The sequence below is a fragment of the Denticeps clupeoides genome, chromosome 7 (assembly GCF_900700375.1).
Source record: "Denticeps clupeoides chromosome 7, fDenClu1.1, whole genome shotgun sequence".
NCBI lineage: Eukaryota > Metazoa > Chordata > Actinopteri > Clupeiformes > Denticipitidae > Denticeps > Denticeps clupeoides.
Window position 1 is genome coordinate 21,510,519 of NC_041713.1, and position 60,188 is coordinate 21,570,706.

Here is a 60,188-nt window from a genome sequence, read left to right on the forward strand (position 1 = left end):
CTAAATTGGATCACATAATGCCCCCTACACACAAAGACTGAATTTGGGGCAGGTCATCAGAGGAAATGTATATCTGTTAGGGATATACAAGAAATTCATTGTAAAAGTTTTTTTTTTTTGTAAAAAAAATATTTAATGAAATACAACTGAATGGGAATGCCCAAATATTTCTGCCCTAATATGTTTACTAAAAAGTAGACAACCTTTGAGGTCCCTACTAACCCTCAACTACTGATCTGGGTGTGAACAAGACCACATCAGACATAATGTTATCAAACAAGGTTGGTATTCAACAAAGTGAGCTAACCTCAATAGTCATGCTTATTTCTATAATAATTATTCCAAATTTGGTCCCACAAACGAAGCTAACCTGAAACTTCTATGGAAACATGATTTTTGACAAGCCTGCTCCGTGGCAGATTAACTTGATGAAGGACATGAAGGTTGTGGAAGTCCAGCAGGATATTAAGGTCCAGGATGTCCCTTTATGATTGTTTGGGGCATCTGGAAAAACGACTGTCGGGAGAAGAAAAGGTGACGCTACCATCAGTCCTGTCTCAAGCCAACAGTAAAGCATCCTGAGACCATTCACATGTGGGGTTGCTTCTCATCCAAGGGAGTGGGCTCACTCACAATCAATCCTAAGAGCACAGCCATGAATAAGGAACGGTACCAAAACATCCTCAGACAGAAACTTCTCCCAACCATCCAAGAACAGTTTGGTGAAGAAACAACTGGCAAAAAGACTTTGTGAAAGCCAGTATTTTAGTCATTCTCAAAACTTTTGGCCATGAATCATAGTTCATAGTTCTGTCAGCAGCTCAGTAAATTTAAGCATGTAGACATTGTCTAGACAACTTGCTAAAGTTGAACCCATTCAAATGCATTTTAAAGAACTGTTTTATGATTGGATGGATAGACAGTTCTGTGTGTGTATTACTGGCTTATGTATGAAAAGGACAATTGGGTGTGTGTTTGACTAAAGGGTCTGGTTCTGTTTTAATAAATTTGCGTACTGTCACATCCGCATGCTGACGGGGAATGAAGCGCAGAGGCGGGACATTCTGGGAAACGGTGTTTTATTAACACAAACAGGCATGATGTTGCAGTCCTGATCGGCTGCTCAGCAGGTCCTTATAATTGGGCTCCAGCCATGTCCACCAAATTAACCACACGTGTCCATGGCTGGAGCCCCCTCCATCAAGCAGACCGGTGCTGGCTGTGTTTCCAGCTGCACCCAATCGTGACAGTTACTAATAAATACTTTATTTATAATTAATATAATTTTTAAATGTGGAGCACCCAGAGAAAACCCACACAATCCATGGGAAGAACATGCTAAACTCCATGCAGAAGTGACACCATGGAACAATTCAGGTGTCTTCTGTGAGGCAGATGTGCTACTCACTCCACTAATCAATTAAAACATATACAAATAAACATACAGAATTACTACATGTAAATGAAGTCATAATAGTAAAAAAAAAGTCTGAATTCATACAAACTAACCTATATAAACATAGTAAAGATATGTAAAACTGTCACGACTACGGACTTACGGGGGAAGGAAGCGCAGAGGTCTGACATGTTGGGAAGGGGTTTTTATTAACAAATAAACAATAAAGAAACACAAATAAAGACTGGCGCGGTGGCCGAAAACGATTTAACTTAAATAAGGAACTGAAACTAACCCGTAGGCGTGTGGCGATTGCCAGAACTCAAATTACGAACAGTGTTACCAACTAAAGTTCACGAAAATGCCAGCGACCCCGAACGGGCGGAAACTTACGGCATTTATGGGGCGTCAGGATTGCATTCCGGTGTGGAGCCCAGCTGCAGGCAATCCTGACAAAAACGTATCAATAATACAGCACTATATTTCCCTTGAAATATTTAACTACTCAATTAAAGTATCAACAAATCTTAAAAATCTACAAAGTATCTAACCATCAACAATATAAAAAGTGATGGTCCTTGTGGTTGGAGGTGGTCTTCATATTGGCCTTTTCCTCAGGAATTCACAGTTCTGAAATTACAATAAACCAATGTCAGTCAAAGAAGGATTTTATATACTGTACCAAATACAGAATACTAATGATTGACATACATCATTTCTATCATTATTTATAATCAGTGATTTCAGTGTGTAGTCTTTTAACTATTTTTCTAAAAAAAAAAAAAAAAAAGTAAAAAAATGAGCTGGAAAGATGTCATCTGCTGAAAGGAGCCAGAAGATGTCGTGTCCTAAAAGGAGCCGGAAGATGTCGTCTCCTGAAGAGCCAGAAGATGTCGTCTCCTGAAGAGCCGGAAGATGTCGTCTCCTGAAAGGAGCCGGAAGATGTTGTCTCCTGAAGAGCCGGAAGATGTCGTCTCCTGAAAGGAGCCGGAAGATGTTGTCTCCTGAAGAGCCGGAAGATGTTGTCTCCTGAAGAGCCGGAAGATGTCGTCTCCTGAAGAGCCGGAAGATGTCGTCTCCTGAAGAGCCAGAAGATGTCGTCTCCTGAAGAGCCGGAAGATGTCGTCTCCTGAAAGGAGCCGGAAGATGTTGTCTCCTGAAGAGCCGGAAGATGTCGTCTCCTGAAGAGCCAGAAGATGTCGTCTCCTGAAGAGCCGGAAGATGTCGTCTCCTGAAAGGAGCCGGAAGATGTTGTCTCCTGAAGAGCCGGAAGATGTCGTCTCCTGAAAGGAGCCGGAAGATGTCGTCTCCTGAAGAGCTGGAAGATGTCGTCTCCTGAAGAGCCGGAAGATGTCGTCTCCTGAAGAGTCAGAAGATGTCGTCTCCTGAAGAGTCAGAAGATGTCGTCATGTGACCAGGGTCTATTTCACTGTACAGCTTGTATGGACTAGTCTGCTCAACAGCTCAACACAATTAAATTAATAATGTTTTTTGTTAATCTACAGTTTTTGCTGATTTATTGTGTCAAAGGTGTGATCATGAATGCTTCTGTCGCCCTCTAGTGTTAGTACTAAGAAAACGATCTTTCATATGGTTTTATAAAAAATAATTTACCCAGAATTATCAATTAAAAACCATTATAAACATGTTAAACACAAATCGTTAAACATACAGTGTATTGCAGAATACAGAAAGTATTCTGACCCCCCTTTCAATTTTCACTCTTATATTTGCTAAAATCATTTAATTTTTCCTAATTTTTCCTCAGTTAATTTTTCCTCATTAATGTACACACAGCACCCCATATTTACAGAAAAACATATAATTGTTGACATTTTGCAGCTTTATTTACAAAGAAAATTTTAATATCTCATGGAATTAAATTTTTGAATATCTACTATTTCATTTTTCAGACCCTGAAAAATTAAATATCTCATGGTATTCAATTTTTGAATATCTACTATTTCATTTTTCAGACCCTTTGCTCAGTATTTAGTAGAAGCTCCCTTTTGATCTAATACAGCCATGAGTCTTTTTGGAAAAGATGCAACATGTTTTTCACACCCGGATTTGGGGATCCTCTGCCATTCCTCCTAGCAGGCCCTCAGATTGGTGCCAGGTGAGTCCCCATCCGCACCCAATTGTGACAGGTCCTGAGCACTCTGGAGAAGGTTTTGGTTCAGAATATCCCTGTACTTGGTCGCATTCTGAGCTATGTGACTATGTTTCGTAAATATATAGTCTTGGCAACCACACTACTGACGCTGAAAAATTATTCAAATCATGTTACATTACTGCACTTTGGTGCAAATTTGTCACTAAAAACCCCAGTAACCAGAGTAAGACCCCATGGCTGATCCTGCAAGCCTAAGTGATGATGTAATTATAAAGTAAAGGGGCAAATATATCTAAATAATGTGTGAGAATTACCTCAGGATAATACAAAGACGAGAGACGGTTTTGGGACCTGCCACTGTCTAAAATATTAAGACAGGAACATTATATGATACTGAATGACAGTAATTATAACCAAAAGATCTGAGAACTTCAGCATATCAAAGATCTCCATATCATTCCTATTCGTGTGAAATTAAAATGTCCTCCATAATTTGCATATTTTTTCAACTTGACTCATACCAAGTTTCTATCTGTTTCTCTGTTCAGCATTCTTTCTTTTTCATGGATCGCTGTGAAGAGAAAATATGAATGAATATTAATTAGCCACCAGAGGGCTCTAGCTACAAACCATTCACAGTCACCTAACAGTTCTCATTTTCACGGCTGTCCTGTCGATCTGCCGAAATGGACCAGTGTGGGATGAACCAGAGCCACGCACACCAGCAGTGCACCATGATGGATTCTTTTATACTACTTCATGCATACTCACTGGAAGGGGGGCTGTCTCGTATGGGGTGGCAAAACACTTCATACGTGCACCCACAAAGAATTTTGGTAAGTTTAATCCATCTATTAATAAAATTGAATCTATGTTTAACAAATATATATCTGGCCTTTCTGATGAAGCTCCATAAATATGAAACTGGAATGAAGAAATCAATACCACAAAAATTATAGGGCTTATTATTTGTTAGTGACGGCAGCGAGTTGAGAGCTCTGACTGATGAGCCCCACTACTGTTGTGTCATCTGAGAACTTGATGGTGTGGTTCGACCTGTACTCAGCAGAGTGACCAGCAGTGAGCTGAGCACACATCCCTGTGGGGAATCTGTGCTCAGTCTGAGGACCTTGGAGGTGTTATTTCTTTAGACACAGACTGGGCCCTGTCTCTTAGGAAGTCCAAGATCTAGCTGCAGAGCAGAGAGCTTATTCCCAGCAGGTCCAGCTTCCTCGTCAGCTTCTGAGGGATGACAGAATGCTGAGCTGAAGTCCATAAACAGAATTCTGGTGTAAGTGTATTTTTTGTATAGATTAGCCTAATAACAAACCACACAGACAAATTAATCTACAGTCATCCAGGTAAAATTGTCTGAAAGTTCAGACCTGACTCTGAAAGTTCTGTGGATGCAGAATGAAGTGTTTCGACCCTAAAGAAAGAATTCCAGTTGCCATGACTCAACTTCTAGATCATTTCATAAAGGCTCAATCATTTCATAAAGGCTCAAGGCTCAAGGCCTTGACGATTTCAGTTGGATGAGCTTCATAGAAAAATATATTCTGGCTCAACTACTTCTAGCACAGAGGAGGTTAAAATGGTATGGTCCATGTTTACCTTGTACATAAGGTAAACATGCAGGAAACTTTGATCTAACCAAACTGCTAATTTGAATTATGGTTTGAAGGATCCCCTCTATTGCCCACTCCAAGGGTACTTTAGTAAAAGTAAAATTAAGGGTCTCCAGGTAAAAAAAAAATAATTTATATAGCCAGTGGGATTCCGTGTGGACCATGAGATAAATTAGTGGTGTGTACAGGGGTTGCAAGTTCTACCCGTATTCCCACTGGGTTTCCTCCCACCGTCCAAAGGTTCAAAACTGAACGTAGGTGTGTGTGAGTCAATAAAGCCCCTGTTGGTGCAACAGCCGGATATGCTTGTAGTGTTTGTATAGTACGTATGTAAGATTATATCAGGAAAAAATCAGGAAACTCACTTTCCATAAGTGCTTAAACCACATATGGCCGATGGGTGCCTGAGCCCATCTTTGGTCACCGGGTGCAGGATGTGGACCCAGACCAAACAGGGGTGCCAGCTGATTACAGCGCATGTACATCATTCACTCACAAACTCATACATATGGCCAGTTAGGAGTCACCAGTCCACCTAGTGAGCATACCTTTGGGCATTGGGAGGAAACTGGAAAATGCAGAGGAAACCGCCGCCAACACGGGGGGAGCATGCAAAAATACTACAACTTCCTGTAAAATCTTTTGCCAGGGATTTTTTACTGGTTGCAGGTTTCATAGGCGACCCCATTACTTGACAATACGTTAACATCAAAAAAAGACTTAATATTTAATGGTGTAGAATTGTAATGCATTTCTTACACAGTAACCCATTGATTTTGACGTGATGTGTTAATGCTAAGTTCACCAGATGGAGACGGGTACTTTGAAGATAAGTCCTGGCTGAGACATTGTATGTGTTTATTACAAACATGAAACAGCATAGAGACAGATGCACAGCAAATATGATCATGTTTGATATGTTTATTCTTATAACATATGTAGACTTTCACGAGAGCATTTCTTAATTGAGACATAAGCTGCATATTTTAGGAGTGCAGGCCATTCAAAACATACTTAGTACAAAATATATTTGCTGCAGCAGTGTTTCTCCTAACAAATTATTTTAAACTAAAAATGATTGTGTGTAACGCAAGCTGCCCCAAATAATTTTTGGTTTAAAAAGAAAAGCTACATGTGTTGCATTACAGACACAAAATAGTGACAGTAAAAAAATCTCTGGAGTGGCTATAAGGGTGCAATCATGGTTACGGTTGTTAACCATGGCTATGTGCATTACACACAGACAGCCCGGTTCCATCTTCCCCCCCATCAGCCTCCCCCCCCTCCCCGCTGAAAACACGCAGATCTTCAGTAAGAGGCTTGACCTTTACTGATATAGCAAGGCAAGGCCAGCGGGCTGACCTGGAGGGACTGCTGGAGCCTGGCATGGACCCAGCCTTGACCTCAGCGTCCCACATGGACAAACCTGTGTCTACAGATCAAGTGTGGGTACAAATGATGCCAACATCAGTCTACTGGAAGAATTCAAGCAGGAGAGTAAATGGAAAAAACGGACTCATAAAACATAGAGAAAACAAAGAAACATGCATAATGATCAAATATGATGAAATTGCATATAGGCTTAATAACAGTCTGTTTCTAATATAACAAAATCAAAAGCTATCCTCAGCTGCAATGAGTATTCTTTGGGATTTTTTATTTTTTTTTTTTGTAATCCGCTCGCATGAAAAGGCCACTGGAAATCGCAGTACAATGATTTCATTCCGCTGTTGTCAGCCCTGTTTAGGATTAAAAAAAGAATTAGAGCCGTGCTGGGGATTACGGAGCTGCGGGACATCCAGCGTGAGGTTCACTTGCGGCGTCCCACCCTGCTCGGCGCGCAGAGCTGAATGACATGGCTTCTGTTTGATCTTTTTGCTGTTGGTTTTGCACATTAAAGGATTTGGTCTGTTGCGGGCATGAGATTCACAGTAAGAAAGTCAATATATAAAATATGCTAAACATATGGAATGCATTTAAAAGGTCTACTCTGGTTATGCTCTTGTACTACTTCATTTTGACATTCAGCCAGTTTTTAAAATGCTTTATTGCTTTCCAGCCTTGCATATCTCACTTAGATACTGTTCTTATTTAAATTATATAATATTTCATACATTTAAGAATTATCCGTTACAGGTCATCCGTTACAGGACGTCAGACAAAAACAAGCCTATAAATGTCTTTCCTGTTACTCAGCTCCAGGAGACGGGGCTGGAGAGAGTCACTGGATAAGTTGAGGAATGTCTAGGTCATGTGACCACACTGGCCACGGCATCGCGGCCATTCTGCTGAAGAGGAAGCCGAGGCCGAGTTGGTGAAGTGCCAGTTACTCTTCATTCCTGCTCTCACCTACCAACAGGGGACCATGAGGACCTTGAAGAAATTCTGGAATGACCTCACCATTTTGATCAGCCAGCGGAGACCCCCAAAGTAGCGATTATATTCACTAAGCTGGACTTTCCCTAGGTAGAACATGAAAGTCAAGAGAATAAAAGTATTCCACTCCACGATTAATTTGGCACTTATTCACCATAAAGAGTAACCGCGGGAGGCAGTGCATGGTCCCCAGGCCTCAGGCTTTCCTTATGGTTACTAACCTTGACAAGTGCTGGAAACAGAGCATTTAAAAGCTAATGTGCAACTAAACAGGAGAAATGATCTCTCTGCTGCAGAAACACATACATGCATGGTTTTGAATCCCGATTCACATAAAAAATAATAATAACCCTCAGTGGGTTATTATTATTATACTAGGATGGTCCCAAATGTTTCACTTTCAAAACAAATAATCCTCCCACCTCCCTATGTTTTTCAAGGCATTTGTTATGAAGTACTAATACTTTATGCTTACATACAAAATCCCCTATAAAACACCCATTTAAAAACATATATAAACACCAATCACCCTCTTTTGATAATTGTAAATAACCCGATATTATTTTATCTGGACTTGTGGACTGAAAATACTGAAATAGATGGATGATTTCTGTAATTCATGCTTATTCATGCCCTCAACGCACAAATCAAAGGAGTATGAAATGTGATAGTGTGAGGGGAGAACGGGCCACCCTGAAGGATACGGTGGTGTGGATACGCATATCCACGTGATACACCATAGTAGGGAACCAGGAGAAACACAGACACTAAACTGGATCAGAATGACCAGGAGACAGGAGCATATAATGTGCAAAACCAAGTTTTAAATCCTTGACCAATTAGAAGTCCTGTTATCGATGGCTCACCATGTCTACGTCATGAAAAGGATAAAGTCACTTCTGATGCACCACAGGCCACAGTATGGCAACTCACTCATTCAGTCCTCACCGATCACTTACCAACATAACATTTTAAAACCACACAAAACAGCAGATAACATATAAATACAGAGAAGGGAATAAAATGAAACGCAGGACAGGAAGCATAAGTGTAATACTAGAAATGTGCACTTGTTCAGAGCCAGCTGTGCTTTGTCCACTAAAGCATGTCAAAGTCTGGAATTGAAACAGCGCTGTGCAGAGCTATTAGCTATTGCTAACGAGCGATACAAAGGCACGTTCGAAAATCCTGATCCCCAAATTGGAATAAAATGTTAAAAACCAACAACGTTCAGCTGGGCTCTCAACGCGTTGCCCCATGTGACCATCCATCACTCTCTTCTGAAAACACACACACAAACACCGCAGAAAATGATCTGAATATTATTCCAATACTGTAATAAAGTGGAAGGCTGTGACGCTTTAAGCATCAACGTGAGGTGTGATGAGGAAGAGCCCCGCCTCCTGCGTCCCCTCTTCACGTCAGCAGGCCCATCCGCGCCAGTTTGGCAGACAGGAAGGAATGCAGCACAAACACCACCGGCTTCGGCCCGGACATCAGGTCAAACACCTGCCGGAGAACGGGAGAGGTGGAGCAGCTCAATTTACCGCCATTCTGGCACCGGCAAACAATGTGGTAACCACTCTGGTTAAAATATATTAATATAATATAATATTTAATATCATTAATCTGTTTATTCTTGTTCAAAATTCTATTACTTGTATACACATCTTCATTTGTAAAGATTTCACTTCAATTCACTTTGGTAGTATGCTTGCAAATTGTTTTCCATAATAATATTATATAATAATATATTTTCCTTAATTAATATTAGTGATTTGAGTCACTATCATCGGACCTTTCCTGGCCGTACTTCCGGGTCACGGTGCGGTCAGTGCAAGGGGTCACACCGTCCCCCTCCAGGACCAGAGCAGCTCAACACCCTCCACGTAAACACCCCAGACTTATCTTAGTTTATCCCGCTGGGTGCAGCGTTCAGAACTGGATTAAACTTTATTAACTTTATCTGCTGGCCACAACAAATACTAGATGGCAGATAAAGAAATGACTGGTAGATACGTCCTTCTCACTATTTTCTCATTTCTTTGGCATGATTTGTGTTTATGACATTAACACTACCGAACTGTTACGTAAAATGCTTCCCCCGTTGGCTCTCTACTGCCATCACTCGGAAAACGGACGTACCAGCTCCCCTTCGGGACCCCCGAAGTCCAGGTAGAGGTTCCGAACGCCGTCGTCAGCTGACATTTTGAGCTTCTCGTAGGGGTAGCGGTAGAGAACAGGACCTCCGGCCGGATCAGCAGACTTCCGACTCACCGTGAAGCCCCTGTCGTAGTGCAGCAAGAGGACCACCTCCTGCCTGTTCAACACACAACCTGGACAACAGGAAGCACAAGATTGTCTCTTTTATAATGGGTTCAGCTCTAAATGAGATATAAAGCCTTTTTTTAATAAAATATAGAAAACACATTTATAAAATATCTATCTTTTTTTAAATGCTGACACTGCCCTAGGCAAAATGCTTATTACCAAAAGATGAATATCTTACATATGTTCATAAGAACATATGTTCTTAGGGTTTCTGAGGTAAAGTTTAGGGGCAGGGGCGGGTTTAAGATTAATCCTGTTAAAATCCTCTGAAACAGAGGTAAGAAGGAATAGAAGAGTATTAGATCAACACCAGAGAGAGGGAGAGCGAAAAGAGGCACAGAGAGAGAGGGAGAGAGAGAGAGAGAGAGAGAGAGAGAGAGAGAGAGAGAGAGAGCACATAAAACTGTCTTGTATCCCAGAGAGGCCAGAACGGGGCAGGAAAAGACGGAACATTTCCAGTATTTTATGTCAGCCAGCCATTGTTCTCTGCAGGCTCCACTGTTCCAGTTTTCCATCATCTGTACTTCTCTTTCAGAGCTGACTTACACACACACACACACACACACACCAGTCAGCACTTTGAGAGTGAAGAGTAAAGCTGCCTTTACTCTTAAAGCTGGTGGGGTTTAACACTAGCTCAGTCTCTGGCTACCTGCCTTACACACGTTACAATTGCTCTGTATTAAGATCTATACTTCATATGACCATACAAACTATTTACATGACATCCCTTAACACGACAGAAAATAATAAATATTATTATTTATTCTAGTCCTAAAATCTGGTGCAATTATATTTTCCGGCATCCCATTCTGCTCATATGGTCATTTCACTTCTATTTAAATGTCAGATGATGCATTTTTATCAGGGCAGCAGGATTCAAATTCATTTTGGTGGTAGACCAGGACCACCAGGACCACCATCCCATACCATGACCAGGCTGCTGTTCAGGTCAGAAGTTTACACATCAACACATTCAAGGACAAGATCTTTACTTGATGCCAGCTTTTTACGGTTGATCGCTGGGTCTCACACACACACACACACACACACACCTATGGAGACCTCCTTGATGAGTTCAGCCGCGGCATGGCTACCCTGCACCAGTGCACGAGTCCATGACGACAGGTCCCAGTGAGTTTCCACGCGGAACACGTGCGACTCGATCCCGCGTCCTGTGCCCGTCCGTGTGGCAAAGACCAGGTCGGCCCCGGACGCAGGGGACGTTCGGGTGCTGCCCGAGTGGACCAGCCTGGAGCGGAACAGACACACACACACACACACATCAACACAATGCGCCCCACCACGCCAACCTGTCCTATCCTATAACATTATCCTATCACACAAGTCAACACCCCAGCGACGCAAAGTATTTCCAATACGCAGACATTACGTATCTAGACAGAAAGTAGATGCCGAATCTGCCTGTTTGTGAGTTTTAATGGACGGCGAAACTGAGGGAAATACACAGGAAGGGGAAGTGAGGAAAAAGAGGGCGGGACGTTGGACGGTCACCTGGTAGCGAGGACGGGCTGGGACAGAACGTTACTCGACCACGCCTCCCGGGTCCAGGGCACGGATTCGAACAGCAGGATGTCCTTTTCTGTCAGCGCCATGACAACTGGCCTGTACTGGACCCGCCCAGCTTCCAGCTGAATCTAGAAAACATGCCGCGCCGGGAGTAAAAAGGCGGGTACGTGTGTTTGAAGGCTGCATTTCATCCGCGTGTACGTTACGAAGCAGGTTGTTCACACGAAGGCACTTTCCTGTGGCTTCCTGCTTCAAATGAACTTCCTGTACACCCCCCCCCCCCACACACACACACACACACACACACACACATAACCGCAACACATGACTGCCGGGAAAAACACTGCGCCGTAGCATCAGTGACCACATAACACGCAGTGTAGCGTTCCGACTTACTTTAATATTCCGTTTGGTGTTTTTTTACCGGGTGCCATCATTTAAAACGTGTTTCTTTCCACTCGGTCACTTTTCATCTTACTGTCCATTTCAATGCTAGAGAGATCAGCACTCACCGGTTCTAATTTTTGTCTCTGCTCAGAATAAATGGCATGTAAACAGGCGCCCCGTCGGTGGCAGTGAGCATGGACCCTTCACACGTACTCAGGCTGGTCAGGAGGGCCAATAGCCGACCAGCCAGGACCGTTTCTCTGCATACGGAGACTCCTGCGCTGCAGGACAAGAGCACCCTGTTGTGTCTTTGCTTTTCAAAAAAATGTCACTGAGACACTGGACACTGGAGAACCCCCCTCCACCAGAGGACAATGATCCAGCCCCGGCTCTGTGTGTGTGTGTGTGTGTGTGTGCACCGCAAGCTTGTACCTGCTCCGCCAGCCAGCCGATGTGCTTGAGCTGCGAGTGAGGACTGGAGCCGGGGGCGCTCAGGTATGAGTTGATGTGCGCCAGCATCTGGGGCAGCAGGGCGGCGATGTTGGTGTGGATGGCGGTGAACCAGGCATGGGCCGTGGGCCCGTCTTTACAGCGCAGGACCACCGTGTGCTGACCGTCGGGGGAATGTAACTCCAGCAGCCTGTAGGAGAGGAAACACAACAGCAAAATCCGGCATGACGAAACATGGCTACACACTCGCACTGGTGAACACTGGAACTCAAGGATACTTGTTGCTGACAACGGGCCTTTCAACATTTATGGAGATATTAATTTACAGCATTTATCAGACGCCCTTATCCAGAGCAACTTACAACCAGTAGTTACAGGGACAGTCCCCCCCTGGAGACACTCAGGGGTAAGTGTTTTGCTCAGAGACACAATGGTTGTAAGTGGGATTTGAACCTGGGTCTTCTGGTTCACAGGCCACTGTGTTACCCACTAGTCCACTACCACCCTCATATTCCATTCACAGTCATTTACCACCTACCATAGTCATTTACAACATATCTGGTCTGGATTTTTGGTTAATTTCATGTCATTTTAATAAACAAAAACAAAAACATTCTAATCTAAATTCTAATCTATTTTAAGTGTTTGTTTTTGTCATTGTGATACACAGCATCTGCGTCATGGGTACCTTGCTCAAGGGAACCTCAGTGGCACCATGACGGTTCAGGATTTGAGCATTGTTCCCATAATAACACACACACACACAAACACACACACACACACACACATACACACCTGTTCTCCAGGTCAGGCATGGTGAGGTTGCGGCTGATGTAGCTCATCTTTAAGGGTATCACCTTTCGATCCTTGATCCCTTGTCCATGTTTGGGTGAGTCCTCGCTACCACTGAAGCTGGGGGACTGTGGTCGGACACCATCCCAGGGCAGGTCTGCTACCATGGAGGGCTTCTTAAACAAGGGGGACACCTCTCGGATATACTTAACTGTGGAGGCAATAGGGGTGTGGGATGATACAGGTAACTCAATTCACTTCTGTGGCGATATGTGACGATAATGATAATTCAATAATTCAACTACGATATTCAATATATTGGAAGAAATTTCATCAACGATATCAAGATATATGTGACTGAAAAAGAAAAATAAGGAATAAGAAAATAATAAGGAAATCTTACGCATTTATTAATGCCAATATTTCCAACATTGTGCAAGGAAGTACGCATTTGCATAATAACTCACTGCCTCCTGGTGTTAAATGTAAACACTGTACAGCTAAACAGATAAAAGTGCATGAACATTAAAAACAACATGAACATTAACATTTACATGTGTAAACCATGATACTGGGACGTCAGTAGTAAGTTACTGTAACTTACTCGGTTTGCCCTCATTATCACCTGAGAGTAGTTCACCGTGATGGCGAACTTGCAGATTCGTAGTGTTGCTGTTATATTTTATCTTTGCAAAACAGATCTTGCAGATTTCATAGTCTTTATCCAGCGCCTGTCCGTCGACTGTCTCGTAAAACCCGAAGCGTCTCCACACTTTAGAGGGGGGAAACTAGTGGGTGGGTGTTTGATTTGGTTTTTATTATTTTCCGCCATTCTCTGCGCTTCTTCTCTGTTAGTTAACTTGTGTTCTTCACCGGCCGCTGTTTGCGCCTCTTTACCCCTATTTACCTGAACAGTGGGTAGTGACAGTGACACTGACAACGGGTAAATTTATCATTTTGTGCAACGTCAAAACAGAGGTGGCCTAGCGGTTAAGGAAGCAGCCCCGTAATCAGAAGGTTGCCGGTTCGAATCTCGATCCACCAAGGTGCCACTGACTGTCATGGCTGCCCACTGCTCACTCAGGGTGATGGGATAAATGCAGAGGACAAATTTCACTGTGTGCACACTGTGCTGTGCTGCTGTGACAATCACTTCACTTTAAAAGTATCACTTGAAATATTCATAACTGTCAAAGACTAACATCATGAAGCACGACTGAAGCAAGCAACCTCAGGAAGAACCTATTAGGGCAGCTGAACATCATGAGCCAACACACACACACACCAATTTGTTTCAATTCATGTTAAAAGTTTTGCGTCACAAAAATCTTTTTGCAGGGGTGCGTACAGTTTGTATACCCACAGAAACGGGATGGTTGTGTATCTTGAATGAAGCTCATCCACCCCAGCCAGGCATAGCAGCTGCTGGGGGTCAGTTAACTCCACACGCCGACCCATGGTGCATTTGGGGTTAGCGCTCTGTTACAGAGCTGGCCAACGCTGCTGATCATCCCCGGAGATTCAACTCGGTTCACTTTCTAGTTCCAAAAAAGGACTGAGATCGAGATCAAAACAAATAACGTGGCGTATGTACCCAGGCACAATGGTCTCTGGTGGTGGCCTGCCTGAAATGGGCGTGGCCTGCTGCATTATGGGAACGCGTTCGGCTAGGCAACTGAAGCACTGCATTATGGGAACGTGTTCCGCAAGGCAACTGAAGCACTGCATTATGGGATCTGTAGTTTGTGTGTTATTAGTGCTTCATGTTGCTGGCCATAATAATAGATCCATATAAAATGATCTCGAATATAATTGTACGCCAGGCTGGATGTCACCGAGTAAAACTTCTTTTGTCCTTGCCATTTCACCAGGCAGTGAGTCCCATGCCCTCCCACTGAGCACCTCCTCTCTGCGGCATGACCCTCTGTTTATCAGCGTCAACTCCTCAGTTTAATAATCCAGTAGTGGAACAAGTAGGGTCAAGTGTGGGGGGTGTCAACTGTAGGGCCTGTCAAAGCCCATTGAGACATACTATATGTGATTTTGGGCTATATAAGAAATAAATGTTGTTGTTGTTGGAGCTATTAGGTCTCTGTGGCCACACATTGATCACCACAACCATTACCACCATTACCACAGTTGACCACCATTACCACCATTAACACCCTTGTTGAGTGGCTTTCAGTGCCACTCAACAAGGGTGTTCCCCTTTCTGGCATCTTGCCTTTACATTCGCACAACTCTACAGGCTGAATGTGGCTTCTGTGTGCTGCGTTGCTTTCAGGCGGCCATCTTTCACTAGTCCTTTCAGTACCACCTAGAGGTCTGGAATGGAGATAGGAGGTAGGTTATGGTTATGGTAACGCTGGTTATGAAAGGCAACCAGGGCCTTTGGTCACCTGACATGCATCAGAATGACATGCACACTGGGCTTATGTACCAGTTGGATACGGCGGCATTAAAAACAGAGGCAAGAAAAGCAAATGCCTAAACCTGAAAAAGTTCTTGAAGGTTGAAAACAGAGAAATTGCTGTATTTTTGCCGAAAAAGTGAGTGACATTTTTGTTATTTTACAGCCTTATTCCAAAATGGATTAAATTATTTTTTTCTCTACACATAATGACAATGCGAAAAAAGGTTTACTTGAGGTTTTGGCAAACTTATTAAAAATAAAAAAAACCTGAGATGTATTCACAAGTATTCTCAGCCTTTGCTCAGCACTTTGTCGATGCACCTTTGGCAGCAATCAGTCCTTTTGAATATGATGCCACAAGCTTGGCAGACCTATCCTTGGCCCATTCCTCTTTGCAGAACCTCTCAAGCTCCATCAGCGTTGGTGCACAGACATTATAAGATCTCTCCAGAGATGTTCAATGAGATTCAAGTCTGGCTGTGTGCTGAGGGTTGTTGTCCTGCTGCCCAAGGACCCGTAATCAGAAGGTTGCTGGTTTGAATCCCGATCCGCCAAGGTGCCACTGAGGGTGCCTGTCATAGCTGCCCACTGCTCACCAAGGGTGATGGTTAAAAGCAGAGGACACATTTCGTTGTGTCACTGTGTGCTGTGCTGCAGTGTTTCACAATGACAATCACTTCACTTTCACTGAAGGATGAACTTTCTCCAGAGTCTCCAGAGCGCTCGGGAGCAGGATGTGTCTGTTCATTCCTGCAGTCATCATTCCCTCTATCCTGTCTAGTCTCCCAGTTCCTGCTGCTGAAAACCATCCCCACAGCATGATGCTGTCCTCTGCTAGTGGGTGGTAGTAGCCTAGTGGGTTACTACCCCACTTACTACCATTGTGTCCCTGAGCAAGACACTTTACCCTAAGGTGGACTGTCCCTGTAACTACTGATTGTAAGTCGCTCTGGATAAGGGCGTCTGGTAAATGCTGTAAAATGTAAATGTAAATGCTGCCACCACCATGCTTCACTGCAGGGATGTATTGGCCTGGTGATGAGCGGTGCCTGGATTCCTCCAAACGTGACGCCTGGCATTCACACCAAAGAGACCTTGGTCTCATCAGACCAGAGAATATTTATGAACGTGTGATTTTTTCTGGAATAAGGCTGTAGCAAAATTTGGTCATGGGCTGGTGACACTTTCTGAATGCACTGTATGTAGTTATGGATATTTCCGGCATTTATTTAATTAAAAGTAAAACAATGTATTGACTTGGTAACTCAAGTCTCAATACAAATGTATTTCCACCAGGTCTTTCAGCACCACCCTGCCAATCTCAGTCATAGAACCATGGAAACATACACAACCTGCAATTTCCCACACTGCTGTGGTGAGAGACCGCCCATGTCCCAGTCCAGAAGTAGTGGCGAATGTAGAGTACATAAAATATGCCAAATATGTCTCACAATAAATTTTTGATCTCATACATTTGCATCATTAAATCCATAAAACTGATGCCTGTTCATTAGAGAAATGGACTAATTGATATTATTAACCATCATCAAGCAGCTTCCAGTACCAGTGCAGACAGCTCCAACTGGGCAATATAAACCAGCACGTGTTCGCATTAGGGCTGCAACAACGAATTGATTGAATCGATAAAAATCGATTACTAAAAGAGTTGGCAACGAATTTCCTAATCGATTTGTTATGTCGCGCGATGCGGAGACGTTTGATTATTAAAAAAAACTTTATTTGAGCGCGGAGCGAACACACTCGATCTCTCACGCACAGATGCTAGCAGAGTTTGGCGCCTCATAGACAGCGCGGAGCAAAAAAAAAAAAAAAGATCAGAGGTAGAGGACAGATACATGGCGGAGGCAGAGAAATCTGCGCGAAAATATGCAAAAGCGACATGGCACGGCACGGGAGCACCACGGCAATGATCCAGCACCTGAAACGCAAACATGTTGGAGTGTTTGAGGAGGAAGAAGGGAGTTCAGCAGCAGGGGAAGTCGCTACAGAATCCTACTTTAGTTCCGTTTTGAAGTGAGGAACGTCATGTCCCTGGTGCTGGTGTTTAACTCGCCGCGGAGGAGAACTAGACGGGGACTTACAGCGCCACCTACAGGTGTGGAGGGGGGAATGAAACAGCGTTCGGACTGTTCTCTGCGTCTCCGTGTGGACGACTCTCCTATTGTGTCCCTGAGCAAGACACTTAACCCTAAGTTGCTCCATGGGGGGGGGGGCTGTCCCTGTAACTACTGATTGTAAGACGCTCTGGATAAGGGCATCTGATAAATGCTGTAAATGTAAATGTTTACCCGTCATCCAGCTTGACAAGCATGACAAGTTAGCGTTAGCTCGTTATTAACAGTAGTAAAGCAGGGGTGCTAAAGTTACTTTGCATTAAAAGACATGTTTTTATTCACTAGCCTTTTTTGGACCATTCATTTTTCAATCTGTTGTCATGTATAGCTACACTGCAAAAAAAGCTTTTCTTACATAGTAATTTTGTCTCGTTTCCAGTCCAAATATCTAAAAAATCTTAAATCAAGATTACTAGACAAGAAAAATGGCATGAGAAAATTAAGTGATGCTTAAAACTTCTGTTTGAGATTATATCTCATTAAGATTAGTTTTCTTACGCCATTGGCAGATAATTTTGCTTGTTTTAAACAATCACTTAATTTGAGATGTTTTATCAGAAAACAAGACATCATTTCTTATGCTATTTCATGTGTCTAGTAAATATATCTTGATTTAAGATTTTTTAGAGATTTGGATCAGTACAAAACTACTAAGTTAGAAAAGCATTTTTTGCAGTGTGTGTGTGTGTGTGTGTCAGTGTGAGAGTTTGTGAGTGTGTGCATCTGTGAGTGTGTGCGTCTGCAGTGTAGTGTAGAGAACAAGTTCTGACATTCAAACAAATCCTGTTCAATTTTCTGATTTGTATTGTTCTTTATTTTTTTATAAATTATTTAACGTTCTGGCAGCTCAGGTGGAACTTTATTTTAAAAAAAGTCTATATTTGGCAGATGTAAAGCATACAGGGTGGTAGTAGCCTAGTGGGCCTATGAACCAGAAGACCCGGGTTCGAATCCCACTTACTGCCATTGTGTCCCTGAGCAAGACACTTAACCCTAAGTTGCTCCAGGGGGACTGTCCCTGTAACTACTGGTTGTAAGTTGCTCTGGATAAGGGCGTCTGATAAATGCTGTAAATGTAAATGTACATGTGTATGTTTTTTGTGTTAGTCCATTTTTATTTTATTATTATTATAACAGCTCAAGGAGCAACATGTTTGTGCACTTTCTAAAGATTTTGGTTGTGTTGGAAATCAATGCTTTTCTTTTTTTTTTTTTATCCGATTCTAAGATTAATCAAAAATATAATCGACAGATTATATAAATAATCGTTAGTTGCAGCCCTAGTTCGCATGTTTATCTGGAATGATCTGAGGCCAGTGAAAAATCCCCAACATGCCGACACCATCCCCAGTGACCACACATTCAAAATTCTCTCTCAATGTTCTCTCTGCAATTGGGTCTACATGTTTAAAAAATTGGAACTAAAAAGCCGCATGTGATGGAAAAGGTTCTGCTGCTTCAGCATTGGCCCCAGGAAAATAAATGCTTTAGTTCCCCACTCTGCCCAGTGCCAGAATGAGACCACAGTAACGTAAATTCCCTCACACACACACACACACACACACATTCTCCCTCTCTCAGAGCTACATACAGACATGAAAACACACCAGCCTCAGGGTGGGTCGGACCAAAAAAAGAGGAAACTCGATATGAGCAGCTCTGAGTGATGAGGTCACTCCTGGAAAGGGGAGCATAATCATAAATACAAATGACCGAGTCAGTTAAGTGTGTGTGTGTGTGTGTGTGTGTGTGTGCGTGTGTGGTCAAACTGTGAAAATAGGTGGAGACAGTGAATTTTTCTAAACCTTGTGTTAGCCTGTTTCTCGTCAGCCTCCTAGAATTCATATCTGGACGGAGTTTTGCGCCACGTACGGCTGTAATAACCAGTTGGTGGTTCGAATCCCAAACTGCCGAGATGCCTGAGGTGCCACTGAGCAAAGCACCGTCCCCACACACTTCTCCCCGGGCGCCTGTCATGGCTGCCCACTGGGTTAAATGCAGAGGACACTTGTCACCGTGTGCTGTGCTGCAGTGTTTCACAATGACAATCACTTCACTTTCAGTTATTTTTTTCAAAATAAGCAGGTAAATGGATGTTTGTCTTTCTAATTAAATATAAAAAAAACAAGTATTTTCATAGTGACATAGTCATCTCTTAAGCCAGGAAATGTTGACAGGCCGTATAATTTTGGACATAATAGTGCAGCCCTAGTATCAGGTAGCACTGCTGGGAAGAGAACAGTCGTGTGGCCTGTTAATTTTAGACACCGTTGGTGCATTAATAGACATAGCGCATGGGGACTATTCACTAATGTCACATCATGCCATCAGGATTTACTGAAATAAACATAGAGAAACTAGAAGTGGCCGCTTGCTGTATATTTACATTTTACATTTACGGCCTTTATCAGACACCCTTATCCAGAGTGTCCCCCTGGAGACACTCAGGGTTAAGTGTCTTGCTCAGGAACACAATGGTAGTAAGTGGGATTTGAACCTGGGTCTTCTGGTTGATAGGCAAGTGTGTTAGCCACTAGGCCACTACCACCCTGTATATGTCTGTATATTGGAGTGGAGGAACTAACTACCCACCAGCCCTTTTTGTTTCTCACACCTAGAAGAGGAGCCTGTGGTTATGATTGACAGCTCTCACACACCCTACTTCCTTAATCTGAATAATATAAAGGTAGCATGGCGTCCATCTCCTCACGTGTTCTCCTTTTCCTTCCATTTTCTTTTGCTTGTGATACACCTTGTTCATCGTGGTGCCTTCATGCAGTGCTTTTAATGCATGACGTGAAGAACAGGAATTGGCAGCAGATTCAGACACGATTCCAACATGCACCAACCAACCTGATCTCAGCAGCGCTATAGACCAACTGCAGGCCTACAGACTGATGAGCATGAATGAGCTTCCACACACAGCGGAGACGACTATGGGCAGGGAGACGAGAAAGATGAAGCACACAGTGGAAAAAAAAGAGAAAGAGTTGGGGCTTCCAGAACTTTCCTCTCATCTAAAAGACCCTCTGCTGGTCTATTTAAAGATCTCATTACCATCATCAACATTATCTCCCAGCCACAGTTTAATTAGGGCAGAGCACAAAAACGAAACACAAAAGAGATGAGGTGTGTGTGTGTGTGTGTGTGTGTGTGTGTGTGTGTTCTGGAGTGGGAGGAATGGGACTGTCCCATGAGACAGTCAACTCCATTAAAACTCTTTCTCATCAAATACAGTACACACACACACAAACACACAGTTTGGGCTTTGTTAACATCCCAGGCTGGATGTTTAAGATCAGTGTGTGTTATCCCTGTGAGCTTCTCGAGCTCACGTCTGCAGGACCTGGACTCTCGCGGCGACCCAATCAGATTCCCAGATGGTCGGCCCCGCCCCCTCCCCCATCACATCCCTCCACCGCGACAGGCAGCCAGAGTTTTAATGAGAACAGTGTGTCAGCTTCTTCCCCCCGAAAAGTCTGTAACAAAGTCTGTGCTTGTCTCTCTCACACACACACTACTAACACACACGGTTGTTAGTAAAACGTAAAATGATGCTTCAAATCAAATAAAAGTACAGTGCATAACACATTCTTTACATTTACAGCATTTATCAGACGCCCTTATCCAGAGCGACTTACAATCAGTAGTTACAGGGACAGTCCCCCCCTGGAGACACTCAGGGTTCAGTGTCTTGCTCAGGGACACAATGGTAGTAAGTGGGATTTGAACCCGGGTCTTCTGGTTCATAGGCGAGTGTGTTACCCACTAGGCTACTACCACCCGGCTGCTCACACAGGTCTGCAAACAGCAGTAGTAACTTTACACACACTAAACCGTAACGCTCATTACACAGAAAAAGTGCGTAATAAGGTCTCTCACAATAGATGCTATTCATAATGTTATTGTTATTATATTAGAGTGGGGTTCAAATCCCGGTGACACAGAGTAAAGCACCATCCCCTCACACTGCTCCCAGGGCGCCTGTCATGGCTGCTCAATGTCAAAGTCAAAGTTAAGTGATTGTCACTTTTGATACACAGCAGCACAGCACACAGAGCACACAGTGAAATGTGTCCTCTGCTTTTAACCATCACCCTGAGTGAGCAGTGGGCAGCCATGACAGGCGCCCGGGGAGCAGTGTGTGGGGACGGTGCTTTGCTCAGTGACACCTTGGCGGATCGGGATTCGAACCGCCAAGCTTCTGATTACGGGGCCACTTCCTTAACCGCTAGGTCACTACTGCCCCACTGCTCACCAAGGGTGATGGTTAAATGCAGAGGACACATTTCGTTGTGACACCGTGTGCTGTGTTGCAGTGTGTCACAATGACAATCACTTCACTTTATACTTTATAGATTATTGGACCACAGAACCTTTAAATGACAATGATGGTGATAATGCTTTTTATGGTATATTATGTTATATTTTACAGTAATAAAATAAATATATATTTACATTAAGGCCAAGGTTTTATTTCCACATTTTTTGCAGGATACTAAAAAAATCCCTATCTGATAATATTCCACTGAGAAGTCACTTTTTGTTGGTTGAGTTTGTGTTGCGTCCCTGAACGATCCAGTAGCCAAACAGTCAGACAGAGAAACGTTATCGTCAGGACGGTGTGGCGGGAAAGAAGGGAGGACACAAACGCAGGAATTCAATAGAATGACGAATGACAGAACCAGGACGGGACGTGGCGAGGATACATCGCCAACCAATTAATCTCCAACCAAGGCAATCAGCGAACCACCAGACAAGGCTGACATGAAATCCCGGTCCGGAGTGCCGGGAATTTTCCGGATTGGGACATCTCAGAGTTTATGGTAATCAAACACTGACAATCGAATGCTATATCCCTCCAGTCAAAATTCCCATTACAAAAGCCTGTCCCAGCCTGTCCCAACGGAGAGCGTCCAGGCCTCGCGTCTTACTGGCTTGAATGAAAGATTGAGATGAGGAGATTTATGGCTGTTTCCTGTAACGCAGACACGGAGATGAGGCTGCCTCTGGAATTCATACTCGGCACTCGGCCGCTCCGCAGGTCTCCGATGGTCACCGGCTCTGGCGTCTCCCATTGGAGCGCTCGTGAGACACCCGCATGAATGAAGGTCTTTGTTTCACCCTCCTTTGGCCTTTAAAGAGAAACACAACGTCCAGAGCTCCCTGGCAGCAGCAGGACGGTCACAGGTCGCGGGGGAAACGTCCCTTCGTGCTCATTGGCGTGATCTCCATTAGACGAGGAGATCGTCACAACGCCAACGTTTTATTAACGCTTCGTTAATACAGCGCTCGCTTCAGCCACATTAATGCTCGGCCAGCTCCAGTCTTGCATGCTGAGTAGACAACAGAAATCTATTTTCAACACCATTCCACCTTATTACACTGTGTACCAGTAAATATCCGCGAATTCCGTATCCAAGTTGCACACGAAGATGAATCATTCCATAACAGAGTGTTAAACCCAACTTCTTGTACAAGTGAGATATCAGAGCTGTGCTGGGCCCTGGCGAATAAGAAATACCAAAGCGGCTTCGTGCACCGAAAATCTGAAGAGCCACCGGGACGGAGACTAGAGGCCCATTACCAAATCGCACCGCCGCTCCAATGTCACAGACAGGCGGCAAATTCTACCGCTGAGTGACAACAGGCGACGGGGACAGCGACCTGCTGCGTCGCAATGCCGGTATCCTCGGCTGACCCACGAAATTAGCCGTGCCCGTCCCCCGGTGCAGTGGCTCCTCACCCAGATTGACTCCGCCCCGCGGACCAGCCCAGCTGGCGTGGCAGCTGCTCCACGGTAAAACCGGCGCCTGGCAGCCACCCCGCATCTACGGACGCCGCCGTGGCGTGTGGCGGCCTCCCGGAGGAACTCGTCAACAGAACATCTCCTTCAGGACCCCTGACCCCTCACTCATACCAGGAATTGGACGTCTGCATTTATTACCGCTGTATTATGACGTTATTAAGGAGTGGGTAAACTGACGACTGACCGGAAGTGGATCCACGGTGTAAAAACGGGGGCGATGCGATGTGAGTGATGAATATTACCGACCTCGGGGCGACGGGGGTGTGACGTAACGGCGTTGCCCCGCCCCTCCCGAGCCCCCCACCCCGCACTGGCAGCGCGTCCGGACCGCGCGTCACGTGTTCGTCACGGCCTCCGTCGGTCCCCGCGCCCGCCTGCGACAACTCACCCTCCAGCGTCACCTCCTTTCCGGCCTTCTTCAGCGCCTGCACCGCCATGTCGTGGGTGGCTTCGCGCAGGTCGTTGCCGTTGACGGACAGGATGGCGTCGCCCACGCGGAGAGCCCGGCACTGGTCCGCGGCGAGTCCGGGGAAGATCTTGGAGATCAGGATGGGCATTCGGTTCTCCCGTCCCCCCTTGATGCTGATGCCGAGCCCCCCCGACTCCTGCTTGACAACTCGAACTTTCCGCACCGCCTCCGCGCCGCCACTTTCGGAACTGCTGGGCGCGTCGCCGTGCCGCGAACTAAAACTGGAGCCGGGACTCCCGTAGCTGGACCCGGGACTGCCGAAGTCCGATCCGGCCCCGTTGTCGCGACCGAACTTGCTCGAACCCGGGCTGCCGAAGCCGTAGCCGAACCCGGGCCGCGCGTGGTCCGGGTTCTGGCCGCGGCCCGAGTTCCCCGCGCCTAATCCGGACTCGCCTCCGTTCGTCAAGCCGTTCCGCAGGCCGGCCGGGGAGCTGCCGTAATCCGGCTCCGCCTCGGCGGTCAAAGTTAACGTATCCCGGGTCAGTTCGGCCACGACCCGAACCCAGCGGTCCCGCAGCAGCAGGTCCAGCTGACCGTTCTTGTCCGCTCGAGTCCACACGGCCATCCTGGTCCTCCAGGGCGACTTTCAAACTAAACTCATCGCGAACTTTTTCCTCTTTTTTTCCGGAGGGCGCGCAAAGTGCTGCGCCTCGACACACCCACCCGACTCGGGCGCGGAGTTCGCGAATTTCCACCCCTCCAAAAAAAAGGAGAAGGGAAACGGCGGCATCGATTGGGCCGCGGTGCCGTGAGCGACAGCCCTGGGGGAAAAAAAACGCCCAGGGAGGGCGGGGCCATGGGCAGCCAATGGGTGAGCGCTGATTTGCGTATTAGCTGAGGTGGGCGGGTCGATCGACGCTTATTTGCATACGCTCTGCATCAGATCACGGAAACGTTGGTTATGAAGGGCAAGTTGCTTCTTCTTTTTTTTTCCCTTTTTTTTAAATCCTTCCCTCAGCATTCTTCTGCAGCAGGACAAGTTTTTGCCATTAGCAAAGCCCCCATTTTCTACGTGATTTATTGCAGTTTACAAAATAATAGAGCAGATCACACAAGACCATGTACAGTGTGTGTAGGGCAGGTCTGACTTGAATCAGTACAGAAACAAAAAAAAAAACTTTTTTTAAGGTGCCGAGGCCACAGACATTATGTTCCCTGCAAGAACCAGCATCGCACGTTTGTCCCGTTTCTCCCAACTGGTCTGGTCCTGATTACATTCAGAAAGTCACAGTGGTGCCAGAGCACACCAGCATGCACAACCACAGCCTATTAAAGCATTTAAAGTCTTTTTTAAAGTGTTTTAAGACACTTAGCAGCCGAACGAGTCCATAAGAAGGTAATAGCGTTTGTGTCTCCTGCATTCGTCACTGTTTCTTTATAGATGACTACAAGCCGAGCGGTACTTCCTCTAGAGAAAATAGTTTTCGTCAATCAGATTTATACATTCCCAAAAAAAAAAAAACAAGGCAACTGGGACATTTCTTTTGTTATTCCTACCCCACTTTTTCTATCTCACGTCCCATTAGTGTGAAGTTTAAGGTGAACATCGTTTTTGTGGAGTGAAGCAGGGTGATGAGGCCCACATTCTCCACCTACATCACACAAGCACTGGAGGTGGTGTATGTGGGGCGAGGGCGGGCTAGGGCATAGTTCTACTTCTATGTCTATGGCAAACTGTGCGTGTGTGTGTGGATAGGTAAAAATCGGAAGGACGGTATTGGTTGTTCATGAGCTAATTGTTAAATAGTCTTTAGATTGTCAGTCAAATGCAGGTGAGTCAGGCACAGGTCACTCAGAGGATCCATCGCCGTGAGCCACGTTGCTGGCAAGCTGGCAGCTTTGATTATTTGCTCCTCCTCTTGGGGCTGATGGGTAATGGCGCAGGCTGTGCGGGTTGGGGGGCGGCCAGCCTCTCTTTCTTGGGGGTGTTGTTGAGGATGTCCAGGCTACGGCGACTGGAGGAGATGACGTCGGCCACGAACTTGGTGCAGTCGGCGCAGACGTCCCTCAGGCTGCAGCCGTGGGCGTAGAGGTGCGGAAACTCCTCCTCCACTGAGCGGCGGGACAGAGAACGCAGAGATCTGGGGTGGGGACGGAGACAGTGGCGTGAATGGGATCACAAGAAAGCATTTTAATGTAGCGGATTTGATTGTCCGCATTAACATATTATTTAGCCACAAAGTCTCAGTCTAATGGTTGTAGAACAAGGCAAGTTGTCTGTAGTACACTTTGCAGGGGGGGTTGGACTCAAGTTATTTCCCTAAATGACAGGAATGGACGCTGTGAATCTGCTGTGATAAATGCACGTGATTTTGATTAAGCCATTCACAACCATTCAGTTCACACTTCCAGTCGAGGTTTGCAGTATTAATAAAGTTTTCTTGTAAAATAATGTTAAAAGAGCCGCATATTGTTAATTATTGAGAGTGGGCCCAAACCTCTGGCCTTCATTAGTTGGTTTGGGAAATATAGAAATAGATTATCGGAATATGGACTGTTTTTTTAGGATCTTATGACAGAGAGACAGAATGAGGATCGTTCTCATTTTTGTGGGAATAACTTGTCACGTGACCAGGAAGTTGATGCAGTTAATGGAGGAATTCGGCGCAGCCCACGAGATGGTTATATAATAGCTACTTAAGAGTTTTGCAGGTTATGCAACCGTGCTTAAGGGTTTAGGTGACAGGCATGCTTGGGATGAGCGGAATTTCAGATCGGGAAGTGGCCGGACTTACTTGTAGACTTCACTCTTGTGCCCATGGCTTCTCGGGCTGCTGTGGAAGCCGGCGGTGTACACTGGAATATGAGCCATCTTTTTGGAGGGGATCTTCATCTGGAGGAGAGCGAAGGAAGTGACCCGGCGGCAGAGATACAGGTACAGGTGTTGGAGAAGTAAAAAAAAAAAAAAAAAAAACACACACACAGCACGACACACCGCAACACCAAATACAACACAACGGCAAAACACAACACACCGGGCGGCACCTACCAATAGGCATGACAGCGATACTGAAAACCTGTGCAAATCTGTGTCACTGCACAGCAATCTGCTGCGGCTTTTATGAGAAATACAATACAGTCTATCAATGACCAACAGACAGAGGGGGGACCGCGGCAAAACCCGGCTGCGGCGGCCGGACAGTACCTTGGCGCTGCAGGAGGCGCAGACGGACCTGCGGGAGAGCGAGAGGCGGCCCGTTATCAGGATTGTGGGGTTCGCGCTCGCGCTGCCGTGTATTCGGAACGTTACCTCTTGCACAGCAGGCAGGTGGACGGCCAGGAGAAGAGGGGGAACCTCAGCCGGCAGCAGCAGCATACCTGCACAGAGACCAACGTACGCTGGCGTGAAGAGTGAAGCGCGGAACGGGGGCCGGAGCCGCTGATGCTCTATATGGACCTTGCCCCTCTTCAGGTTGTTGTACAGGTCCCTGTTCGGCAAGAACTTCTCCATCTCCGCCTTCACCAGCACGCGCCGCACGTTGATGACCTCATCCACGGTCAGGGCAAGACTCTCCACCGGGTGACAGAACTCCTCCTTTTAGCAGAGACGGGCGGAGAGCAGAGGAATAAAGAAACCGGCGCTCCTGGATGAGGAATGAGGGGTGTTAGGAGGATAAACCTGCCACTCACCATGCCCTGGTGCCCTCTGGCCCCCCGAGAGGCCGAGCGGCTCCCCGCTGCCTCGGCCGCCTCCTCCACCGGGGACGGGGGAGGTCTCCAGCCAGTCACTGGGAAAGAGGCTAGAGAGCGAATAAAAATGCAGATATCGCCAGAAGCAGACGAGGTCCACTTGGGACGTGAAGATTTACACACACAATAATATAACAATCAAATATGCGCTTTTTATTTCACTGAATGTCTGATTTATATTTCACTTGACAGACACATTTATGTGAGATTAAACAGGCACACTGAGTTTCAGTTTTGTATGAATTACATTATTAACTTGGATGAGTTGAGCAGCATTTTCTCTTCTTCAGCACCAAGTCGTCTCCCATGTGTTCATATCGACCACAGCATGTGAGATCAAGCAGGGTGGTCTGCAGTACAGCGGTCCCACACCGTTCCTCTTCACCATCTACACTGCAGATTTCACTCACAACTCCACCAACTGCTTCCCACAGAAGTTCTCTAACGACTCTGCAATAGTTGGCCTCATCACAGTACAGAGAACTGATCCAAGATCAGTACACCCTCCAGAAAAACCAATGATCACAAACATTCTCCACTGCAACTACTGAACATCCAGGGTATGGACATCAAGGCTGTGGAGAGCTGCAGGTACCTTGGTGTTCATCAGAACAACAAACTGGACTGGACTCACAATATCCTGGACATAGGAAGACTGAACAGGCTGATCCGGAAGGCCAGCTCTGTTCCAGGATGCCCTCTGGACCTAATGGAGGTGGTGAGTTAGAGGAGAATGGTGGCTAAGCTGTCATCTCTGCTGGACAACATCTCCTACCCCATGCAGGAGACCCTGACAGGACTGAGCAGCTCCTTCAGTGGCAGGATGCGACACCCACGATGTGGGACGGAGAGATTCACAAGGCTCTACTACAGCTGACCACAAATATACATTTAAGGTGCAGTGGTGGCCGAGCAGGTAAGGAAGCGGACCCGTAATCAGAAGGTTGCCGGTTCAAATCCCAAGTTGCCAAGGTGCCACTGAGGTGCCACTGAGCAAAGCACCGTCCCCACACACTGCTCCCCGGGCGCCTGTCATGGTTCCCTACTGCTCACCAAGGGTGATGGGTTAAATGCAGAGGACACATTTCACTGCATGCACTGGGTGCAGTGCTGTGGTGTCTCACATGTGCCAGTTAATAACTTTACATACATCCAATACACTACAATTTTTCTTATGTGCAATCCACTCTGTACATATATACACATATTTTTAATACACTCATCCAAGATAATTTATGTGTATAATTAATTTTTTATACTGTCGGTATAGTCTATGCTCTTATCTTGTGCTGTCCACTTTCTGCTGTGACCATGTAAATTTCCCACTTGTAGGACTAATAAAGGATCCTCTTATCTTATCTTACAATGTTCACAGGGATTTATTAGATATACAGTCATTATAAAGTCATCACTTTTAGCCATAATATCTGATGATTAATGCCTGATTACGCCAGAAAAATTTAGTTTAGACATACATGACAGAGGCTATTTTGAAAAACACATTATGTGTTTTATGTATTTGTAATATTTCTTGGAAACTGGCACTAAACACTTATTATCAATTCAACATGTTTTTGTAAAATCATATTTTATATACTAATTCTGAGTTAGTGACATGTCAACTGGCTGTCAACTCAATCATCAAGAAGTCACCTCTGTAAGATGTGTTATGGCATATATGGCAGTGGTGGCCTAGCAGGTAAGGGAACGGACCCGTAATTGGAAGGTTGTGGGTTCGAAGACTCCACTGAGCGTCCACACACACTGCTCCCCGGACGCCTGTCATGGCTGCCCACTGCTCACATAGGGTGATTTCACAGTGTGCGCTGGGTGCTGTGTCATATGTGACAACTAATCACTTTCATATAGTACTGGGCAAAAGTCTTAGGCACAAGTTCAAACCTGCAATTTCTTTAATGTAACAAAAAAAAAAAACACTGATCAGATATTGATTTTCTCGTGAAACCAGGATATGATGTGTGTAGAGAAAGAGACTCTGTCCTGTTGTTCTGAGCAGCAATACAATATTATTCTATTGTTTTTTTTTGTACTCATTAGTTTACAGAGTTGTAAGAGACCAACACCCAGTTCGTCTATGCATAGCATCAACGCTATAGAAACGTTCATGTTTTATCATTATTATTTGTGTGTTTTCCTGAGCAATTTCAGAGTTGCTGTTGGGAAGTTACTGCCTAAAATATTTGCACTGTAGCAACTAATTAGACTTACAGCTAACCAAATTATTACTGTAAAAAAACAAAGTATGTTTAATGAATTAAAATCTTTTGTTGCCTCTTTTCAGTAACTAACTAAAAACCATTTTCTCAGCCAAAAATGTGAAATGCAAAAGTTTGTTGAATCCTCAAATTTGAAACATTTTGCTTTTATTGTTAAACTAACACTGTAAAAACATGGTTGCATACAAAATCTTGCAGATTATTAAATCCCTAGCAGTTCAGCACATTACTGATTATTCTGTTCCACTGAATAACACTTTTATTCATACAGTGCAGTCCCACAAAAAATTAGCATGTTTGCTGTCTGTATTAGAACCACATAAAGTAAAATGAATCACGGTGCACAGGTCAGAGCCTTCCCCACTTCACCACGGAATGGCTGAAATTAAGATCAAGCTATGATCTCATGAGGACAAACCTTACAGGGACACACCCACATTCACATGTGTTGCAGCAGGCAAATTTTTAGATCATTTTAAAACAGACAAAAAAAATCACTACTTTAACGAAGAGAAATGTGCTGACCATGCTGGGTTCAGCACCAGACTTGAGCCACTAGATGGCCTCAGTGAGCTGTTCTGCTCCACCCATCATCACACACTAACACCAAAGCACACATGACAAGCGCCGAAAAGGAGCAGTAACAAATTAAACACACACCCTACAATATAAAAGTCTCCAGGAAGTGAAATGAACCTTGAGCACGAATCCCTGTGTGCATAAACGATAAAGGCTGTTCTGATGACACACTCACTTTGCTACGACACCACGCCCGAGTGGGGTGATGCTGCGAAAATCCTTGGCAAAAGGATCAATGGTCATTAATCATTAACCAAAAAAGAATTCCCAGACTTAGACGGGGTGTGGCAGACTGACCTCTGTATGTTGGGAAAGGCCCCGCCCCTGACAGCGTGTTCGAGCGGGGCCGCTCGGCTCTCAGCACCAAGGGCCCGTCGAGGTGGGCCGACTCCGCCAGCGAGGGCAGAAGCTCGCCCCTCAGCTCGGCCAGGTCATGCTCCGAGAAGGACCTGTCCCGTTTGATGGGGGTGGGCGAGCTCTCCACCCGCCGCATCTCCCCACCGTCAGGGGATTCATCCTCCTGCAGGAAGCCGAGACACAACAGTCAGTCCACAGTCAGTCCACAACATGTGTCCACAGTCTCATCTCATCTTAATAAAAAAGCTTTTTACTCGGTCACCTCAAAAAGGTTCATCTCCTCCATTTCTTCCAGAGTGGGGGCTTTGAGGAGGATGCGGTGGCGTGAGAGTGGCCGAGGTCCTGTGTCTGTCGTGGACAGGTCGATGCAGGAAGTGGACTTCATATCACATGAGCAGCTGTGCACCAGGCAGGGCAGGGAACCGAACGCTAAGGGGGACGTTTGGAAAGAGACATCACATTACTTTAGGAAAAAAAAAAAACTTGAAAACTTTCTATTTCTATGGCAGCATTCTATATGCATATACAAGTGCATTTTAAATCAAATTGAAAATAGAATTTGGGTCCAAACCAAATATCGAGGGTGCGGTGGATATAAAAGGATTACACACCCCCGTTGTTAAAAATGTGACCACAGTAAATCATGTCGAGACTTCCCCCACCTTTAATGTGACTTATAACCCCTACAATTCAATTGAAAAGCAAACACCTTCGTGGTTTAATTAGCATCACAATTGGCATCCATTCAAATAAGAATCTGGCAGTGGCCAAAGGGGGGCGCCACCCGTACAGAACTGAGAGCTGAGGACATTCGGTGTTGGAATGAATCACTCTACTGTGTCTCACCCTGCCCTCACCCTTTGTTCCTTGTGTCTCATCGTCCACGTGTAGCGTTTTCATCTACGTCCAGTGCCGAGTACGTTGTTTGAGGCTTTGTTCCGTGTTTTGTTTCTGTTAAACTTCTGTCACGATTGATTTTGTGACAGATCAAATTGTCCATGCAGTGTGACAAAATGAACATACTGTTCAGAAGTTAGACATTTTATATATATTTTTGACTGATCATAATTTGAGATCATTATACAGCTCTGGATGAAAACACAACACATGCTTCCACGACCATAATTTCTACACCAATGCACCTTTTTCGATATGACAGAGTAGCTGATGAAATATTCAGGTGAACAAAGCCTTCAAAAATGAAAGCCTTATACTTACTACTATTCTACTTTTTTTTTTTTTGTTCTAGGTTTTACACAAAGAAATGATAGAGTTTACACAGACACAAATGAAAATGTCTCTTTATTTTAATTGTTTTACCTTGTTCAATCAAATTATGCAAAATGAACGACATTCACAGTCGCACTGTGAATATGCCCTAGTCTTGGTTATTACATTATTTTGTTCAGCTTTATGATAACACAATTTCTGAATAATCTGATACAGCAGATCTCTGAGGTCTGTGCATCATGGACAGCGGGCGCCGACTCACGTCTCCTGGAGCCGGGAGGATCCACAGGCCTCAGTTTACGCTCCTGCCGGATCTCGGCCAGTACTTGGTCATGGAGCGACTGCTGGCGCTGTGGCGGCGGCCGCAGGCTGCGCTCCGAAGCCTGAAGAGGGGCGAAACAGGGACGCAAAAGCGGCGTCACTTCCCTCCGGCCGTAGAGCACCACCGTCCGCTGGCTGACTTACGGGTTTGAGCGGGGGCCGGGACCGTATGAAGTCGAGTATGAGCTCGTGAGCGTTTCTTTTCACCCGGGTGGGAATATCACCGTCCACCTGAGAAATGCGAAGAGAGACAGACAGGGACAGGGGGAAATCCAATGCTTCCGTATGCACAGGGAGCGAAACGTTCCGCCGCTGAAGTGGGCTCACCATGACTTTACGGAGCTTGTACTTGCGCGAGCGGATGTCCTGCATCAGCATCTCGAACGGCGTCAGGCTGAACTCGGTCGGCAGGGGGTTGAAGGGCTGCTCCTCCACCTTCTTCAGCTTCACCCCCCGACGGAGCTCCTTCATCAGCTGCACCCACAGACGGGCCTGCGAAGCATGCGCTGGCGTGGATATTTCACTTCAAATGTTGCTACTTTAGTCTTAACTCTGCAATGCTGTCATACTAAAATGTAATTTCATTATAAATTTGTAATTGTAATCCAAAATAGTTGGAATAGTAATTATGCAATGGTTTTAATTGATTACAATTTTAGTGGCATCTTAATATTGTATACGATCCCTTGCCGATATGTTTAATATTAGTGGTGTAGTATGAATCATGGGAGTGGTATTTGTATCAGCCAATCAGCACTCGGTCTCTATAAAAAATCCATGAGATGTGGGTGGTAGTAGCCTAGCGGGTAACACACTCGCCTATGAACCAGAAGACCCAGGTTCAAACCCCACTTACTACCATTGTGTCCCTGAGCAAGACACTTAACCCTAAGTTGCTCTAGGGGGGCAACTACTGTCCCCTGTAACTACTGATTGTAAGTCGCTTGTAAATGGACCATAAACGGCTGGCAGGCCGGGACAGAGGTGATGTTTATAATGACGTTAATTCATATATTTAAAGGAGTTTAGGACTGCAAGGTTATAAAATTCTTAAATTGATCACAGATAAGAATATTCATTCATGAACCACATGTAATTAGTTATATTACTTTGATATAGTATTACATTTTAAACGATTTTCCAAAGTAACCTTCCTACTCATTTTTAAAGAGCTGATGCATAAAAACACTAACTTATTAACAAATTCAAAGTGGCACATTAGAATATCCATTTTTTGGATGAAGGATGGAAGCTGAAGAAAGATGCGCCCACTGATTCTCCTTCACTCACCCAGTCAGTGTGTTTGAGGGCGTCCAGCTCGACGATGCTCCTGTCTTCCTGAGACTCCTCGGTCTTGATCTTTTTCAGCATCTGCGGGAAGCCCATGTCACCAACACTCGTCACTGGACCCTGACACTTGGGTGATTCCGAGCAGAGCGACACTGGGTCACCGCAGGCGGCCATGGCAGAATATGGAATACGAGGCAGCAGCTCTTCACTAAATAAATCATGTAAGCTCTGCCACATGGATAAAACCATGATGCTTCCTTGGCATGACAATGAGCTCTGCACCAGATGTTTCCTACCGTCCCTCCCTCTTACCTCCTTGGCATCTCTGATCTTGCTGAGGAACGTTTGAAGCTCTAGCGTTTCCACGAAGAGCGCGCGGCACACGGCCTGATAGTGCTCTGGGGCCAGCACAGGGTTTGCCAGCCTGGAGGCACACAGAGCCATCACTTGGCGGATAGTGCGCACCGCACGCATTGTGCCTTCCTCTTCCTCGATCTCGTCCTCTTCCTCCTGGCCGCTGTATCCTTCGTCGCTTGTCCCGTTGCCTCCACCTTCGCTGCCCTGGTCACCCCCCACCATCCGCTCAATGAGCCGCTCCAGCTGTGGGCTCAGCTCCCGCTCCTCTGTGTCGTCCAGTCCCCAGTCCAGGGCCCTGTAGATGGCCACGCCCAGGGACTGAACCAACTGGGGAGAGAGGGTGGGGGCAGATATCAGCGCTGCTAACTGACCACTAATGTAACTTTGAGAACTTCATAAAGAAAACTAGCTTCCACATGAAATAAACTTGTCATGTTCCAGTTCAATAAAATGCGAAACGCTTTACTATTGCAGGACCCGTTGGTTGTAAATGTCAGTTCCAGTGCACACTGGTCACAATCTGCCACACTCAAAATGATGTCTTACAAGGGAAGGGGTGGGCTAGTCATAAAACCTTCAGAAGCAGGACTTGCATTACAGAATATCCGATCTAGAAGAGTGAGATCAGAACGAAGATTTGGCATCAGGTTGAGCCTAAAGTTCAGAGCTTACGAAAGATCTGAACCCAGGATCTGTATCTGAAATGACTTTATCTCATAAATCCTGTACCAAGTTACTATGGTTACCAAAAATATTTGCTATGATCTGGAAGTTTTTGAAATATGGCCCCAGTACTCTTCCTCGTGCTGGATTGATTTTTGTCCAGGAGTGTCTACACTCAAGTAATGGCATCATGTACTTTGGCCACTTCTGGTAACTACCGCGTTGGCTGATAAGATTATCGATTCTGAGAGACAGACACTCACCTGACACTCAGCCACGGGCTGCACACCATTGTCGTCTGAGGACCAGAAAAAGGACAGGGGATTATCGGTTTGTTGCCCATTTCATTCTAATGAGAATTTATTTCGAATGAAGACACCGTATTAGAGGAGAACAGCAGGTTTTTACACTCGACGTGGACACATGACGGCACAGTTCCCTAACGCTTCGGGTTCCATTGTGTACAGTAGAGCGTCCGGCTCAGATTTCAGATAAGAAACCCGGTGGGGGGGCTCCAAACCTCCCATTCAGCAGAACAGAGCAGAACCTGAGACGTGAGCAGCTGCAGGTCAGCACTGCCCCACCCTCCCCACCAACGTCCACTGCACAACTGAGCAGGCAGGGCGCGGCCAAACGAGGTTCGCATCTCTCGGTGCCACACATTCGAGCCAGAACCAGTTTGGCGGGGTAGAGCGACAACCATCACAAACACTCTCTCGCTATTTCCCCGAGATGGACCTTGCCATCTGTTGCCATGGAAATAGTAAGCAGGACTGTGTGAAAAGAGGGATTTCCCAGGCAGAAAGGAGCACTGGGAAGAGAATCTGAGTTCACACATCCAATAATATACAGTTCTGACCTTCACACTATCTCTTGCTCTCTCTCTCACACACACACACACACACACACACACAGTTGTATAATTAAGTGCCAAAGAAGCACTACTGTCATATTTACATTGCAGATTTATAATACATCTGAAATCTGCATCCACCTGCTCGCCTCCAAATCTGTCAACATTTTTATGGGGTTTTACAGGGTCAAGACCCTCATGTGTGGGGGATCAAGACCAAGACTGCGAGGGAATCAAATAAAAACTCAGATTTTGGCAGTCAGGTCAGAATCAAGAAGTTTGTTCAAATACAATCCACAATTTAATACAACCATCCCTCATGCTGACATTTTATTAATGCTGCAAGATGTATAAAGTACTGAGTTTCAGGAGTAGTGAAACTTTCCAGCAGCAGTATCTCGGAATTTCTACAAGCCTAAAGCACGCGGATAATAATGCAATAAAACGTGAACGTGTTGCTGATATGTAGAGGCACGGGTAGAAGAACTCTGTAAACTAATGACCGATCTCCTACGAGCAAACAAGACTGTACTGCTGCCCAGAACAACAGAACAAGAGTCTCTTTCTCTACACTCATTGTGTCATTAAAGTAATGTTTACTGTTTTTTTTTATTTTTATTAATGTTATCTCGTGTTAACAACATTGCTTGCAGCCCAGATCGTCTTTTTTTCACCATCCTTTACTGTTGGATCCCGTGTTTCCACATGTTACGCTACTCTGTGACAGCTGAAGGGGAACCCGCGTTATGTCGCTCAGGACGGGTTCACCGCAGCAGGTGACATGGTGGGCCGCCATCAATAATTGATCCCTTACCGCCAGGCCCCGGGGCTTCTGCGCGCAGCACCACGGTCCCGTCCCGCTGGAGGAGGATGGAGGACGGATGCTTGGCCGGCCGGCCGGGGCCCGGCTTGGCGCTGCAGCTCTGGTAGCACACCGCCCATGCCTGCTCCTCGTTGATGGGCTGCTCGTAGGACTTCAGCACCTCTTCCAGAGACAGTTCCCGCGCCTCCGCGTCCGCGGCGCATGTGTGGCTGCTTCCGGCCATGGCGGCGGCGCGGCGGGGCCCATCCCTCAGGCCGCCGTGAGCCGCTGGCCCCCGCGAGGTGCCATGACAGCTCCGCGGGCGAAGGGCGCGCTTCTATCTGCGAGGCGGCGAGCGGGGGCCGCTCCTCTCCCCCCCCCTCCTGCGGCGCAGGCGCAGTCGCAGTCAGCGCGCAACCTTCACGCGGATGCGGCTTGTGACGTCATGAGGGCTGCGCCTCGCTCGTGTATCAGCGATATCAACAAATAAATACTCATCAATGTCTTTACTTCACCCAACCGGGAGCAGTGTTGCAGATAACACCATTTAATCCGTGTTCACAATTTATATGTACGTGCCAGTGACGTCATCATTGGTCACGTTATTGTTTAGCGTGGCACAAAACTCCGGACCCCGCGCCTAAGAGTTCTGCATTCATTCCGGACCCCGCCCACCCAGGAGGAGCCTGGGTAATCGTCCACATCTAACACCACTGACAGCTCCACTAGATGACAACACTTTTTATTGGTTAAGACTAAAACAGTGTTAGTAAAACAGTGTTAATATTTGTATATTTTAAAAATGTATATAAAATAACCACCTGATCCAGTTAATCCGCCTCAGGGAGGCACAAGAGACAGAAAACATCCAAATAATGAGACAAAGACATGAAAAGGGACCGGCCATACAAAGGAAATGTATTCAAGGGAAAAAAGGAGGCCAAGAACAGAGGAACAGGAACCCAATGTACACAATGGAGATTCATGGGAAAGGAGGCAGAGGTAGGATCGAACATGAAAATATCCACCAGAACATAGTCAACGATAACTCTTAGCACGATTTACACCGTAGTAACCGGACCAGACAGAGCAGACAAGTGACCAAGGAATGAGGGCTCTGGTTACACAGGAATGGAAATCACAATGGTGTAAATCGGGGGAGTTAATGGGTGCCACCTGGTGGACCAAAGGCACATGGCCGTGACATAGGGTGGCTCAAAGCAATGAAACACCTGCACCTTGCGCACGGTGACAGCCCCTACAGGCTGAAGAACATGACAAAATGACCACACTCTGCCCAAAACTGAAAACTGAAAACAGGAGAATAACTGTACATGTTTATTTGCACTTGCTGCCTGAAGGCTTACATTGGGTCAGCTTTGCGTGACTGTGCCTGCTTCTCTGAAGGTCAAAGGTCATCCACATAAAAACATTTGCTGAGTAATCTACAAGCGCACCAGTCAACTTTTCATGCACATATGACCTTTATTTGACCTTTCTCGGAGAATCATCATTATGAACTGCTACTAAACTGGTCCAGCCTAATTGTCTATACCCATGCGTCCCCTGTCTTCTGTTGTCTATAGTTTAGGGCAACAGTTCCAGGAAGCAAAGCATTATTGTACACACATACACAGTAAATCTGCCCAAGATAATCTAATTCAGTCTCAGGATAGAGACGTGTCTAAAATGTAGTCTTTGGAATGTAGACTGAAGGGCCAGTTGTATTTGGTAAATGCCCTCAAGTGTTGGATGAACTTTCATAAATACATTCAGTGTATAACAGACAGGTACCCTGTGGCATCCTTCTTTGATTTGAGCAAAATGTGTCACCTTTTGGTCAACAGCACCTTATACCTTTATATCAAACTCACGGTCCACAGCCCATCACACAATGCTTTGGTGACTCTGAACATGACATTTCGACATGAAAAATCTGTAGATTGTGTGTTATCAGCACATCATATTGCTGAGCAATAATAATAGCTCTCTATAAAGTGATCTGACAGGATGTGGCCCACGGGCCGCGAGTTTGACACCCCGGGTTTATATGGTCTCAACCTTTCCCAGTGTCTGTGTTGATTTTGTTCTTTGTGTGCCTTACCTGCTTCAAATAGGTCACTGGAATTTAGCCCATGGGTTTAGCTTTTCTACCTTTTTTAGGCATCAATCCCATCTTTTTTTCATTTACTAAAAATGTCCTTTTCAACTGCATTTGATTCCGCTGTGGCATTACAGTCATAACATATTCCCATATCAGTTTAAAATTATGCTCAATGTGCCATTATGTTATCAAGGCAGGAACATTCCCTTGTGTCGACATTCAGGAAGGTCTCAGTTCATCTCATAACTCCAGCCTGGAGTAAGCAAGCGCGCAGAACCTTGGAATACCAGGACAGCAGGGACATGAGCGGTTGCCTGTATGTGGTCCTTGTCAGGCAGAAGATCCTCAGCTGGAACAAGGTGACCCAAGAACAGCAGACTGGACTGGCGAAGGTGACACTCCAGCAAATTGCAAGTGCTGCAAGTCAGCTCTGAAAGTTCTATCATGAACAGTCATGTCAGTCCCATGCACAATTACACCATCCAGGTAATATTCCACTGTGGGCAAGTCAGAGAGGACAATGGACCTAATTTTTTGGAAAGCAGCAGGTGCTGGTGCCAACCAGCAGGGAACATGCAAAAGCTAAAAGGTCCATCGTGAGTAATGAAAGCAGTCACGTCCTGGCATTCTTCATGTAGAGGAACCTGGTTGAAAGCGATGGTCAGGTCAGTGGTAGAGAACACAGTGGAGACATCGAGTGCAGACAGCAATTCATCCATGTGAGGCAGCGGAAAAGAACCCACAACAACTGCTTTGTTTGGTTCCCGCGGATCAACGCATAATCGAATTTATCCAGATTTCTTTTGTATGATGACAATTGGAGACACCAAAGTAGAGGCAACAATCAATTCAATTACACCAAAAAAACACAGCTGCACAGCTTTTGTGTCCTGGAACAGTCTGATCGATTTTTTAATATGGCCGCATTAACACAGCCGAAAGCAGCACATTCCAGTACTGGAGCAGGAGACGGGAAGGCTGTGAGAGGCTCAGGAATGAGCACTTTGTTGTCTGCTATGCACACTTACGCATTAAATCTCGTCCCAGCAGCGGCATACCATGCTGCACGATAAAGAAGGTCGCTGGGACAGCACCGTCAAGCAGGGAAACGTTGGCGGACAAACACCCTTCTGAATAAGTCACCAACCGGACTGTAGGTGTAGTCAGCGGAATGTGACTCTGTAGATACTGTGAGGCAGAATGGACACTGCTGATCCTGTGTCGGTGATCCACCACCCAGGAATGGGAAATTGATACAGTACTTTTCACTGAGCAAGTGATTTTTCTAGAGATTTCCTCCCTGAATTCCGTGTAAAGCACAGTAAATTCAGGCCTCTGGATTTCAAGCAGCACTTTGGCAAAGTGACCCACCTTTTTGCATAGCCGGCATGTTGCTGCTGCAGCAGCGCAACCCACAGCATTTGCCAAATGTCTTTTGGAACGACAGCAAAAGCTACATTTCTTTGTACCAGCATCTCCTCCATGCCATGGTTTATTCCATGTTAATATTTGGAGTAAAATACGTGGTCAGCACAGCCACGACTTCGCTGTAAACACTACCTGGGTTGGGTAGCATCTACAAAATCCTTTGTCCCTCAAGAAGCAAGGAAGCAAGGAAGCACTCTTCTCCAACTCCAGAACCTAAATTATGCCATAACATAACATACGTACTTCTGGTAAAGAATAGTGTGCACTGAACCCAACACAATCCTTGGCCAGTTTGGCTCATTCCTCTTTGCAGCACCTCTCAAGCACCATCAGGTTGGATGGAAACGTCGGCCATTTTAAGATCTCCAGAGATGTTCAATTGGATTCAAGTCTGGACTCTGGCTGGGGCACGCCTTTGATATCTTGGCTGTGTCCTGCTGAAGGATGAACCGTCGCCCCAGTCTGAGTTCAAGAGCGCTCTGGAGCAGGTTTTCATGCAGGATGTGTCTGTACGTTGCTGCAGTCATCTTTCCCTCTATCCTGACTATTCTCCAAGTTCCTGCAGCTGAGAACCATCCCCACAGCATGATGCTGCCACCACCATGCTTCACTATAGTGATATTGGCCTGGTGATGAGCGGTGCCTGGTTTCCTCCTAAAGTGACACTTAACATTCACACTAAAGACAATAGAGTTTCTTTCTCGTGGTCTGAGAGTCCTTCAGGTTGCTTTTGGTCATGTGCCTTTTACTAAGGTGTGGTTTCCATCTGGCCACTCTACCATACAGGCCTGATTGGTGGATTGCTGCAGAGATGGTTGTCCTCCTAGAATGTCTCCTCTGACCATTGGGTTCTTGGTCACCTCCCTCATTAAGGCCCTTCTCCCCCGACCGCCCAGCTCTAGGAAGAGCCCTGGTGGTTTTGAAGTTCTTCCAGTTACAGATGATGGAGGCCACTGTGCTCATTGGGACCTTCAAAGCAGCAGAATTTTTTTCTGTAACCTTCCCCAGATTTGTGCCTTGAGACAGGTCTACAGACAATTCCTTTGACTTCATGCTTGGTTTGCGCTCTGACATGAACCTTCTGCTGTGGGACCTTATATATACAGGTGTGTCCATTCCAAATCAGGTCCAATATACTGTTTATTTCCACAGTTGGACTCCAATTAGGCTCCAGAAACATTTCAACAGGAGGCATCTGAACTCAATTTTGAGCTTCATGGCAAAGGCTGTGAATACATGTTATTTACATGGGCTTTTAATTTTTAATACATTTGCCAAAATCTCAAATAAACTTTTTAATGTTGTCATTATGGGGTGTTGTGTGTAAAATATATTTAATCTATTGCGCACAGCTGATGCTGATTCCACCTGCGTGATTTTGCCGGCGCCGGGGATCGTGAAAGTGAATCTCCAACACATGTCCCGTGTCTCCATCTGTCTGGAGGAGTGTGGTGTTTGTGTGTGTCATAACGGATCTTGTGAAGCCACAAGGAGTGTCCTGGGCAGCTGATTTGCCCGTGATCGAGGACGAGAGTGGATCCGCCCTTCAAGGCAGTGGACTTTGGGGGGAGGGGGTTATCACCAGAGGGCAGCAGGGAGCTGCAGAGACACACACCTCAGCAAATGGTGGTTCATTTTTATCCCAATTAACTCTAGTCCTTTCCCTACCCTTGCTGTCCATCGGTTCCATTCCCTCCTCGGCCATGACAGATATATTTAAGTTTGCTATAGAAAGAACAAAAAGTACTGTTTGTTAATAAAGAATTGCATACTTTGATTTTGGTACTTTTTTGGCCAACTGTTTATGGGGCGGTCTGAACATAGTTTATATTTTATACTGCCTCAAAGTTGAATAAAAGCAACTAGTGCTGGATTTGATTTACATCAAGAAATTAAACTAAGTAACAGGGCAGTGGTGGCCTAGCGGTTAAGGAAGCAGCCCCATAATGAGAAGGTTGCCGGTTCGAATCTCGATCCGCCAAGGTGCCACTGAGATGCCACTGAGCAAAGCACCGTCCCCACACACTGCTCCCCAGGCGCCTGTCATGACTGCCCACTGCTCACCAAGGGTGATGGTTAAAAGCAGAGGACACATTACCTTGTGTCACCGTGTGCTGTGCTCAAAGTAAATTTAACATTTTTAGATGGGTAAGTAGATTTTTAGATGGGTGCTTTAATTTTACTTGAGTAGAATTTAAGCAAAGTAAAGATACTTAATTACATTTTTTCAATACTTTTTCCATTTATGTTTCTAAATTAATATGTTGTAATTGGTTGGGAAATCAACTACTAATTGCCATGGTACATGATGCCATCTGCAGACAATCCAAATGTGATCTTTGTTCCATACCTCTCAGGACCACACCCACTATCAAACCAAATGACAAATAAACTAGTGAATCAGACTGGTCCCCCTCCCTGAGTGTTATGACCACTTCCCACCAGTAGAGAGATGTCATGCACCATGAAAAGACTAGTAACACAAGCAGAAATCGCCCAGGGCTGCTTTTAATTCATGTGCTCACATTTCACCATAAACAGCACCGCAAAGTGGAACCATCTTTGCAAACATGTGTAGTGCTAAACCAGAAAACCAGGATAACCCAGGTGATCCACAAGTTCACCTTCTAAAACCATCGGGGGGGAGCAGGGAGTTGAGATGTATAATTAGAAAAGTGAGATACCGTGCCGATCTGCAGCTGACGCCCCTCTCATAGGATGAATGTCGCAATGCAAGACACAATATAGGTCATGGGGTGGTAGGCATTTGCCATCTGTCATGTCTTGACAGATGGCAGAAATCGAGAACAGGTCTATTAATCTATCAGCGTTTTGCCGCCAATAACTGGTAATTATTACAGTTCAGTCCCAGGAAATTCTATCTGGGGCAATGTTCAGGAATCCATGACACCCAAATCTTGAAGTTATTGAAACAAAAGACAACTAACATTAACAGTAAATGACATTTGATAGCTGTACAAGATTTCACGCACCAGGAAAGCAATATATCATAAGCTTATGCAATAAATACAAACTACAAAATACAAATGCATTGAGGTGGGGCTCTAATGAGAAAGTTTTAAAACTGCCATCTTTAGACGGAAGGAAAAAAGGAATTGAAAGGGACTGAGTGTTTTGGATGAAAAAGTTTGAGTGAAGAACTGCCCACTCTGACATTTGAACAGCCTGTTTATTCAGGGCTGGGTCCTTCTCAGGGGTTTCACAGAAACTGAGCCTCTGTCAGCTGTGTGAGCCAATAACTGTGAAAACGCCGTTTCATGTCATCCAATTTCCTTTAGAGGGTTACTATGACAACACGAGTACTTTATGGCAAACCGTTTTGGTGACATCACTGGTTATATTGTGAAATATAACAGGATTATTGCAGCAAAACTGAAACTGACATCAGCACACAGCATGATTTATTTAGTGTGTAATACAACTTTACAGTAAACAGACAAGTGCCATAAATAGTGCTATGTGTGATCTATAACACAACACTGCAGCATTTAATTTTTTTTGTGCTAAAAACATCCATGATATTAATAATAGGGGTCTCAAAGAAACCTGTATGCAAAATGAGCATATTAATGGTTACACTGTCATTTTCAATTCATTTATTAATAAAGACAACTCACAAATCATCCAAAAAAAAAGTAAGTGAATAAGATTGGAGCGTATATGAGCATATGAGAAAAAAGAATACCCTTCACTGTCCCACTGGCACGACTCCCATTTACAAACCAATCGCACATCATGTGCCATACAGTACAATCACCTGCATGTGAGCAAACACTCAAATACAAAATGATAACATTTAAATTAATAAAGGTCATGAACAATAAACGTGCTTCATGTAGAGCTTCCAAAATGTGCTTTTTTAACCCCATACTTGTACCTTGGTGAAAATGTTCTGGTAATACCTGCAAATGATCTGCACATATGTTATGGGTAGAATGTGTTCAGTGCAGTGTGTGTATGAATAGATGATTGCCTGAATGGGCATTTCTCATTTGCTTAGGTTTTTGCTGAGAGATCACCCATGGGCCACCTTCAGCTCACACACACACACTCACACATGCAAAGTCAGAACTTTACATAGACTCATTGTGGTAATGAATTTAAAAGCATTTTTAAAAGCAAAGTCTGTGCTAGGAAACCAACTAATTTAAATGAACTAATTCTTCCAAGAACAGAGGTCAGATATCCAGCCAAAAGCATCCGGTGGAGATGCAACTTGCAAATTTTAGTTTGTGTGTGTGTGTGTGTGCGTGTGTGTGTATAATGTTGTAAAAGACTCCATCAATTCCATGTGGAAGAGCACAGAGGAACATTTACAGGGAGGTGCGTGTCTTTGGTTTGTTCAGTTCTTTCAGTAGGTCATCGTGGAAATAAATGACATTTGATAATATAATATTATATGTGTGTGTGTGTGTGTGTGTGTACAGTATATATAAAGAAATCCAAACATCACATGCATTCAGAACCCTTCCGCACTCTACGTTCACAAAAATAAAGCATTCTGTTGATATAAGAATATTATTAACATGCTCCAGGTTATAGTTCTGCTGACCTGGTAAACGGTACCTACATATGAACTTTGCTTCTTTTCGGACTAATTCGCTTGGATAGGTCTCGGTTCCGCAGTGCACAACAGAACGTGACCCCAGCACATGGCCTCGGGGCTCCAGCTGCAGCACACCGGCCCTCTGCCAGCAGTAGGGCACGAGCGCCGAGGATCTGGCCCGTCGGCACCCTGCTTTCAGTTATTCCCGGGCATGGCGGGCGTGGCGAGGAGCGGGCATCGTCTACGCTCGGGTGGAGCGCTGGGTGGTTTTGGAGGGCAGCCAGGTGAACTTGAGCGCCTTACGCGGCCCCAGCACATCCACGTCCAGCTGGTGCTGCTCCGCCTCGCTCTCCACCAACCGGTAGCCCAGCAGCGACATGGCACTTTTGCACACGTTCTGGATGCGCTGCACCTTGTCGAAGGACAGCGAGGTGCGCCAGGCCCTGGACACGTCCTCGGCATTCCGGGACGTGATCTGGAAAGCCTCCTTCTTGGTGCCCTTGCCCTTGCCGTGGGTGATGCGGTAAATCCACTCCTGCAGCTCGTCCGTCATCTCCAGGCCGACGAACCGGTACATGGCCTCGATCTCCGCCAGCGGGTCGCGCACCACGTCCTCGTAGCGCACCATCTTGTAGCGTCCCTCCAGAAAGTCGGGGGACTTGAGCACGGCGGTCTCGTGGATGCGGACGTGGCTGCGGCACACCTCCTGCATGACCTGGTACTGTGTCTCCGGCACCCGGGCGTCCCCCTGCTCCAGGACCAGGGCGTTGTCCCTCAGCAGCGCCTTGGCGGACTGTTCGCGGGAGCGGGCCACCGCCCGCGGGTCCCGCACCAGGTGGACCACGCGCAGGTCCAGCGCCGGGTCCCGCAGCAGCGGGTAGAGCGACTCCAGCTCGAAGACGCGCACCTCCTTCAGCACCACGTGGCTGTGGGCGCGGCAGGCCTCCTCCACGCGGGCCAGGCCGCGCGCGTCGCAGCGGCGCGAGCACGCCGTCTGGTTGCTGAAGCCGCCGCGCGGCGTGAGGCCGCAGGCCGGCGGCGAGCAGAGCGCGCGGCTGTGGCTCCACATGAACAGCTGAGACACGTTGGGGCTGGGCGGGAGGTACGAGTCCATGACGGACAAGTCGCAGCGCAGCACGCTGCGCAGCAGGTCCCGCACGGCCATGCGCAGGCCGCGCGCCCCCGGCATGCGCAGCGTGCTCCACACGTGCCAGCCGGGCTCCATCAGGTAGAAGACGGACGGGTGCTGGCTGAACACCTGGCCCAGGAAGGAGGAGCCCGAGCGCCACGACGACAGCAGGAGCACGTGGACTTTGCTGTGGGACCGGGCCGAGCCGGGGACCGGGATGAGGTGGCTGTACCAGCCGAAGAACAGCACCATGGTGACGCCCTGCAGGAGCACCAGCGTGAGCAGCGCCGGCATGGTCAGCCTGCAGCGCAGCATTCTGGGAAAAGAGAAGGACCTCCCCTGCAGCGAGAAGAAAGATGGTGTGTTATTTCATGGATTGCACAAGCAGGAGCCTCCAGACGTGCAACATGTGACCGTGTGACCTGATGCTAAGAGAAGCTCAGCAGGATTTGTCACCCAGCTGGGCTGCATTACATGACATGTGTGCAATGACAAAAATGAGTTTCTGAACATGCATTGTATATACAGTGGGGGAAATTCAAAAAAGTAATAAAGTTGCATTTTCATGACAGAAATAAGTATTTAATATCGTATCAATCAGCAAGATTTCTGTCTCCCAGTTGTAATTTATGCAGGTAAGGATCTGACATTGGGAGCTTCTCAACTCGTTACTGTATAAAAGACACTCGTCCACAGAAGCAACCAATCTATCCAGACAAAGGGACGAGATTGTGGACCTACACAAGGCTGGAATGGCCAACAAGACCATCGCCAAGCAGCTGGGTGAGAAGGTGACAACTGTTTGTGCGATTATTCACAAATGGATGAACCATAAAATAACTGCCAGTGTCCCTTGGTCTGGAGCTCCACGTAAGACGATGAGAACGGTGTAGAACCAGAAGTACTCGGGAGGATCTCAAGGCAGATGGGACCGTAGACTAAGAAGACATTTGGTAACACACGACGTCGTGAAGGACTGAAATCCTGCAGCCCGCAAGGTCCCCCTGCTCAAGAGAGCACATGGACAGGTTCACCACTGAACATCTAAATGATTCGGAGGAGGACTGGGTGAAACTCATGCGGTCAGATGGGGCCAAAATTGAGCTTTTTGCCATCATCTCAACTTGCCGTGTTTGGAGGATGTGACTCCAAGACCACAGTCCCCACCATCAAGCATGGAGGCGGAAACATTATGCTTTGGGGGTGTTTTTCTGCCAGGGGGGACAGGACGAGTGCACCATGTCCAAAGGAGGATGCATGGAGCCATGTACCCTCGAATGTATAAGCATGGACTGTTCATGTATTGTTCTAACGCTCAGCTTCGGTCGTGGAACATTCAGACGCCTCCTCCACTCTGCCAGGGATTTCAAACGGCTTGGAGAGGACAGGGGACAAAATCCCCACCGAGAAACGCAGAGCCCCTGCCATGCCAATAAAGGTCTCGCCACAAAGAGGTCAAATTCATTTATAAATGTTTTTTTGTTGTTGTCGTAGTCCTGTCTTGCTGGGTCTTAAATAATTGAATATAGACACACACACACACACACACACACTTGCCTTACAGGACACAAGTATCTCTGTCCTGTGAACAGGACGCCGCGGCCCGAGTAGCTTCACACTGATCTCAGTCCCGCTTTTAGCCAGACAGACAGACAGACACGGCCTGCCACCCTTCCCAGCCCGCACGCCCCGTCCGTCCCCGAACTCTTCCCCCTTTGCACACAAACATCATCAAACACTGGAGTCTCCAGGTCAAACATTCCCGCCCTAAATCAGCCGCAGCACAGTTCGTGCAAACAGCGGCGTGTGTCCTGGTGACATTCCTACTCTGGATGAACCCCCACATTTCCACATCTCAGAAGCGCCCCCATAAATAAAAGGCCAGACCAACAGCGAGGTCGGCCGGGTGATCTGGGGGTCCAGTCTGCCTGGATGGTGATGGTGATGGTGATGGTGAGGGAGGAAGATTGGAGATAAGTGTCCTGTTTACAGAATTACAGTCTTTTTTAGAAGGTTTGTGAACATATGAACTGATAAATAAACGTGTTTTATTCATCTCGCTGCTACGCTGTAGAAGTTCCATCACGCTGCTGCTGGAAAAACTCCTCGTTTTATCTCCACCTCGGAAAGTCGGAGCGGCGCAGCACACGTGGGGAAACGCGAGTGGATCTTACACGGAGAATTCTCCTGGTTCCTCCTGGACCAGCGGGACACACGCGACCAGACGAGGACTGACGACCGTGACGAAGCGACACGAGGCGTAAAAAAGGAAGGAAAAAAGAGGAAGAAGAAGAAAGAGAGAGAAACGCGGCTCCTACTCACACAGCCTCTCTGTCACCTCCTGTCCGCCGCCGCCGTGAGACGTGGCCGCTGTCCGCCGGTGTCCGGGAGGAGGAGGAGGAGGAGGAGGAAGAGGAGGAGGGGAGGGAGGAGGGGGAGGAGGAAGAGGAGGAGGAGAAGGAGGGTGAGGGTGAGGAAGGAAGAGGAGGAGGAAGAGGAGTGGGAGGGGGAGGGGGGGAAGAGGAGGAGGAGGGGGTGAGGAAGAGGAGGAGGAAGAGGAGGGGGAGGAGGAAGAGGAGGAGGAGAAGGAGGGTGAGGGTGAGGAGGAGAAAGAGGAGGGAGAGTATAAGAAAGGAAGAGGAGGAGGAAGAGGAGTGGGAGGGGGAGGAGGGGGAAGAGGAGGGGGAGGAAGAGGAGGAGGGTGAGGAGGGGGTGAGGGTGAGGAGGAGAAAGAGGAGGGAGAGTATAAGGAAGGAAGAGGAGGAGGAAGAGGAGTGGGAGGGGGAGGAGGGGGAAGAGGAGGGGGAGGAAGAGGAGGAGGGTGAGGAGGGGGTGAGGGTGAGGAGGAGGAAGAGGAGGGTGAGGAGGGGGTGAGGGTGAGGAGAAGGAAGAGGAGGGGGGGAAGAGGAGGGGGAGTAAGAGGAGGAGGGTGAGGAGGAGGGGGTGAGGAAGAGGAGGGGGTGAGGGTGAGGAGGAGGAAGAGGAGGGTGAGGAGGGGGTGAGGGTGAGGAGAAGGAAGAGGAGGGGGGGAAGAGGAGGGTGAGGAGGAGGGGGTGAGGAAGAGGAGGGTGAGGAGGGGGTGAGGGTGAGGAGGAGGAAGAGGAGGGTGAGGAGAAGGAAGAGGAGGGGGGGAAGAGGAGGGGGTGAGGAAGAGGAGGAGGAAGAGGGTGAGAAGGAGGAAGAGGAGGGTGAGGAAGAGGAGGAGGAAGAGGAGGGTGATTGAGGGGGAGGTGGAGGAGGGCACGGATTTGATTAAAGTCTCATGATCCCTTGTCCAGATATTCCTACCTGATCACGAGACGGGACGGCAGGCTGAGAGGGGCAGAAAAAGATGAAAAATGTCACGACGACGTGAGCAGGCCACCAGACTGTCCGGCCATGACATCATCGCCCTGAGAGATGTACGTCGTGTCCTCTACCTGCAGGGCGTCTCTTGTCCGTTACTGTTTAATTCCGTTACTGTGTTTCAGCCACAGCCGTCGTGACAGGAACCAGCGTCACGTGCATCCTGTGTACTGCGGACCGCTTCCTTTCCGTACGCGGATTTCTGCTCTCCCGGCCGGCCCAGACGAGCCTGGTGAGCTCATGCTTGGAGGAGAACTGGCGTCGTGGGACACGGTCGTGGGACACGGCCCCGCCTCGTTCGCCACAGTTAAAATATAACTAGCGTTAAAGCACTTCCATTACCAGCAAAATGAAAGCAGGGTCGAGAAGAACAGATGAAGGGGAGGAGATGACCTTGAACTACTGAAAAATATCTAAACAGAGAGTAGCAAATTCATTTTTTCCTTTTCCGTTAATGGTTTAATAAAAGCCCACGGGATACACACACCTGCAACCGGCTTACATCAGCATGGGCCAAGCTCTGGAAAAAGGGGGGTGGTCGGAGGTTCAAACCCCACTTACTAGCATTGTCTCCCAGGGCAAGACACTTAACCCTGAGTGTCTCCAGGGGGACTGTCCCCGTCACTACTGACTGTAAGTCATCTGATAAAAGCCGTGAAATGTGGAACATTTACATTTACAGCTGCTGTCAGACGCCCTTACAGTCAGTATTTACAGGGACGGTCACCCTGGAGACACTCAGGGTTCGGTTTACATTTTACATTTACAGCATTTACCAGACGCCCTTATCCAGAGCGACTTACAGTCAGTAGTTACAGGGACAGTCCCCCCCTGGAGACACTCAGGGTTAAGTGTCTTGCTCAGGGACACAATGGTAGTAAGTGGGATTTGAACCTGTGATTCACAATCACATTTATATTTACAGAATATGGCAGAAGCTCTTATCCAGAAGAACTTACAAACGTGCTATAATACATCTGTGATTTAGTTTAGTGGTGGTAGTAGTCTAGTGGGTAACACACTCGCCTGTGAACCAGAAGACCCAGGTTCAAACCCCACTTACTACCATTGTGTCCCTGAGCAAGACACTTAACCCTGAGTTGCTCCAGGGGGGACTGTCCCTTTAACTACTGATTGTAAATCGCTCTGGATGTTTTAAATGTAGTTTAATGATTAAAATGCTGACCCTGCGTCAGCACTTTGAATATGATGCGGGCAGCTCCAGGAAGCCAGTGGCGGTGGGAGAATTTGAGACGGGTGATAACAAGCCGTGCCGCAGCGTTCTGGGTCGGCTGGAGAGGCGGAGCAGCCAGGACGGAGTTGGAGACGACCAGAGCTGTGTGGATAGAAACGGACAACGCTTTCTAATGTTGTAGAGAAGGAACTGACACAAGCAAGAAGTAATCACAAAGTTATCAAAAGATGGTGATGAACGTAGATTCGGTGTTACTACTACGTCTCTGAATGGAACAGTCAGAGCTGTGTGAGGTTGATCTGTTCTGGAGGTCCCGTACATCCTAATATCTTGCGAAGGCAAATGCAGCAACTACTCTGTGAGCTATTTTTTTATTTAGTCTCACAGTGAGGACAGTTTGGTATCTTATGCCGTGTGACAGCAGTGTTTTGGTGATTTTTAAATGAAAATTTTATGACGTCAAGCTAGCAGTTCACAATGAAAGGATCAGAATCAGAAAACTTTCATGGTAAGAAAGATCCGAATAAAAGTATCCACAGTTGCATAAGACCTTGTGCACTGTTTAGACAGTGGACTGAACCAATGGATGGCTGACAGAGGGGTCTGCTATGGAACACTCCACCACGTATCAAAGCAGGCAAGAGCTTCGACCTTGGTTCGGTTGTGGAGTTACTCCTGCTTTCAGCAGATGTGTTGAATGAAGTTGTGGTTTTGATCTGGATACACACTCGGAATAAAAAATTTAAAAAAAGAGTAGAAACAGAGGACTGCTTAGACTCAAAAGAAAGCCAAAAGAGTATTAACAAATGTATGAAACTAAAACACAACCAGCCGAGTGGTTGCATCGCTCATCTTTGGCGAAGGTTTGATTCTCACCGGACACACATTCATTCTTACAGGGCAGTGGCCTAGCGGATAAAGTCCCATGGGGCAAGGGGACTCACGAGTGTATCACTTCACTTTCAGGAGTTACAATTCGGCCTGATGAGTTTTAGTTAAATGATCCTCTGGTCTTAGGTTTTACAAACCATTTAATTCCATGATGACAAAGAATACCAAGGAAACCTGATATTGCAAAATTGCCAACAGAGCATGGCAGATCACAATAAAGGTGTTTTAAATGCCTGAATGTGCTAATGCCTTTTTCAAGGAAAAAGACAATGGTGCATTTAAATAAAAAAAAAAATGAAATGTGTTCTCGACCTGGTCTGAAAGGAGTCAGACTCATACTGGCTCACAGAAATAAATGTAGATCATTGATGCCACATTGGCATGGATGATTCCGTCATTTAATGCATCAATTTTCTTTCTGATTAGTTTGGTTGGCAGCAGTTTCAACCCATTCGCTTTTATTTGGATGGACATATATTCTTGTTGAGAGTAAAATGTGAGAAAGAGCAGCATTTCCCTCTCTGACCAATAAAAACCTTTCACAACATCCTTCTCTAGTCTTCCTATGCCTCTCTGAGACAATCACTTATTTTCTAATGTTAACATACACATGTGGGTGTTCTTGACTGTCCCACAGGAGGTCAGACGGATTCAATTGTTCAAGTGTTTGAATCAAATGAATAATTTACAACTGGAACTATAATATTTTTTCTAGCATTTGTCTGTTCTCTACTGAGCAGAAAGAAAATGTACACAAATTCTGTTATACATATTTATTGTACCAAAATGTGAACAGCTACAATATCTCCATACATGTATTAACAGTCCTTTTGGAAGTTGTCACCTAAATATCAGCTCTGCAGTGCGACCTCAGGACCTGTGCTGTTTCCACAAAGGTATTGGCACGGTGACCAGAACCTGGTTCTGGAAGACGAAGGTCTGTATACGCTCAAAGATCCACAGAAAGATGACCAGCACACTGACGTACTGTATCCAGGCAAACTTGATCATCTCCCAGAACCCAGGCCGATAGGTGGCGGCTTGGAATCAAGGAAACAACTCTGCGCTCATTCAGATAAATTTATGTATGGACACGGGTCGTCATTTGTTCCACAAAACCTGAACGTGTGTGTAGTATCCCAGTGTACTCGTCTGATTCAGTGAATGCTGAACCTCCTGTGCACTAGAACACACACACACACACACACACTTATTTAAAACCATAGGGACATATATATTAAAAGGATATCTGATCGTTTCCACAGGGTAGCGCACCTCAGCCCTGATCTGAAAGGGAGCGTTTGCAGCTCGTCCCACGGTCCAAACAGGACTGGGACAAGAGAAGACTGTAGTCACTGCAGAGAGACAGGAGAGGGGAAAAGAAACATGAGCACTAATGAAAGTGAAACTCAAGCTGGCGGCTGAGTGGTGAAACGTAAGTCCCTAAACGTGAACCTCAACCCAGCTCCGAGATCCTAACCCCAACGCATCGCATGACAGAATTAGATGTCACAATGATTCATTTTTACACGTCAGAAAAACAGTTCTACAATCGCACGTCTTCAGATACTTTGTGTATTAATTATGTAAGAACATGAGTACATGTGCGCACGGTGTTCATATAGCCATACACACAGACTGAAACGCACAAAAAAAAGGGTCTGTTCTTACAATTCCTCTGCTGGTAGGCTCCAATGATACTGGCCAAATCATAGGCACTTGCAAAAGGACTGCCTCCATCGATCACTGAGATCTATTGAAAAAAAGCACAACAGATCAGTGGAAAAGGATGACATGGAGTCGGGTTGCACTGAGTGGGCGAGAGGCAGCAGACTCACATTATACACAGTGTGCAGGCCACGGTGAGGGAGCGGTTCTCTTTGCTGAAGGCGCAGATCACCACTGACAAAAAGTCGAGAGCCAGGGACCGAGGATGAGTGTTGCACAAACGCAAGAGTCTGCATGACAACGGTGGACATCCTCTAGAGGGAAAAATGACGATACAGTACATGGATTATTGATGCCCCTGTCTGAGACGCGACCAAAAAAACGCCACCCCGTACTGCATGTCACTGTATGTGATCTTTCCAGTCAAACGTTTGCACGCCTACTCACTGTTGCTATGGAGACTATGAGGAGGCTACCTAAAAAGTTAAGTAATACCTAATACTGGAACCAAAAAAGCAGCAACAAGGAACTCTCTCAAGACGGAAAAACCTAGAATTGTGAAAAGCTGTCAGAATTATGGAGTATTTTTGTTTTGAGTAATAGTTTCATGGTTTCGAGTTTTGTTCTACATTGTGTATATAGTCAGAAATGAGTAGTGGTGTGCAACATTTGACTGGTACCGTACTCTAATAGTTCTATAGGACAAAATGTGTACATTCATGTTTTAAATTTTTTTTTAAAGCAAGGTAGATGAAGTGACTGTGAGGACGCTGGTCTTCATCTCATGGTTTTGGTGGAACTGGTTTAGCAGGTGGCACCAGCAGCATGATCATGGCACATCGGCCCCAGTCTACGTACAAACAACTGGTAGGAGAAAGCAAGCAGAAGCTGGGCGCTGTACGCCTCCTCTTCCGGCTTCAGTGGAAGGTCCAGCTGGAGGTCCAAGCGGTCCATCTTCCCGTCCTGGTTCCGATCCTCCTCACGGACCTGCACAGTAACCACACACGGTCACGTGTTAGCAGAGGGGTTAAAAAAAAAAAAAAAAAAAGAAAGCAGGCGCGTACCGAGACCACCGGGATGCGCAGGCTGCTGCCCAGCAGCCGGTTGAAGTTGGGGAAGGTGCTCCAGGCCACGTAGTCGCCACGGCCGCTGGTCGCCGCCAGCAGCAGGATCTGGTACTGGAAGCGGACAGTCGGCTGCTCCTCGTACGCGCTGCGCTTCAGCCAGAAACCTTGGCTTCTGTACGCCACCAGGAGGGGGGAGATGTAGGTCAGGCAAAGCACCACGACGGCGAACAGCGTGGCTTTGGTGCAGACGCCGGTTCTGTATCTGATCAGAGCCGGGTGCGAGTAAACGTCGTAAAAAGCCATCGCGGGGCCTGTTTTAGAACGCCGTGCGGACCCCTGACTTTAACCCGCCATGGCGGCTCCACGGCTGCACAACAAAACGCAACTACTCTTCAGTATGTGGAGGACTACGGCGTTGTTTATCCGAACTTCCTGTAGTCTTCGTGGCGTCCAAGCGTTACCATGGTCGCGCCGCCAGGAAATGAGAGCACTCCACGCATGCGCACTGCCCTCTTCCGGTTGTGGTGGTCATCAGGGTGCTTCAAAATGTGTTTTTTTTTCTAGAATGCTAAATACGGGAATTGTTATTGTTGTCCTGTCCTTACGTGTGTACACGTTTCATTTGATCATATGCATAACCATGTTTGTTTATATGTACAAATCTTCAATAAAAGTGTTTACAAGCTCAGGCATATTTCTGGTTTCCCATATAGATAAATTAAAAGCAAATAAAATGTAAAAAAAAAACTATCCAGAAGGAATGTAATGAATTAATAAATAAACATTAATGGGAGCGCGAACTACCGTGAAAAGGAAGATAAGGACGCAAATAGCAAGACTAGCAAGAAAGCCGCGCCACCTCCTCGGCGCAAACTGTCGGCACGCCTGGTGACGTCACCGACGCGGGGCGGGGCTGGACTGTTGACGTTTCGCTTTTGTTTTTGTTCCGCTATTCCAGCCTCTTCTAATCGCGGACGCGCAGCCTGCACTTTTTATACGTTTTGTACAATTTCCGAATTAACCAAGGAGCACCAGGAGCCTGGCAAGATGAAATGGATGTTTAAAGAGGACCATTCCCTGGGTAAAGGGAGCTCGTTTTATCCTTGTCAACCCGGCTCGTGTAGCGGGCCTGCTAATTCCCTCTCCCTTCGTCTTGTGACAGCCCTTCGTTTGTTTCGTGCAATAGTCGAATCTTTAAAATAAGTACAAATCCGTTTCATGAGCCAGCCGCCATGTAGCCACGCATACACGCCGTGTGTGGTCAGGTTTAGCGAAATAGGCGTAAATACCCGCAAATGCGATCAATATTCATAGCTATCGTGTTCAGGGCCTTTATTTCATGTCAGCTGTTTAAAATAAGACACGTCTCGTGTATTTGACATTTTTACCCTTTATTTAGTCAGACAGCCACACCCACTGATTGTGAAGCGTGTTTGGAAACGGATGATCAGAGTATTGTAGGCCTGCTCTGACCTGCTGGGAATGGAGTTCGTGGCCCAGCGCCCAGTCCATTTCCCAGACGTCTTAAATCACGTTTATTGCCATTCAGAAAGTTCCTTGTTCTTCACGCGAAAGAAAAAGGTGAACCGAAATATTATATATAAAATAAGCAAAGTGATTGTCATTGTGAAGCACAGCACACGGTGACACAACGAAATGTGTTCTCTGCTTTTAACCAGTGTGTGGGGACGGTGCTTTGCTCAGTGGCACTTTGGCTGTCCAAGATTCAAACCAGCAACCTTCTGAACGTTGGAAATAGTTAAACCCAAATTTGCTGATGGACACCATATTCCATTCATCAACCGCCATGTCCAGCTACAACATGAACACTGTGGAACCAATGTCTGATTTTTCATCAGTTTTAATGGACGAAACATTTGTTGTGACAGATCTATTTGGGCAAATAATAAATATTGCCGATACTATTTTATTTTCAGCTCATGAAAGAGCTAGGTATCCTGTGCAGCACTGATAAAAATAATCATTGCATGTTTTATGCCATGTTAGATATTATAGATAATGGACATTTTCTGCAGAAATAATAAGTAATGAAGAATTCAATATTGGCTCAACCTTTATGATCATCGTACTCGCTGTGTGCCTGTCTTTTTTTTTTTTTTTTTCATGGCCTATGATTCAGATTAAGGTAAATAGTAGGTATATGCTGGATTAATGAATCTGACAGAATTCCTTTATAATCATAATGCTCAAAGTAAATGTTTAATGAGGTAATGAGACGTTAAGCAGTCTGTGCTGACTGTTGTGCTTTCCACAGAACACAGATGTGTGGAGTCTGCCAAAATCCGCAACAAGTATCCTGACAGAGTTCCGGTGAGTACGGGGACTCTGAGGAGATCAGGCTCTCCTTATGCAGCCATGAGATATTTATCTAGGGATTGTCCAAATTTGTTTAGGATTTTACTACTTTTGTGAGGTTTTACTAATTGTTCTCAATCTGTCCATTGTTCTCAATCTATCCCAACCTGTCCATTGCATATAAACCACAGAGTAAGAAACAGAAAAAAAACGAAGCTACTTTCTGCTAGTGTATAAAAGCAAGTGTGTTGGGAAAGATTTGACGATTGGTTGACTAGATGTTATATTATAGTGTTGTAATGAAAATTGCCGATAAATCCTCTCCAGGACTGCTTTAGGGGTGTGTGGCGACAGTAGTAGGACATTTACATTTACGGCACTTATCAGACACCCTTATCCAGAGCGACTTACAATCAGTAGTTACAAGGACAGTCTCCCTGGAGCAACTTAGGGTTAAGTGTCTTGCTCAGGGACACAATGGTAGTAATCGTGATTCTGGTTCATAGGCGAGTGTGTTACCCACTAGGCTACTACCACCCGTAGGACTATTTACCTTCAAACAAACAATCATATTCCACAATTCAGATAAAACGAATGGTGTTATGTGACCACCAGGTCATAGTGGAGAAGGTGTCAGGCTCCCAAATCGTGGACATTGACAAGAGAAAGTACCTGGTGCCCTCTGACATCACTGTTGCTCAGTTCATGTGGATCATTCGAAAGCGAATCCAGTTGCCTTCGGAGAAGGCCATCTTCCTCTTCGTGGACAAGACAGTCCCACAGTCCAGGTGAGGGTGAACAGGAACTAGACAGTGATCCACAATTTACAATGGGTGGGAAATAGCATTGCCCATATTTCTGACATAATAAGAAGAGTTGATCATACAATTTGAATTGTTCGCATAGCCTTTGATGCATTGACAACACTGCCCTGCATTACATTTTGAAACCTTCAGAAAAAAACATGTTTGTTACGTCTGTGGAAGTTTCACCACAGCAAAGCAGGGCCAGAGAAAAATAATGAATAAAAAATATATATTTTGGAATGACAGTAGGCAACCAATACCTCTGGTGAATACAGTGGGTATTCTGACACCCTTAGATTTTTCACTCATTGTTATATTGCAGCCATTTACAGCCATTATTTCAGTAATGTTTTTCCTCATTAATGTACACACAGAACCCCATATTGGCAGAAAAACACAGAACTAAGAAAATCTGAAATATCACATGGTCTTAAGAATTCAGACCCTTTGCTCAGTATTTAGTAGATGCTCCCTTTTGATCTAATACAGCCATGAGTCTTTTGGGGGAAAATTCAACAAGTTTTTGGGGATCCTCTGCCATTCCTCCTTGCAAATCCTCTCTAGTTCTGGCAGGTTAGATGGTAAACGTTGGTGAACAGCCATTTTTAGATCTCTCCAGAGATGCTCGATTGCGTTTAAGTCAGGGCTCTGGCTGGGCCATTCAAGAACAGTCATGGAGTTGTTGTGAAGCCACTCCTTCATTGTTTGCTTAGGGTCATTGTCTTGTTGGAAGGTAAAAGGTTTTAGTCCAGGATATCCCTGTACTTGGCCACATTCATCTTTCCCTCGATTGCAACCAGTCATTCTGTCCCTTCAGCTGCAAAACACCCCACAGCATGATGCTGCCACCACCATGCTTCACTGTTGGGACTGTATTGGGCAGGTGATGAGCAGTGCCTGGTTTTCTCCACACATACCGCTTAGAATTAGGGCCAAAAAGTTCTATCTTTGTCTCATCAGACCAGATAATTTTATTTCTCACCATCTTGGAGTTTCTTCAGGTGTCTTGCACTGAGGAGAGTATTCCATTGGGCCACTCTGCCATAAAACCCCGACTGGTGGAGGGCTGCAGTGACAGTTGACATTCTACAACTTTCTCCCATCTCCCAACTGCATCTCTGGAGCTCAGCCACAGTGATCTTTGGGTTCTTTACCTCTCTCACCAAGGCTCTTCTCCCCCAAAGGCTGAGTTTGGCTGGACTGCCAACTCTAGGAAGAGTTCTGGTCGTTCCAAACATCTTCCATTTAAGGATTATGGAGGCCATTGTGGTCTTAGGAACAGTAGAGTGCAGTAGAAATATACAGGGTTGTGGCTTTCCTAATCAAGTCCAATCAGTATAATCAAACAGAGCTGGACTCAAATGAAGGTGTAGAATATGGGGTACTGTCTGTACATTTAATGAGGAAAAAAAGAACTTGAATTATTTTAGCAAATGGCTGCAATTTAACAAAGGGTGACAAATTTTAGGGGGTCTGAATATTTTCCATACCCACTGTACTTCTGAATACTTCTAGTGAATGCTTCTGCAAAATCTACGAAAATCTCCCTAATGTAGCCTCTGCTATAAGACCAGAAGTTCGGACATATTTTAATCAATATTTCATATTCTGAATGAATATTTGAATACTCAAACCCATTCAATACAAATAGCTTTTTGAAAATTTTGAAAAATGTTGGTGCTGAGATGTGTGTGATCTCATTTTATCCCCAACAGCCTGACAATGGGACAGTTGTATGACAGAGAGAAGGATGAAGATGGCTTTTTGTATGTTGCCTACAGTGGGGAGAACACATTTGGATTTTAACGGCCTTCGCAGGAGAATCTTCACACACCCTCTCTGCTCAACCCCACACACACACTCGCATACACTCGCTACCCTTCACCCTCATGTCCTCTCATCAGGCTTAAAAGGTACTCTGGTTGGGATGATGTGCAGAACGTCACCTCGCCATGCTTCAGGATGCATCTGTATCTCTAAAATATAACTTCTATCACTGTATTGTTACAAAGATCTAGACTGGTTTATTCAAGCATAGTGGGGGAATCAGAAATGCTTGTGAAAGGTATTGCAGTATTTTAGGTGCTTAATGTTGATGTTTTCACTGTAATATTCAACTTTTAATGTTTTAATTTATGAATTGTTTGATTTTTTTTTTCTCTATAGAGTAAAAATAGTATATTTAAGAAAAACTATTGAAAAGGTAAGGTAGCTGGATGACCTAACCAATAAAAATACACAAATTACTTTTGTTTCCTGCTTTGTTGTACGGGTGCCAGTCAGCTTTTCAGCATTGGTACAGGTCAGTGGAAGTTTACCATGGCAAACTATTAACTAACATCTATTGTAAAATTTCACTAATCACGGGTTATTATAAAGGTGTCACACACTATAATCAATAGTTTCCACAAGCCCTGCTCATTTCTGGGTCATTCTTTTTCTGACTGAAAACCATGTAAAAACATGTGAGGTTATATACGGTCGTGGCCAAAAGTTTTGAGGATGACACACATACTGGTTTGCTGCTTCCGTTTTTCATTATGGGTATTTATGAAGAGTAATCAGATGAACTGCAAAGTCCCTCTTTGCCATGAAAATGAACTTAATCCCCCCAAAAAAACATTTCCACTGCATTTCAGCCCTGGAACAAAAGGACCTGCTGAGATCATTTCATTGATCCTCTAGTTATACACTCTAGTGAGAGTGTTGAGGAGCACGAGGCTGGAGATCATTCTGTCCTGCTGACTGAGTTAAAATAGCAGACTGGACGCTTTAAAATGAGGGTGATGCTTGAAATCCTTCTTCTTCCTCTGTTAACCATGGTTACCTGCGAGGAAACGCGTGCAGTCATCACTGCGTCGCATAAAAAGTTCTTCACAGGCAGGAATATTGCTGCTACTAAGATTGCACATAAATCAACCATTTATCAGATCATCAAAAATCTTCAAGGAGAGACGTTCAAGTGTTGTGAAGAAGGCTTCAGGGTGCTCAAGAACGTCCAGCAAGCGCCAGGAGCGTCTCCTAAAGATGATTCAGCTGCGGGATCGTGGTGCCACCAGTGCAGAGCCAGTGTGGAGGAAAAATGTATGACCTGAACTTTTCACCAATATAATAAAAGCGGGCCGGTTTTATTTCTGCCACTTCGGAACACACACAAAGCGGAAAATGGAGGAAAAGTTGATCTTAACAATCTCGGAGTGTCCAGAGATCTACAACATGACATTCAGGAAAACACGCATATTTTTTTTGTGCTGAGCCCCATGGTGAGCACGGCGCTGCTGTGTTTGGTCTGAAAGCAGCTTTAGATTTTCTCCAATGAGCAGAAAAACAGTCCGTGTTCAGTCCGCGCTCACCTGACACCACAGATGTCTGGACCAGGCGGTTTTCTGGCGTTCGGGTTGTAACGGCATCGGGACGGTGTGTAGCAGAGGGAACTCTGGTGAAGCATGCAGAGGATCTCA

At 45.9% G+C, this 60,188-nt stretch overlaps 5 protein-coding genes across 14 annotated transcripts; 1 reads left to right on the forward strand and 4 right to left on the reverse strand.

Moving 5' to 3' along the window:
* Window positions 1-4,066: 4,066 nt before the first annotated feature.
* Window positions 4,067-24,586, reverse strand: sntb2 (syntrophin, beta 2). 2 transcript variants are annotated; one of them, XR_003750353.1, is made up of 8 exons: window positions 23,752-24,586; window positions 13,010-13,217; window positions 12,197-12,404; window positions 11,363-11,505; window positions 10,903-11,099; window positions 9,662-9,852; window positions 6,503-9,025; window positions 4,067-4,083 (listed from the first exon to the last, which is right to left on the reverse strand). XR_003750353.1 is itself a non-coding variant. In XM_028987078.1 (7 exons), the coding sequence occupies exons 1-7, from the start codon at window positions 24,395-24,397 to the stop codon at window positions 8,933-8,935; spliced, it is 1,686 nt and encodes a 561-aa protein (XP_028842911.1). In that variant the 5' UTR covers window positions 24,398-24,586; the 3' UTR covers window positions 6,426-8,932. The 2 variants fall into 2 exon arrangements, 1 of the variants encoding a protein (XP_028842911.1); XM_028987078.1 differs by lacking the exon at window positions 4,067-4,083 and having other exon boundaries at window positions 6,426-9,025.
* Window positions 24,587-24,833: 247 nt separating this feature from the next.
* On the reverse strand, window positions 24,834-36,635 carry spire2 (spire-type actin nucleation factor 2). 9 transcript variants are annotated; one of them, XM_028987074.1, is made up of 15 exons: window positions 36,224-36,608; window positions 34,820-34,854; window positions 33,849-34,220; window positions 33,537-33,617; window positions 32,574-32,738; window positions 32,391-32,477; window positions 32,188-32,308; window positions 30,958-31,124; window positions 30,636-30,858; window positions 27,463-27,572; window positions 27,230-27,367; window positions 27,083-27,150; window positions 26,978-27,005; window positions 26,568-26,665; window positions 24,834-25,913 (listed from the first exon to the last, which is right to left on the reverse strand). In XM_028987074.1, the coding sequence occupies exons 1-15, from the start codon at window positions 36,453-36,455 to the stop codon at window positions 25,676-25,678; spliced, it is 2,163 nt and encodes a 720-aa protein (XP_028842907.1). In that variant the 5' UTR covers window positions 36,456-36,608; the 3' UTR covers window positions 24,834-25,675. The 9 variants fall into 9 exon arrangements, 8 of the variants coding, with proteins under 8 accessions (XP_028842907.1, XP_028842904.1, XP_028842905.1 ...); XR_003750352.1 differs by adding an exon at window positions 26,822-26,888 and having other exon boundaries at window positions 25,871-25,913; window positions 27,083-27,367; window positions 36,224-36,634; XM_028987077.1 differs by lacking the exon at window positions 24,834-25,913 and adding an exon at window positions 26,822-26,888 and having other exon boundaries at window positions 26,618-26,665; window positions 36,224-36,628.
* A 6,480-nt stretch (window positions 36,636-43,115) lies between these two features.
* Window positions 43,116-49,018, reverse strand: chst6 (carbohydrate sulfotransferase 6). Its single transcript, XM_028987079.1, has 3 exons — window positions 48,728-49,018; window positions 47,762-47,809; window positions 43,116-45,778 (listed from the first exon to the last, which is right to left on the reverse strand). The coding sequence occupies exon 3, from the start codon at window positions 45,752-45,754 to the stop codon at window positions 44,552-44,554; it is 1,203 nt and encodes a 400-aa protein (XP_028842912.1). The 5' UTR covers window positions 45,755-45,778; window positions 47,762-47,809; window positions 48,728-49,018; the 3' UTR covers window positions 43,116-44,551.
* Window positions 49,019-51,628: 2,610 nt separating this feature from the next.
* On the reverse strand, window positions 51,629-54,116 carry tmem231 (transmembrane protein 231). Its single transcript, XM_028987323.1, has 6 exons — window positions 53,603-54,116; window positions 53,397-53,525; window positions 52,709-52,852; window positions 52,542-52,623; window positions 52,120-52,225; window positions 51,629-51,903 (listed from the first exon to the last, which is right to left on the reverse strand). Exons 1-6 carry the CDS (start codon window positions 53,906-53,908, stop codon window positions 51,741-51,743), a joined length of 930 nt encoding a protein of 309 aa, XP_028843156.1. The 5' UTR covers window positions 53,909-54,116; the 3' UTR covers window positions 51,629-51,740.
* A 394-nt stretch (window positions 54,117-54,510) lies between these two features.
* Window positions 54,511-58,973, forward strand: gabarapl2 (GABA(A) receptor-associated protein like 2). The gene is made up of 4 exons (XM_028986188.1): window positions 54,511-54,686; window positions 55,881-55,936; window positions 56,537-56,709; window positions 58,443-58,973. Exons 1-4 carry the CDS (start codon window positions 54,653-54,655, stop codon window positions 58,531-58,533), a joined length of 354 nt encoding a protein of 117 aa, XP_028842021.1. The 5' UTR covers window positions 54,511-54,652; the 3' UTR covers window positions 58,534-58,973.
* The last annotated feature ends 1,215 nt before the right edge of the window (window positions 58,974-60,188 follow it).

Coding starts and splice junctions, on each gene's coding strand:
- gabarapl2 (XM_028986188.1), top strand. CDS start 54,653: ATGAAATGGATGTTTAAAGAGGACCATTCCCTGG. Junction 54,687..55,880: donor TAAAGAGGACCATTCCCTGG/GTAAAGGGAGCT, acceptor TGCTTTCCACAG/AACACAGATGTGTGGAGTCT. Junction 55,937..56,536: donor AGTATCCTGACAGAGTTCCG/GTGAGTACGGGG, acceptor TGTGACCACCAG/GTCATAGTGGAGAAGGTGTC.
- spire2 (XM_028987070.1), bottom strand. CDS start 36,455: ATGGCCGGAAGCAGCCACACATGCGCCGCGGACGCGGAGGCGCGGGAA. Junction 32,739..33,536: donor CCCTCAAACACACTGACTGG/GTGAGTGAAGGA, acceptor CATGCTTCGCAG/GCCCGTCTGTGGGTGCAGCT. Junction 27,573..30,635: donor GCCTTTCCCAACATACAGAG/GTCAGTCTGCCA, acceptor TTCGCTCTCTAG/CCTCTTTCCCAGTGACTGGC.
- chst6 (XM_028987079.1), bottom strand. CDS start 45,754: ATGCTGCGCTGCAGGCTGACCATGCCGGCGCTGCTCACGCTGGTGCTC.
- sntb2 (XM_028987078.1), bottom strand. CDS start 24,397: ATGGCCGTGTGGACTCGAGCGGACAAGAACGGTCAGCTGGACCTGCTG. Junction 11,506..12,196: donor TCGGCTGGCTGGCGGAGCAG/GTACAAGCTTGC, acceptor CATGTTTTCTAG/ATTCAGCTGGAAGCTGGGCG. Junction 11,100..11,362: donor CAGCCCGTCCTCGCTACCAG/GTGACCGTCCAA, acceptor GTTCCGCTCCAG/GCTGGTCCACTCGGGCAGCA.
- tmem231 (XM_028987323.1), bottom strand. CDS start 53,908: ATGGCTTTTTACGACGTTTACTCGCACCCGGCTCTGATCAGATACAGA. Junction 52,853..53,396: donor CTTTCTCCTACCAGTTGTTT/GTACGTAGACTG, acceptor TTTTCCCTCTAG/AGGATGTCCACCGTTGTCAT. Junction 52,624..52,708: donor GCCTGCACACTGTGTATAAT/GTGAGTCTGCTG, acceptor TTTTTTCAATAG/ATCTCAGTGATCGATGGAGG.